This window comes from Triturus cristatus, chromosome 6, assembly GCF_964204655.1.
Source record: "Triturus cristatus chromosome 6, aTriCri1.1, whole genome shotgun sequence".
Lineage (NCBI taxonomy): Eukaryota > Metazoa > Chordata > Amphibia > Caudata > Salamandridae > Triturus > Triturus cristatus.
Genome location: NC_140589.1, coordinates 419,416,900 through 419,488,988, shown reverse-complemented (window position 1 = coordinate 419,488,988; position 72,089 = coordinate 419,416,900).

Below are 72,089 nucleotides of genomic sequence, written 5' to 3'. Positions count from 1 at the left end.
CAACATTTGCCACATCGATGACTTTGGAATCGTAACACTTGTTGCCTTAAGGTGTTTTCTTCTGTTCTTTTTGGTATAACACATGTAACATAATCTTGTACAAAAGGTAAAACAGTGTCATCCGAATCAGTTCCAAATTTGGGTGCATCATTGATCCATAACAGCATATGTATATGAGGAGCACCTCTAGCTTGATACTCCTTTCTCTAAAAGAAATCAATAACTTCTCCAAGAGGAGGATTCTTTGTATTGCAGATAAAAGACATCATAGCTTCAAACCTAGGGTTGAAATATCTGCATACATTTACAGGATCCAAAGAGCACAATTCTCCAGGTGTCTTGTATTCAATATTTTTAATATTTGAATTTGCTTCTCGAGGAAATTCAAGTAAATCATCCCAGGCGTATTCAGCACAGCTTAGGGTAACAAACCACGTAGGAGTTCCTAAGTTCCTTAGCATACATTTAAGTTCTCCATGACGACGATACCAATACTCATTAGTACCGCGCTAACATGCCATCAATGAATCAGTTGAGATTCTAAATGATCGTCTCTCTGATGTACTTTATCCATAAATTCCTTTGCAGAAACATTTTGAAGATGTAATCCTGTTTTTAATATGTGGTTGACTGCATATGAAAGTCCAGACAAGTCACTCTCAAACAAAAGATGAAATATAAAATCTTGGATCTTCTGCATACAATCTTGTTGTCCGATATTCTGTACTGATCATTCGTCATATCGTCCACCTTTTCCAGTGGGAAAGAGCTGTGGAAAACAACGAGCTTCCAAACTTTTTTCCCATACACTCATGGGAGTCCCCTTTGCTTTTTTCATTTGGAATAATTCAATAGTATTCCCCATCACTTCTTTTGAATGAAGTGGATGTACACTATAATGTTCATAAATTTCTTCACTTTTGCACGTGTCAACTTTTTCAAATTGACCACTTGACGTTTCACTATCATCTCCTAAAACTATTTCCTCTTCTTCTACATACACATTTTTCTAGCAATCATTGTTTTTTATAAGATGTAATGTTGCTTTTGCACTTTCCTAACATCAACTAATTCCTGCCAAATGTTCTTACTCTTAGTAGGAACACCATTAACTAGAATAACTAGTGGTTCACTTTCTACATTTTCTACACCAATAGTTTCAATATTTTTCTTTAAATCTAGAGGTAAATATACAACTCTTACTTTTAATCCTCGCTGTAAATCTGTAGGAGGCAATTTACCTATTTTATGCTCCATGCGAACAATAGCCTGAAATGGGTGCACACATTGAATCAGAATAGACTCATACATGGTTAAATCTACCAGTTCTGGAGGAATAGTTACTAACTCTAGATTATTATGGACAGCTCTAGCAGGCATTTTATTATCTTCTAATTTGTTATAACAATATTTACAAATATGCTGATCAGTTCCCAAATCAAAGCAATCCTCTACCAACAAATAGGTTGCAAATTCCTTCCATTTATCATTATTTTCTCTTTCATTTTTTAAATACCGGTCAACAGTACTAGTCTAATTTCTATAGTGAGTTTGTCGGCAATAAATACAAGTGTAATTTGGTCTTTCACACAAAATTACCTTAAACTTTGTAATTTCTTCTTCAAACTTCTCTGTACTACTATTGACCACATTTTCTTCAACACCTATTTCTATCAATGTCTCACTTTGCCCACTCTCTTTTTCAGGACCAAAGTAACAAAACTCTATTTCATCACAAACTTTTTTAACATCTGATACTGTTCCTTGCAAAAGAACACTGTTTTAGTCATTTAAAATTATTGCTGAACTTTTTGCATAATAACATTTTCTCACTAACTTCCGCATTTAAGTATGATGTACTGCTAACATTCTAAAATGATGAAAAACACTTGGACATACTTTTCTTGAAAGACAAGCCAGTGAATGACCTTGCAAACCAGTATTTTTTCTCACGCTGGAAGGATCTAGTCCTTGCAACATCTTAATCTTTTGTTTAACACTTTTTTTTACTATACTCTCTTAAGATATTGAGAAAAATATCAATAGATTCCTGTTGTATGCTACAAATACTACTACAATCCCGAGTATACACTGGGGCTTTATAATGTCTCCCTAGAACTTCATCAGCTATCAGTTCTTCTACATGTCTGGGAACCATATTTTCTTTCTCAATTGGACAACCATTTCTAACCTCAAAAGCTTGACCACTGGAATCAACTGCAAGCAGTAATGTATTGGTTTGAAAATAACTCTCTTTATTAAAAAAAGGCTCTGAGCTTGAACTGTGTTTTCATTCACCTAAATAAATATCAGAAAAGTTACTTCTGGTAATTAGTCTCTTCTTCTTACTTTTGGCCTTCATAAAATGTATTGGCTTATCAAGTGATCAAATTCTGTTTAAAACTAAAATAAATAATTTCCTTTTTAATAGAAAAGCCTTCTCAACAATAGTTTCAGTCTGTTTCTTCTTTTAATAAAATGCTGATCTTCTTTTATAATTCTTCACATATTTCAACAAATTAGAGACAACTCTATTGTTAAAACATTCTCTTTCTAATTTCTTCATACTGACTCTTCCTCCTTTTACCATACATTATTTCTTTAGAATGTAATTTCCCATTATTTTCACTATTTTTCTTCTTATTCTTATTTGTTGTTCAGGCATTCTTTGTACTTCCCACAATGTGTACACTGTTTCTAGGCTTTGAAAGTATTTAAATAAATTTGTTTGTTCTCTTACCACAAGATTTTCCTTTTTCCCCACATGTTGTTGTTCATTTAATTCTTGCTGTTGTCTTTTCTTCAAATAATACTCATTTTCTTGCTTTTCCCCTTTTCTGTTTTTTTAGCCATGATGAGTTTTATTTTATGATGATGACCAATATCTGTTTAGAAAAATATATATTTAATATTATTAAAATAATATTAAATATTAAAGCAGGAGTGAATCAGTAGTCTGCAGGGGGTTAGGGGCTTGCATAGATTGTGCACATTTGACTGTAGCACAGTGTCTCTTCATGCCTGAATCATTGTACAAGTGCATAGACAGTGACTGAGTAGGTAGAGTGCTGGTAGTTGAGAGCAGTGTGAGTTTATAAGTGCTAGTGTTTTGGCACAGAGATTAGATAAAGACATGGTTCTGTCAGGATGATTGCAAGAGTGGTGACAGAGTGACAGTGTGATTGGGGCACTGCATGGGTACTACTTAGATTATTGCAGGAGTGAATCAGTAGTCTGCAGGGGGTTAGGGGCTTGCATAGATTGTGCACATTTGACTGTAGAACAGTGTCTCTTCATGCATGAATCATCGTACAAGTGCATAGACAGTGACTGAGTAGGTAGAGTGCTGGTAGTTGACAGCAGGGTGAGTGTTTATAAGTGCTTGTGTTTCGGCACAGAGATTAGATAAGGACATAATTCTGTCAGGATGATTGCAAGGCTGGACAAAGTCTGATAGTGTGATTGGGGCATTGTATGAGTACTACCTAGATTATTGCAAGAGGGAATCAGTAGTTTACAGGGGGCTAGGGGCCTGCTTAGATTGTGCACTTTAGACTGTAGCACAGTGTCTCTTCATGCCTGAGTTATTGTACAAGTGCATAGACAGTGACTGAGTAGGTAGAGTGCTGGTAGTTGACAACAGGGTGAGTTTATAAGTGCTGTTATTTCGGCAAAGAGATTAGATAAGGACATGGTTCTGTCACGATAATTGCAAGAGTGGGCAGAGAGTGACAATGTGCGATTGGGACACTGCATAAGCATTATCTGGATTATTGCAGGAGTGAATCAGTAGTCTGCAGGGGGTTAGGGGCTTGCATAGATTGTGCACATTTGACTGTAGCACAGTGTCTCTTCATGCCTGAATCATTATACAAGTGCATAGACAGTGATTGAGTAGGTAGAGTGCTAGTAGTATACAGCAGGGTGAGTTTATAAGTCCTTGTGTTTCGGCACAGAGATTAGATAAGGACATGGTTCTGCTACGATAATTGAAAGAGTGGACAGAGAGTGACAGTGTGATTGGGACACTGCATAAGTATTATCTGAGTAGGTAGACTGCTGGCAGTTGAAAGCAGGGTGAGTGTATAAGTACTTGTGTTTCGGCACAGAGATTAGATAAGGACATGGTTCTGTCAGGATGATTGCAAGAGTGCTGAGAGAGTGACAGTGTGATTGGAGATCTGCATGACTTCTACTTAGATTATTGCAGGAGTGAATCAGTAGTCTGCAGGGGGTTAGGGGCCTGCATAGATTATGCTCATTTGACTATAGCACGGTATCTCTTCATGCCTGAGTCTTTGTACAAGTGCATAGACAGTGACTGAGTAGGTAGAGTGCTGGTAGTTGACAACAGGGTGAGTTTATAAGTGCTTGTGTTTCGGCACAGAGAGTAGATAAGGACATGGTTCTTCAGGATGATTGCAAGAGTGGAGAGAGAGTGACAGTGTGATTGGGGCACTACATGAGTACTACCTAGATTATTGCGTGAGTGAATCAGTAGTCTTCAGGGGGTTAGGGGCCTGAATAGATTGTGCACTTTTGACTGTAGCATAGTGTCTCTTCATGCCTGGGTCATTGTACAATTGCATAGACAGTGACTGAGTAGGTAGACTGCTGGTAGTTGACAGCAGGGTTAGTTTATGTGTTTTTGTTTCGGCACAGAGATTAGATAAGGACATAGTTCTGACAGGATGTTTGCAAGACAGGGCAAACACTGATAGTTTGATTGGGCACAGCAGGAGTCCTACTTAGATTATCGCAAGAGTGAATCAGTAGTCTACAGGGGGTTAGGGGCCTGCATAGATTGTGCACATTTGATTGTAGCACAGTGCCTCTTCATGCCTGAGTCATTGTACAAGTGCATAGACAGTGACTGAGTAGGTAGAGTGCTGGTAGTTGACAACAGGGTGAGTTTATAAGTGCTTGTATTTCGGCAAAGAGATTAGATAAGGACATGGTTCTGTCACGATAATTGCAAGAGTGGGCAGAGAGTGACAGTGTGCGATTGGGACACTGCATAAGCATTATCTGGATTATTGCAGGAGTGAATTAGTAGTCTGCAGGGGGTTAGGGGCTTGCATAGATTGTGCACATTTGACTGTAGCACAGTGTCTCTTCATGCCTGAATCATTGTACAAGTGCATAGACAGTGATTGAGTAGGTAGAGTGCTAGTAGTATACAGCAGGGTGAGTTTATAAGTCCTTGTGTTTCGGCACAGAGATTAGATAAGGACATGGTTCTGTCATGATAATTGCAAGAGTGGACAGCGCTTGACAGTGGGATTGGGACACTGCATAAGTATTATCTGGATTATTGCAGGAGTGAATAAGTGGTCTGCAGGGGGTAAGGGGCTTGCATAGATTGTGCATATTTGACTGTAGCACAGTGTTTCTTCATGCCTGAATCATTGTACAATTGCATAGACAATGACTGAGTAGGTAGACTTATGGTAGTTGACAGCAGGGTGAGTTTATAAGTGCTTGATTCTTGGCACAGAGATTAGATAAGGACATGGTTCTGTCGGGATGATTGCAAGAGTGGTGAGAGAGTGACAGTGTGATTGGGCACTGCATGTGTACTACTTAGATTATTGCAGGAGTGAATCAGTAATCTGCAGGGGGTTAGGGGCCTGCATAGATTGTACACATATGACTGTAGCACAGTGTCTCTTCATGCCTGAGTCATTGTACAAGTGCATAGACAGTGACTGAGTAGGTAGAGTGCTGGTAGTTGAGAACAGGTTGAGTTTATAAGTGCTTGTGCTTCGGCACAGAGATTAGATAAGGACATGGTTCTGTCAGGATGACTGCAAGAGTGTAGAGAGAGTGACAGTGTGATTGGGGCACTGCATGAGTACTACTTAGATCAGCGTTTCCCAAACTGTTGTCCGCGGACCCTCAGGGGTCCATGATACATTCCCAGGGGGTCCGCAGAACTTGACTGCCTACCGTCGTTGTAAAAAACGAAACGCCCATGCGCCCTCACAGCACATAAGAGGTGATAATGTTGTTGGCGCCAGGGGGCAAGATTACAATACAATCTGGCCAATCACCATTCAGCTTTATGTGCAAGCTGAAGGGTGATTGGCCTTATTTTATTATTCGCTTCTGCCGGTCACCTGACGTTGCGCTCGCACGGCAGTGCGTGCGCTTCCTCTTCTGTTTGTGGACAGGCCCAGGGCATTTTGCTACCATATGCCCCATTTACCCTGAAACATGGTACAGCTGTGCCTCGTGTGTCGAGATTGAAGAGCATTGGAGCACCTCGAACAGGCAGGAGGGCTCTTCTCCGTCTGGAACTGCATGTGAGTGTTTAATTAGTGTGCCCATGCTTTAAAAATGTGTTTTCTTTCATGAGCGCCTCGTGTAACACAGCTGCCAAGGTTTTAGATTGCTGTGAGTGACATTTTCATAATTTAAAGTAATTATGTGTGACATTTCAACGATTATGGGTGATACTTTCTCCCGAGTAAAATAAAGCAATGGGAAACATAGAGACTGTATTAATTATTTCATAATGACTTTTGGCTCACACTGATAAAATTCTTTAATAGCTGAGCGGCCTACCGCCCAGGGTCCACAGTGCTGCCCGCTACTTGAAAGTTCAGTGGCCCACATCATAATGCACAAAAAAAGACTGCACAGTTCTCAGTGACACGGCCGCAGGCAGCACTGGATGACCGCTGTGCACCTTTAAAGGCATAACAAGTTAAGTACAACTAGGAGAATCAGGCATAGTACCGTACTTCTTAGAATGGAGAGCCAGTGCCGTGGCAAGAGCCCGGCCTGCAGTCATGGACTCTCACTCCCGTGGCAAGCACCGCCCGCCAGGCCTCAATTCTGGCAGGTACACACATTGGACTGGTGACAGTGCTCTGGGCTGAGGACAACCACTCCAGCTGCCGCCGCGGTCCGTGGTTCTCTCTCAGCCTGGCCGCCGGGTCAATCCGGTCACAGCGGGATCAATTTAATTATTAATTACCGCCGCTGTGCGAGCGGCTCTTCCAACATCTTGCCAGCAGGAGGTACTTTTACGAGTCTGCCGCTGGTAGTAAGATCGGGCCCAGTCACGGATCATAACTGCCCTGGTACCATGATTACTCCTCACTGCAGTGCAAATTTCATAACATGCCGCCCATTTGCGCAGCAGCAGATTTTGTTCTCAAAAACACAGTGCCTGGGAATGGAAGTAGCCATGGGGCAGCCCCGGCACTGACTCTTTACGCCAGTCAGTGAATGTAATGAGCCACGGGCCATACCTTCTGAAGTGCACACACTCAAGTGGACTCTGCTGGTGAGAGCTCAAATGCCTTCTGAGAACATCAGGCAGCAAGCTGGTCGTGTGGAAGGGGTGCTGAAGTGTGTCAATGCATTTTAGTGTGGTGATTACTGTTTTAATTTTTGGAAATTAAAATTGTACAAATTGCTTGGGGGTCCCCGGCTTCCAGTAGTGATTCAGTGGGGGGCCTCAGGAGTCAAAAGTTCGGGAACCACTGACCTAGATTATTGCAAGAACAAATCAGTAGTTTACAGGGGGTTAGTGGCCTGCACAGATTGTGCACATTTGACTGTAGCACAGTATCTCTTCATGCCTGAGTCATTGTACAAGTGCATAGACAGTGATTGAGTAGGTAGAGTGCTAGTAGTATACAGCAGGGTGAGTTTATAAGTGCTTGTGTTTCGACACAGAGATTAGATAAGGACATGGTTCTATCACAATAATTGCAAGAGTGGACAGAGAGTGACAGTGTGATTGGGACACTGCATAAGTATTATCTGGATTATTGCAGGAGTGAATCAGTAGTCTGAAGGTGGTTAGGGGCTTGCATAGATTCTGCACATTTGACTGTAGCACAGTGTCTCTTCATGCCTGAATCATTGTACAAGTATATAGATAGAGAGTAGGTAGACATCTGGTAGTTGACAGCAGGGTGAGTTCATAAGTGCTTGTGTTTCGGCACAGAGATTAAATAAGGACATGGTTATGTCAGGATGAGTGCAAGAATGGTGAGAGAGTGACAATGTGATTGGGGCACTGCATGAGTACTACTTAGATTATTGCAGGAGTGAATCCGTAGTCTGCAGGGGGTTAGGGGCCTACATAGATTGTGCTCATGTGACTGTAGTACCAAGTCTCTTCATGCCTGAATCATTGTACAAGTGCATAGACAGTGACTGAGTAGGTAGTGTGCTGGTAGTTGACAACAGGGTGAGTTTATAACTGCTTGTGTTTCGGCACAGAGATAAGATGAGGACATAGTTCTGTCAGGATGATTGCAAGACTGGACAAAGACTGATTGTGTGATTGGGGCACTGCATGTGTACTGCCTAGATTATTTCAAGAGTGAATTAGTAGCCTACAGGGGGTTAGGGGCTTGCATAGATTGTGCACATTTGACTGTCGCTCAGTGTCTCTTCATGCCTGAGTCATTGTACAAGTGCATAGATATTAACTGAGTAGGTAGACTGCTGGTAGTTCACAGCAGGGTGAGTTTATATGTGCTTGTGTTTCGGCACAGAGATAAGATAAGGACATGGCTCTGTCACGATAATTGCAAGAGTGTACAGAGAGTGACAGTGTGTTTGGGACACTGCATAAGTACTATCTGGTTTATTGCATGAGTGAATCAGTAGTCTGCAGGGGGTTAGGGGCCTGCATAGATTGTGCACATTTGACTGTAGCGCAGTGACTCTTCATGCCTGAATCATTGTACAAGTGCGTAAACAGTGACTGAGTAGGTAGAGTGCTGGTAGTTGACAGCAGGCTGAGTTTATAAGTGCTTGTTTTTTGGCAGAGTGATTAGATAAATACAAGCTTCTGACAGGCTGATTCCAGGAGTGGACAGAGAGTGACAGTGTGATTGGTGGACTGCATGGGTACTACCTGTGTTATTGCTGGAGTGAATCAGTAATCTGCAGGGGGTTAGCGGACTGGATAGATTATGCACATTTGATTGTAGCACTGCATGTGTTAATGCCTGAGTCATTGTACAAGTGCATGGACAGTGACTGGGTAGGTAGAGTGCTGGTAGTCGACAACAGGGTGAGTTTCTAAGTGCTTCTGTTTTGGCACAGAGATTACATAAGGATATGCGTCTGTCAGGATGATAGCAGGAGTGGGCAGAGACTGACACTGTGATTTCTGGACTGCATCGCTACTACTTGGATTTTTGCAGACGTGAATCAGTAGATGGCAGAGGGTTATGGGACCATATAGATTGTGCACATTTACCTACATACTAACTACGAAATTAGACATTATAGAACCACAAAAACACTTCTCATGCACTTATAAAATCACATATTGACTACCTTGGCACTCCTGTAATCTATCAGGTACCTCTCATTAATTCAGTAGATATATATAAATACAATCTAAACAAATACATGACTCATGACATACTATCTACTTAAGGAGACAGCTACTACATACCAGAAAGAGTAAAATGTAGTGGTTTTCTTTTGAACTACATATTGCCAATTAAATCTAGAAATATGTAACATCATCAAACTGTACCTCTCAACAGACTTAATTACTTAATTAAGAAGAGTGATCAACAACACCTTTTTTATGAGGATTTCTAAAATCACACAAACTCTACAAACTATTAACAGAATTGTAATCATTAACACCTTATATGATCATCTTGCAAACAGCACAGTTGTACCTCATTTGACCAAACTATCTATAATAATGCCATTTTATTAAACTATACCTTTTTACTGAGAAGAAATATGCATGCCTAATAAATAACACCTTAAATAAACATTTTTGAAAATACAGCTTCTTCATGCATATTTAACCAATTAATAATAAATAAGACCCATCATTCAACTATACCTTTCAAGACACTTAATAATATATATATTAGTGCACATACTATTTTGCAAGTGATACTGCTACTCAGGAAAATGGGGCTCAAGTCTCCACGTCTCGTTCATTGTCCGACATTTTACTTGCTATGAAGGAAGAGTTTAAGAGCAGGTTTATGATCTCAGAGACTAACCAGGCTGAGATGGCGAGCAGGTTCTCTGTTTCAGAAGCGAATCAGGCAGCTATTCAATCATCCTGTGAGGTCTTAGCCCAGAAGTTGGAGGAGGTTACCACGAGGACCGACGCAATAGAGTCAGAGATTCTGAGACTTAAGGAGGGTATGCACACAACCTCAGAGGACGTGGCAAAACTAGCAGCCCAAAATAAAGAGCTTAAATATGATCTTGAACGGCCGGATAATCATTCCAGGAAAAACAACTTGAGGCTCCTGAATATTCTCGAAGCCCTTGAGGGGTCGGACATTAAGGGTTTTGTTATATCTTTGCTAAAGGGAACCAATTAAAAAAATTCACCCTGTATAGATCTGGTACATGAGATCCAAAGGGTGCATCGTGATCCCTTTAGGAGGAATCCTGGCAGACAAAGACCAAGGAAGATTTTGATTAATTTCCTTTCATACTCTGTTAAGGTGCTAATTTTATCTTCGGCCCTCAAGGAAGGTACTATAACATTTTCACCTTAAGGCCAAGCCCCATTTCCCTCCTCGATAAGATCTGATGTTTCACACATCACCGCAACAAGACAGTGGGAGCTGGGAAAGAGATTGGAGGCCCTAAAGAGTTTGGGGGCAAAGGCCCAACTGAAATTTCCAGCCCAATTAATGTGGGACAATCAGATGCACCAGTTTTGTTCAACAGAGGAGGTGGATGCCTTCATAGTAAAAATTAAAACTGAGTCTGAGGTTAGAAGAGGAGGGCGATAATGGCATAAGGGGCTCCCTGGCATCAGATTCCCAGACCTAACCAATAGCACTTAAGTACATGATTATAGCCCGAGGGAGCATCAGCCGAATAGGCTTCGCCTATTGGAAGGGAGGTTTCCTCATGGGAGTAAGGGGTCACAGGGGTGGGGGGAGGAAGGGGGAACACTGGGTGGGAGCAATGGAAAAAAAAAATATATTCCTCATCTCACCTGAATTTTATGAAACATTGGTCAATTAGCCAACACCAAGGGTTTGTAAGCTGATGGCAGGTGATTTCATAAAAAATAGTAAGATATGTTTTATCTCTTAGAATGTAAACGGGCTGAGATGTCCACGAAGGCAAAGGTTGATACTGAAATATTTTGAGCTCTCTGCAGCTCAGGTCTGTTTTTGACAAGAAACACACCTGAGTTTGGTGGAATCTCGTACAATATTTTCCAGAATCCCTTGGATAAAAGGCTATGGTTCCTCTGAACAAACGATTAATAGGGGAGTCGCAATCCTGATTAAGCAGGGAGTCACTTGATCCATTAAATCGGTACAGACAGATTAGACGTGGAGGTGGATAGTGGCACAAATGGATTTTGGAGGAACAGAATTAACTTGTGCCTCTTTTTATGGACCAAACACTGATGATCCATCTTATATTTGTGAATGGCAGTTTAAATTAACTCTGGCTACCTCCCCCCTGATTATTGGGGGAGATTTTAATATTCTTCTCGACCCCTTAAAGGATATGTCAAATCAGACTGACTATATAGGGGCCCCCCGTATTCGTCGAGCCATTAAGAATCTGATGCATGACTTGGAATTGGTAGATGTTTGGAAGGCAAAGAAGGGAGACCTTCAGGGGTACACGTTTTATAGTAAAAAGTATCATCATTCATCTAGGATTGACTATATTTTAACTAATAGGTATCTCCTGGACAGCTTCCTGGGGGTCTCAATTTTACCAAGTCATCTCTCAGATCATGCCCCAATATCATTTTCATATTAAAAAAAGACTAATATGTTACAAACCAGATGGACGCTTAATAGAGCAAAACTATCGGACCCTGAAATTATCCAGGCTACTAAGCTATTTTCTTTAGAATTTTTTGCTTTAAACATTGGCTCAACGTCTATAGACATCGTTTGGGATGCCTTTAAGGCTAATCTGAGGGGAAAGCTATATGGCCTCATTTGCTCTAAAAATCGGGCTGAAGGCCAGGAGCTATATACAATCGAGGAAAGAATCCGGCAGTTCGAAGCCGAGAGGGTCCGACTAAGCGAGGAGTGTCCAGAAAAGTTGGCTAAAGTTCAGGACGACCTAGATGGAGCTAGGCAGGAGTACAGGGGGAAACTAGACCAGAAGTGTAAGGCACAATGGCTTACCGAGAATATGCAAAATTAAGAATATGGGGAGAAAGTAGCTGGTCTTTTAGCTTGGAAGGCTAGAGCTGATCACTCAAAAAATAATATCAGTGAGCTCATAATAAACAATAATGGGGAAAAATCTAGCAGCAAAGAAGATATGCAGACCTGCCTCCTCTCACTCTTTGCAGATCTCTATAAAGACAATTTAGCTCCCTCTAAAGATCAAATACAAACTTGGTTGAGGAGTAAATCCCTCCCAATGTTACCTGAAGCTTGCCGTGACCTCCTGGATGCTCCTATTACATTAGAAGAGATAAAAGCCCAAATAAAGATATCTAAGAACAATAAAGCTTCCGGAATTGATGCACTGCCAAATGAAGTTTATAAACACATGTCAGACGAAGTGACCCCGGCATTGGGTTCCCTGTTTAAATCAGCATATAGTCTAATGAGCCAGGTTCCAAGCTCCTGGAAGGAAGCAACCATTGTATTGGTATTAAAACCCGGTAAGGACTCACTCAAAGCAGACTCATACCGCCCGTTCTCCCTGCTGAATGCCGATTACAAGATCTTTATGGGTATTCTGGCAGGGAGACTGGCCAAGCTGGTTCCTGATCTGGTTAACATTGATCAGAAGGGCTTCATAACCAGGAGATATATTCAAGAGCAGACACAATTGCTGATAGGCAATATTGACTTGGCCATAGTAAGATCAGATCCTTTGGCAGTAGTTGCCTTGGACGCAGCCAAGGCTTTTGATAGGGTCTGCTGGGTGTATCTCTGGGAGGTATTAGGAGCAATGGGCTTCGGCCCTATATTCATTCAAACACTGAGGAACTGCTACCAGGGAGCTTCAGCAAAGATTCTGTTAAATGGTATGCTTACTTCCAGTTTTAATATCCAGAGGGGAAGAAGACAGGGCTGCCCCATTTCACCTCTGTTATTCAATATCTACATAGAACCACTGGCACAAGCTATTAGATTGGATGATTTAATTTACCCCTTTAAATCTCAGCACTATCAATGTAAACTAGCTCTATATGCTGACGATATAATACTATAGACTAGCAATCCAGAGGCGACTATTATGCGGGTTGAAACCCTTTTGGAGGAATTTGGCTCTATTTCCAGCTATTTAGCCAACTCCTTCAAAACAGAGGTGATGTGTGAACATCGATCAGTGGGAGGGATCTATCAGTAGCGAGTTGAAATACCTGGGCATTTATATTGTTAAAGAACTCGATAAAATCCCCCTGATCAACCTGAACAAAACTATCAAGGAAATGGATCGCCTATTCGCAAGGTGGAGGAATCTTCCCTTGACAATCTATGGGAGGGTCAACCTAGGGAAGATGGTTATTCTTCAAAAGTTGACTTATATGTTCAACGCAGTCCCTTTGATTTTCCCCAAAGAGTGTATTTGTAAGATCCAAAGCAAGATTGGGAGTTTCATTTGGGGTGATAAAGGAGTAAGGTTATCATGGATGAAACTGAGGTGCAGACTCACTAAAGGTGGGTTAGCCCTCCCAGACATCAGCTGTTATTTAGTCAAATTCCAATTTAAAGCTACACGGATGCTACTTTCTAAACCAGCAGAAACCTCATGGGGAAGATTGCTGGGCGAGATGGCAACGAATGAGGGTGGAGGTGGTGCAGAAGGGTTTCTATAAAAGTTTGAGGCCCCAAAGTTCTTTAAACGAGTGCGCCTGAAAGTTCTTAAGGCTGCACTATTAACCTGGTATAAAGTGAGATCGAGATGGGAAATTGGCTATTATTCAGACTTTGCCCCTATATGGGACTCCCCTGGGACACCACCCTGTCTTCAAGATTGTTTGGCTGGACCCATTAAGAAAGCAGGCATATCTATCTGGTCTGACTTGGGGAACGCAAATGAAATCCATCCGTGGGAGCTGTTAAGAGCCAAGATAGGTTCTGGTTTTTCTAAGTTTAAGTATCTACAACTTAAATCCTGGTTTGTTGCTGAAACAGGGGGTATAAGAGGAGACTGGGATATAGAGATTATTTTCCAATCAGTCCAGCCAATGAAGAAAGAAATCTGCATTTGGTATAAGAAGTTCCTAGACGTAGAAGACATAGAAATTCCATCACAATCATCGATCTGGAACCAGTCCCCCTTTGAATCCATCATAGCTGATCTCTTAGAACCATCTCTAAAACTACTTTATAAATTTATCAAACCAGCCAGCCTAAAGAAAAAACCCTTTTTTGTAACTTACCGCCTTTACTATATGCCTGCCAGAATTGCTAAGTTCACCCCATTGCCCACTCCAAAATGCCCTAGATGTATGGTACCTAACGCCAATGATATCCACATCTTCTATGAGTGTCCTGAATTAGGAACGTTCTGGAAGGGAGTGGGAGACTCTCTGTGTGGCATATTCAGAGTAAATATCGAGGTCAATATATCATTAGTGTTCTTTGGCAACGACGGACTATCTATCTATCGCAGATACAAAGAAGGTTGTTGCTATACTTGGTGCTGCTTGCCCGGACAGAAATATGTATAACGTGGAAAGACTCCCATCCCCCAAAAACAGAAGAATGGCTAAAATCCTCACTTGCTATGGCCCGCCTAGACCATGATGGGTCCAGAGATAGACCTATAAATATCTGGCAGCCCCTCAAGAGCTGTGGCTGAGAACTGAGACTAATATAACATCTGTTGATCTAACTTTTTGGTCCTATGATTACACCAAGCCCCCATAAAAAGGGGCTGGTCCGGTCGACCTAAGCAAGTGCAGGAAGCTAAAGGGCGCCCAGTTAGAAAATTACGTCTTTTTAAGATCTGCTGTAGCTTATTTTTGAGATGAGGACAAAAAAAAAAACTCCACAAACTAATAACAGAATTGTAATCATTAACACCTTATATGATCATCTTGCAAACAGCACAGTTGTACCTCATTTGACCAAAGTATCTATAATAATGCCTAATAAACTGCACCTTAAATAAACATTTTTGAAAATACACATTCTTCATGCATATTCAACCAATTAATAATAAATAAGAAGCATCATTCAACCATATCCTTTCAAGACACTTAATAATATATATATTAGTGCACATACTATTTTTTAAACAAAGTTCAAATACAATAGAAATTATCCCTATATATATCTGTACATTTAATAAATTAATTTAACCAGCAGAGTTTCATAAAAATGTCAAATCTATATTACATAAATCTCTTAAAAATATAACTCACCATTTAAATCAATCTGTTGAATGAAAAATCTCACACACTCAGTCAGGATTTTCTTTTTCACACAGAGAATGTAGATGAGCACACTCTCCAATGTAAAACCAGTAATCTCAAACTTTCCCTCTAATTGTTCATACACATACACATAACCCACAAATTACATTGCTTCCCAGTGTTTTTCAAATTGAAAAATGAATTTCCATTGGTCATAGAGAATAATACTTTTCAACTGACATCTTCACCCCTTGTCCTTAATATCAGTTTCCATAGCAACTGGTCATGCAACATTCATCTTAGCTGCCAGGTCACAAGTTCACCACAAAATGTTGCTAATGACAACAGCAGGTGTGGTTGGCTGTGCAAAGCATGTCCTTATCCTTTCTGCTGTAACTTTCAAACTTTTCTTATTAACCAATAAGAAACATGCTTTCTAAACAAAGTAAAATGCACCCTGTATTTGGAAGTAGAGTGTTCTTAAACAGCCAATCAAATCTCTACTTTCTTAAATACAGTGTGTTGGCCACCATTTTAGATAGATTTCATTCTACCACCTGCCTACCTCAGCTACAGACATCTTCTGATTACCTACAGAGATCCCTTCAAGATGCTTTCAGTGTGGATTGTTGGGCACAGCTATGTTTTCTGGTGCAAAAGGTATGCTGAAAGCAGAGGTATTGACAAAGACCTAGCTTTGCAAAATGTAGATATTAAATTAATTGGACAGAGAGGATTGAAGTGGCTCCAATTGATGCCATTGGTTAAAACCTTTATGCACCTCCAACCTCCTGGCCTCATGATTGTGCACTGTGGTGGCAATGACCTAGGCACATTGACTGGGGTAGGTCTGGAAATACTAATGAAGGACACCTTTGCAAAATTGATGTTGCTTTTTCGCCAAATTGCCTTTGTCTACTCTAGAGCTAGAAAAAATGTAAATAAAGCTGTTTCTGCTTATCTCAGAGACCCTAATATGGGGTCCATATACAACAACAATCTGTATCTCTCAACAACTTCAGACTCTGCATCGGCACTTACATATAGCTACCATCATCTCACAATAAACAAAAGGGCTCTTTTAAGAGCCACCCAAGATCCAAACATACAACCTAGATTTCTCATAAAAAAATCGTAATTTTTTTTCCTGGGAGTCGCGCACCCAGCGCGGCCAGGATTCGCGCACCCCTCGAGTTCACACCAGGGGGCCACGCAGGGAGTCGCGCACCCCTCGCGTTCACACCAGGAGGCCACGCTGGGAGTCGCACAACTCTCGCGTTCACACCAGGGGGCCGCACTGGGAGTCACGCACCCCTCGTGTTCACACCAGGGGGCCGCGCTGAGCGCTGCACTGGGGACACAACTCCAATTAAAAAAATATATATATATCCGGCTCCTACCACTAATTTTTATTCACGTCATGCGAGAGCCAGCATTGCTTTTCCACATGGGGAGCTACTGACATGCAGCTCCCCATGTGAAAAAAATATTCTGCTTTGGATTTTGGAAGAGAGAGGAGGTTTCCCTGCTCTCTCTTCCAAAATCCAAACCAGAGTTTGCTATGATAGCTAACAGCAGTGTCCCGGGGGTGGGCACCCTGGGACACTGCAGGAGCCCGCCCTGGGGGTGGTGGTCCCCAGGGCCATCAAAGGCTCCAGGAGGGGTCCCACGGCCCCCCTCCCATCTTTTGCAAAGCCCCGGGGAGGTGGTGGTCCCCAGGGCTCGGGATTCCAAAATGGACCCCCACATTTTAACAGTTAGTGCCCCGGGGAGGTGGTGGCCCCGGGGCATGTGGGGGGGCTGGTGCCTCTGCGGGCCCCCACTTTATATTATACAAATCCCCCGGGACCTGGCCCACCCGGGGGGTTAAAAATAACGAAGCAAGAAAACACTTGCTTTGTCTTTTTTTTTTTCCACTGGGGTCCGCACACCCAGTGCGCATTCCGCTGTTGCTTTAAAAAAAAAAATGCTTTTTTTGGCCCTGGAGGTCCTTGTGGGACCTCCTGAGCATGCCTAGGGGGTCAGGGTGTTTCTACCCTGCCCCCTTTTCTTCTTTGACACCTTTGTTTCCCTGTTTACTTCTCACTCGGTTATACCGAGTCACAAAATGGCTGCCAACACTTCCTGCTTTGGAGTGTTGACAGCCAATTAGAATAAAGCCTGTGGTTGGGAGGGTCCGCGGATCCACAGCGGCCATAGATATCAAAACTTTTATTTTTTGATTTTCTCAGCAACTACTGAATGGATTTACACCATTTAAAAGAAGGGTGCTTTCTGAACCAAGCACTACCTTTTTGCCAAATTTGGTGTAATTCCTTTCAGCAGTTTTGGCTGTAACCGTGTCTAAAGTTTCCTATGGGAAATAGATTTTTTTACCTCTGTTTTTTGATTTTCTCCACAACTACTGAACGGATTTACACCATTAAAAAAAAGGGTGCTTTCTGAACGAAGCACTACCTTTTTGCCAAATTTGGTGTAATTCCATTCAGCAGTTCGGGCTGCAGCCGTGTCTAAAGTTTCCCATGGAAAATAACATGGAGAAAACACGTTTTGGGACCCCCCTTTTTTCTTGGCCCCCGCTTGCCAAATCACCCCGAAACTTTAAAGATAGGAGCAGACCGGAGCACACACTAGTATTGGAAATTTCACAAAAATTCGTCAACCGGCACCAAAGTTATTGGGAAAAGAAAAAATGCTTTTTGAATCGAAACAAGGTCCTAACTATAACTACCTACTGACGAACGCCAGTAGGTAATATATATATATATACATCCAGCAGTTGTGGGGTGTTGCCATGGGGTCATGCTTCTCTCCAAGCTATGCATGCTTGCCTATCGGCTGGGGGGAGGAGCATGTCCTCAGGGGACAGCACGCCCAGGAATGGTCTGAACACATAGTCAAATGGTGGCGTTACATCAATTATAGGGGAACCAAAGATTAGGCCCAGAAATGTGTTGATGTTATCAATATAAATACCATAAATCTGCATTTTACTGGCCATATAGATGAAACATACGCCAATTTCCTAGATGTTACAGTTCAAGTTAAACATGGCAAGGTGGAAACATGCTTATATAGAAAGCCCACATCTGGGAACTCAGTGTTACACGCAGGGAATTTCCAGCCGCAACACACAATTGCCAGTATCCCCTATGGGGAGTTTTTGCGGATCCACAGAGCTTGTAGTATGGTTGAAGGTCGTGATTTTCATCAGGAACAAACCAAAATAAGGCTTGAGGCAAGGAGAAAAGCTAACATGAAAGATCGGACTGCACTGTTAAATCCTGACAGAAATGCCATTAGTGAAGATATAGATACAGACATCCAAGAGCGCAGTGAAGGTGACGAATTACAGTTAGTGACCACATACAGCAAACAGGCCCAAGCTATTAAGGCTGTTATTAAAAAACAATGGCCAATAGTTATGACTGATATAACACTCAAGACGGTCCTTCCTCAAAGTCCTAGAGTAACATTTCACAAGGCTTATACTATGCGGAATGACTTAGTCAAGAGTAGCCCCGAAACTATTAAACCTGCAAATTGGTTATCACCTAGTAAGGGGTTTGTCAGATGTAGCTCGTGTAGAGCCTGTAAATTCGGTATTAATACCTCTACTTACAAGACACCCTTTTTGGACAGAGAATATACATTAAGAGAACACTACACATGCAGGACTGATCATGCAGTATATGTGCTCATATGTAGTTGCAATATGTTGGTAGCACGAAACTGCAGGTACATGTTTGCATCCTGCAGCACCTTCATGCAATTGTGAATTTAGACCCAGCTTACCCGGTCGCAAGACATTTTAAAGCTACACATGACAATAATCTAAAATGTCTGCAATATTTTGTCATTGACGCAGTAGCCCTCAATAAAAAGGTGGGAACCAGGAGAAACTGTTATGCCAGTTGGAATCTAAATACATCATTGAACTAGATACTAAGTTTCCGTCTGGGCTGAACACAGGAGAAGATTTACATAATTTCTTATGAATTAGGGGGTGCTGTGATTCTCTCTACTTTCTATTGATGGATTTTTTAATTGCAATTATTTAATTGCAATTCTTTAATTGCGATTTTTTGATTGCAGTTTTATTTGGATGTAATTACTCCATTTCCATATCTCAGATTTTTGCCAACTGTGTGATTCTATTAGTTACTTTATGGGTTTAAACGGATATAAGTCGCACTGTTATAGGAATGTATTAACGTTGCAATATGGTATTTGTACTGACATATTTGGTTCTATATTACTCACAGTAGATTCTAGTGAATCACTACTGCCGCCGTAAGATACCCTTTTTTGCTATGGTTTTAATATTTACAGCACTTTTGCACTTTTATCACTCAATTTGCACCATTTTTCACTTTAGCACTTTCGATATTCCTGTAGGCATTGCTACTCCTTACATGGCCTGGTATCTTTAATATTGCATAATTGCACATTGAACATCGGATATATGAGAATATGTATACATATGGTTTGTTTATAAAGGTGACGACATATTGCTGCTAATTTCTACATGATTTAAGAAATGTGTATATATATGAATTCATATGTGTTTTATCAATTCAGGTATTTTGGAATTTTAGTATTTTCAAACAAGTTCCTGTTTTAGTTTACATATGCATAGCTGCACACAGTATATAAGCTATATCGCCTCAGCATATATGTTATAAGAGTCTAGTTCTCCTTGCATTGGTGCACGTTATTGTAATATAAATATCTATTAATCAGGTTTTATGTGTGCCTGTAAACATCATACAATTAACTATTAATATTGTTTGGCAATATCTATGATTTTAGAGCGTTCTTCGTGTATACAACACCACATTTGAAGTATTTTGTCAGTGTTTACAATCATGCCGATCACGTTACCGGATGTGCAATGTTTGTTTAAATTTCCCGCTTGGAGTATGTCGCTAAGTGATCAAGGACACAGCTTGTGTCCGAAACGCGTCTGAGGCTGCACATTTTCACTTTGGAATATAGCACGATTATTGGCAAAAGCTATACCCTGAGTCCGTGGCCCTGTTTGTGCGCGCTTGCACGGGTATACTGCTAGTGGATACATATGTGTATATATATATATATACGGGATTGGCGGCTGCCAGTCCGTTTCGTCCTCCTTCAAGCTTCTATCCGGTTATGCCTAAAGACTCAGTAGATGTGTTCAGTGACATGGTAATTGATGATCTAAAAAAATTGAATCTGTCCACTTACTCTAAGTGTGGTCAAATAAATGCAAAATTGAGAAACTATTGGGCGTTAATCAAAAAAATCCGTGACAATGGTCAAATTGTGGTGATGGGTGCTGACAAGGGGGGCAATATAGTTCTCTGGCCCAAATGTGATTACCTTCTTGAGGCTCAACGCCATTTGTCTGACACAAATTGCTACGGCAAAGAAGGCCGAGACCATTTGATTCAAATCAAAAAATCTGTATTCTCCCACTTAGCACAATGGAAAAGATTGGGACTTTTGTCTAAGAATGAATATCTGTTTCTTAAAAATGATTTCCCAACAACAGCTACCTTGTACTTTATTCCTAAAGTCCACAAGGGTACTCACCCTATACCTGGCAGACCTATCATCTCTGCAAGGAATAATCTTCTGGAAGCTATGTCTAAGTATGTCGATTATTTTCTCCAACCGCACATGACCGCCCTGCCATCCCTTATTAAGGATACAGGTGATTTTTTAAATAAAATCCAGGCAATTGATTGAAAACCTACCTTCATACTAATTACACTTGACATAGCTTCCCTCTATACTAGTATTTTACATCCACAAGGGTTAACTGCTGTCAAACATTTTTTGGACTCTCGTTCCATCAATTTCAAAGACCACAATACCATGCTACTTCAAATGATTAGCCTTTGCCTTGACAACAATCTGTTTCTTTTCAATAAAGTTTTGTATAAACAGTTGAGGGGTGTGGCCATGGGGGCATGTTTCTCTCCAACCTATGCCTGCCTTTTGGTTGGTTGGTGGGAGGAACATGTCCTCAGGGTCGACCACAAGATGATGTGGGATGCACATATCCGCTATTACGGCAGATATATAGACGACATTTTTATCGTCTGGGAAGGATCCATAGAGGAGGCTTCTTTGTTTGTAGCATCCATTAATACCAACCTGATGAATTTACAATTTACGGCCACTATCAGTACTGAGAGGGTGCAATTTCTGGATGTGGAGGTCTTTATTTCAGACAACCACATTGAAACTAAACTACACAGAAAAATCACTGCTGGCAATTCTATCTTACATGCCAGCAGTGCCCATCCACCCCATCTCATACATAGTATACCCTACGGGGAATTCCTCCGCCTACGGAGGATTTGTAGCCGTCCATCTGACTTAGAACAGTGTCAACAAGAAGCTACCAATCGGTTCCTTGCCCGTGGTTATAAAGAACATAACCTTAAAAAAGCCCTTGACAAAGCAAATCTTTGTTCTCGGGAATTCTGCCTTTCCACCAAGCAACCTCAGACCACAGATAACAGTTGTGAGGCAAGTAATGAAACCATGCAACCAATCAGACTCATTACCACATTCTGCAAACAACACAAGGCCTTGCGAAACATAATCTACAAACATTGGCCAATTGTTCAGACAGATATGACTCTCAAGTTTCTGCTACCCAATTTACCTAACATCACATTCAGGAGAGCGCCCTCAATGAGGGATGCTTTGGTTAAATCTAATCCTGAATCTACAGAAAGGACCACTTGGTTGTCACGATCTGGCTTTTTTAAATGTGCATCATGCCGTGCGTGCAAATTCAGAATTAATGTTTCCGAATATCACACAGCATTCAGCAACATTCCGGTACAAATCAAACATCACTTCACATGCCGTACTGATTTTGCGGTTTATGTGCTCGAATGTACGTGTCACCTAAAATATGTGGGTAGTACCAAGTTACCGGTTTTTAATCGCATCTTGCAACACCTGCGTGCGATTGTTAACTCGGATCCCACATATCCTGTACTCGACATTTTAAAGCCATTCATGCAAATAAAATCTGTGACTTAAAATATTATGTCATTGGGGCAGTACCCCCCTCAATCCGTGGGGGCAATAGAGAGAAACAACTTTGTCAGCTAGAATCCTCCTTCATTCTATTACTTGACACCAAAATGCCTAATGGGTTGAACACAAGTGAGGATCTGCATAATTTCTTGTAATTTCTTGTGATTTTTGTTTCAAATTGACTTGATTTACCTTATATGACTTTGCAGTTTATTGTTCAGTCACTGTACCACCTACTTATGTTCTTTCCTCGTCACTGGCAGTCACAACTTCACTTTGCATATTCATTTCTACTTCTTCTGCTCAGTTTCTTCTCTATCTTCCCTTCTTTTCATGTTTCTTCATTCTTTTCATGCTCTTTATTAATTTTTACTTTTTTTCTTTCTTTTTCCCCTTCCCCCCCCTTTTTTCTTTCCCCCCCCCTTTTCCCGCCTTTTTCTTCTCTTTGTCTTGGACTTTACCAAATTGCTATATTTCTTTTGAACATGAGTGTGCATCTTCCATTACATCGTACTAATGAATTATGTATTTATTCAGCACATTCACTACTGGCTTCAACCAATTTTTAGCATTATAGAATCAAGGGGCACTTGCCAGATATTTTGTTTGCTATAATATGCTTATCCTTTATTAATTATATCGATACTGATACTTCAGCCTGGTATTTATTAATGCTGTTACTAGTTCATAACGTTTTAGGACGACACACTCGAACTCATGAGCATTTTGTTTATGTCCATTACTAATGAGCAATGTGATTGGATGAAGTTGATTTTAAATGGAAGGTCCGGCATCAGCGCGTCAGGTGATCAAGATCGCGGAGGTGATCAAGATCGCGGAGGCGATCGAAACGTGTCTGAGGCGGACACTTGTCTGGCAGAAATGAAAATAAAACGTCAGATTTGAATTTGTGAAGCCGCCTGGTGTATTTACTTGGACGACAGCATTGTGCATGGATTAGAGGTCCGTACCTGTATTCAACCCCCCGCGTTGCATTTGGGAGGTCAGGACTTTGTTTATATATATATATATATATATATATATATATATATATATACATATATATATATATATATATATATATATATATATATATATATTCACTGAAAAAACCATAGGTTTCAGGGGCGTTATAGTTAGCTGGACTTTTCACTCGTACAAAACCATTGATATCTCCCCGTTATAGTTAGTTCAGCTAACTATAACTCGCGCGCCCGCAATGCACTGCTGATGACGTCACATATTACATCACTCATGACATGGTCAGTGACATCTCTCATGACATCACTGATGACATGTCAAATGACATCACTGTTGACATCACTGATGACATCATCCAGTGAATGTGTGTTTTTCTGAAAATTACATATGTTTTATATATGTATATCTCAAGGTCGATGGAAGAATAAATGGGCATATAAGTGTCTAACTGGATGATTTGTTTTTGAAAAATTGATTGTATAACTGACTGATTAAGTGTATCTTAGTGAATACATGGCTTAGTGAGTAATGTTTAAATATGTAAATATCTGTATCAGTCTCTCACTTTGTGTATAAGTGGCTGCATGGGTTGGTGAGTAGCTACGAGTGTCTATATAGTTTATTAGTTGGTTTTTTGAGTATCAGTATGAGTGTCTGAGTGTCTGTATGGTTCGATGGGGGTATTACGTAGTGCATAGGTGCATGAATGAGTGACTCACTGTTTGTATGTGTTGAAGACAGCATGTGAGCAAGACTGTATGGGTGGATGAGTGTGTGCATGGGTGTGTTAGTGAGTGAATGACTGTCTTAATAGTGTCTTTATGAGTAACTACATATGTTTTAAACTAGTATATGTGACTATTGGTGTATATAAGTGAGTATATGTGAGAGTGAGAGATTGGAAGAGTTCCTGTATGAATAAGTATGTGTTTCTATAAGTGATTGTTTAAAAGAATAAGTATGTGTAAGTGTCTGTAAAAGTAAGTGTGGTGGTGTGTGTATAACTGTATATGCAAGTAAATGGATGTTTGATTCTTTATTAGCATGAGTGACTATGTGTGTGAGCAACTCTATGGATGAGTGGTGTTGTGTAACAAGATGTATAGGTGTATGAGTACATATGATGAGTGAGTACATGTATGAGTGACTGTATAGGACTGTTGGTGAATGAGTGGATGTGTATGTGGATCTTAGAATTACTGAATAGGTCGTTGTAACTGGTATTGGTATGTCCATTGTTTTGAAAATTGTAGTTTCTATTTTTGAATGTGTGTATCAAAGGTTATATTAGGGGGAGAGGAGGTCTGCCACTGTATCACAAGGATGATGTCATCAGTGATGTCATCAGTGACGTCATTTGAGATGTCATCAGTGATGTCATGAGTGATGTAATATGTGACGTCATCAGCAGTGCATTGCGGGAGCGCGAGTTATAGTTAGCTGAACTAACTATAACGGGGGAATATCAATGGTTTTGTACGAGTGAAAAGTCCAGCTAACAATAACGCCCCTGAAACCTATGTTTTTTTCAGTGAATTTCTAAGGTTTTTTAAATGCTGATTCCTAACTATAACGTGCCTGAAACCTATGTTTTTTTCAGTGAATTTCAAAGGTTTTTTAAATGCTAATTTCTAACTATGCCTACAGAGATAGGACATGTGAAAAAAGAAGAAAAAACGCACAGAAAGAAAAAAAAGAAATGCAGAAAGACGCAACAGAAGTCCTCAAATACGAAGAAAAGTGCAGGAAGAAGGATAACGTGCAGAAAGAACAAACAGAAGAGCAGAAAGAAGCCTTGTTGCAAAATCATCCTGTACCCTCAACTTTTTCAGACGGATACTGGTGGTAACTGAGTCTGACTAACCAGTCCTAGAGTCAGTGCTAAGTTAAAAGACACTCAGAATACAGTGAAAATACCTACATACACTAGGGAACACTATGCGTTGGGGTCCCCCTGTGATTAGCATGACCTCCTTTGTAAGCCCCTAGTATATAAGAGGCCAGGGGATTAAAACTACCTCTTAAAACGCGCCACAGGGCGTATTTGCACACGTCACCTCAGGCCCCGTCCCCTCCCTTCCCCACTGTGTAAACACACCCTATGGCTGTTTTAAGTTGGGAGATTAAGTCCCCATGAATCCTGAGGGTCCCTAGGGTCCAACTAGACCACTAGGTACCTCAGGTAAGCGCCACAGGGCTGTGTTGCAGAGTGATGTAAAAAGTGGCACGGCCTAGACCACCTCTCTGCAACGCAGCGCAGTGGCACTTACTGGAAGCACCTGGTGGGCTAGTTGGCCCCCATGGTCCCTCAGGTTTGAAGGGGAATTATTTCCCGAACTTAAAACGCGCCACAGGGCGTGTTTGCACACGTTAACTCAGGCCCCGTCCACTCCCTTCACCACTGTGTAAACACGCCCTGTGGCCGTTTTTAGTTGGGAGATTAAGTCCCCTTGAATCCTAAGGGTCCCTAGGGTCAAACTAGCCCACTAGGTACCTCCAGTAAGCGCCACAGAGCTGCGTTGCATAGAGGTGTAAAAAGGGGCGTGGCCTCAGAACACCTGTCTGCAACGCAGCTCCCTGGCGCATACTGGAGATACCTGTTGGGCTAGTTGGCCCTCAGTGACCCTCAGTATTGAAGGGGAATTAATTCCCCAACTTACAACTGGCCAGGGGGCGCATTTGCAGAGTGCTGCAAGGAGGGGGTGTGGCCTCCGGCGCGATGCCGGTCTTTTATTTATTTTATTTTTTTAAGAAGGAGGGCTGTGTGGCTCCCCTTCTTTTTCTAATTTATTGGCCCTGGGGACCCCATCCCCCAGGGCCTGCACCCTCATTTTTTTGGTTGAAAAAAATTAATTTGGAAGGGGGCAGCGTGGCCTCCTCCCAAGGCCTTAATCGGCCCTGGGGACCCCAACCCCCGGGTCATGGCCTTTTTTTTAAAAAAAAATCTTTAGGGCCACTTATGGCCCCGGGGACTCTATCCCCCGGGGCCGGCCTTTGTTTTTTTATAATTTTAAAAAATATATATTTATAGAAACACCTAGGACATGCTGGACAAACCGTATGTACCTATCACCATGACGATTTGCGTGATATTCATTAAAAGGCGACTATGCATACAATGAATCCACGTGGAATGTATTTACACCGCTAGCGAAGCTCTGACGTGTCTGACGCCCTACCGTGCCTAATCCCGGTGCCACCGCCGGTGGGTACTCTCCAAGTAGACACCCTTGTCGTTTATTTATACAAACATGGGTAGCTATTGACGGGCACATTTAATACAAATGCACACCAAGCCATTCAAAGGGGATTCGACAAAAATTCGACCAAACTATGCAAGAAACCCCCCTCACGGTTAATAAAAGACACATCCACCGCCGGAAGTGTAATACTTTTTATTTTACTCTCTGGAAAGGAGACGAACCTCACTTGAGAGTCACAGCGTGCTCCTGGCTGAGCCCAATGCTGTGTTACACCCACCAGTGCCCGCCGAGTGCCACACACCTCTGTGTTGTATTCCACCAGCTAGTGCGTATGCCATGACACTCTCTAGCCCATGTGCACTGTAACACCACCCCGTGAATATGTCATGCCACACTTGCCTTCGCACGGGTTATATTGCCCCATCTAACGTGCCTTCCTCGATACCTATGTTATAAAGCACAGCGCTATGCCATACATATTACAATCTGGGATCCATATCTTTGTCACAGTGCATATGCAACGTTACACTAGTTAGGTTACACAACACTGCCCTGTGCATATTACACTCCAAGGCGCATATCACATAGCACGCGCTAGTGCCTGTGCTATCTTGCGCTCTCCAATCAATCTGTCATTGCGCACAAAGAATCTTGGTGTTTGCGTTCGCAAAACTGACTTCACCTATGTTGGAGAGGTGTCCGCAGCAAAAAGTAGCGAATCGCTAATTTAGCGATTAGCAATTTAGCGTAAAGCTGATTTTGCGAATAATTTAGCATAATCGCAGTCTGCGTCGCAGTATTTGTGGAAATCGCAATTACCGACATCGCAAATTGCGAAATCGCTAAATCAGATTTTCAAAAAATTCGCAAATAGCGATTCCTCAATATTCGCAGTTTAGCACTTCTCAATTACCACCAACTCTGAGCAGGTGGTAACCAAGTGCAACCTATTTAAACAGGCCCACAATGCCACAGGGACTTCCCACCATGGCTGGGCTGTACGTGATAGCCAGGAGGCTGCGAATCAGGGATGCCATGCAGAGAAGGAGACACCAAGAAAGGATTTACAGAGCACGCCTCACCCTCTTCCAACTGACCGATGAGGAGATCCATGTGAACTACAGGCTGCACCCACACAGCATCCTGGATTTAATAGAGGAGCTGACACCCATACTTCAACACCCCACACGCAGGGCACACTCCATTCCCACCCATGTGCAGGTGCTGTGCTCACTGCACCTCCTGGCATCAGGGAGTTTTCAGGGGGTCATTTCCACAGCAGGTGGTGTCTCGCAAAGTGCACTGTCGTGCTTCCTCCATGCTTTCTTGGATGCAATGGTACAGAGGCTGCATCACCACATACAATTTCCTAGCACACCACAGGCACTAGATCAGACCAAGCAGGATTTCTACCAAATTGCCCAATTCCCCCATGTCATTGGCTGCGTAGATGGGACCCATGTCGCAATCTCTCCCCATCACATAACGAGTATATATTTCGCAACAGAAAGTCATATCATTCCCTGAACCTCCAGGTAGTGTGCAATGCCCAACATATAATCACTGATATTGTGGCCAAATACCCTGGAAGCACACACGACTAATTTATGTTTCGCCACTGTGCATTACATCGAAGACTCACAAATGGTGATTTTGGAGAGGGCTACCTGCTAGGTAAATGCATGCCAAACACACACAGAGGCAGTAGAGTGATGCTGTGGCAGGACACTATTGACCCTGAATCTGCTTATGCCCCACAGGTGACAGTGCGTATGCTGTACAAGACTACATCCTCACACCGTACCTGAATCCAGCTACTGCAGGTGAGAGGAGGTACAACAGCGCACTCAGAGCCACACGCTGTGCCATTGAGAGGACCTTTGGAATCCTTTTTTTAAGTTTAAAGAGGATTTTAATGAAGACCAAAAAAGTTCCAGTACAATAGTAATATACATTTTGTAGGAGAGAATAAATTGCAAGACATTTCAGAAAAAATAAAAAGGAGTAGAGAGAAAGAGAGAGAAGAAAAGAAGAAAAGAAAAAGGGGTATCATCAGAAACATATTACAACAATATATAATAAATAATTGGCAGAATAAAGAAAAAATACAACTTCATTATGCAGGAATTAATAATTCAACAAGAGATAGAAACAAAGCTAGCAATCTTCATACATTAATAATATCAGAATCATTAATAATGACAAGAAAATCAAGGAGGTTTAGATACTTCCTCCCTGCAAGGGTTATGTAAAGGAAGGGGTTGGGCAGAGAAGTTCAGAAAGGAGGTAATGGGTAACCATAATAAGTCCCTTTTAATCGCAAGGGAAATAGGGTGAACATAAGCCCTATCTAGTCTATGATTATAGCAAACCCCATACCACCAGGCTTGATATGAAATAAGGGAGGTATCCTTCCAAGCTTTCGTGATCTGTTGAAATGCTACAGCAAGAAGGAGATCAACAATGGAGGTATTAGCACTGGAGGAGGACCATATTTGTGAAAGACTACCAAGAAAAATATGAGAAAGAGAGAAGGGGAAATTGGTGGAGAAAATGGAATTAATTTGATGCCATACTTTGCACCAGAAAAGGTGAACAGCAGGACAAGTAAACAACATATGTTTAAGATCAGCCACCAAAGCCGAACAGGACCAACAGATAGACGGGATAGAAGAGTCAATGTGATGTAGTTTGCATGGGGTAAATAAAAGTCTATTGTATATAAAAAAAAGAGTTTGGGTTGTATTTGCCGCTCTAGATGATTTCCTGATTTTAATCCAAATGTTATCCCAGGCAGAGAGAGGAAAACAATCATCTAAATCTGATTCCCAGGCACACTCCACAGCAGACTTCACTCGATGAGCAGACGAATCTCGCAATTTTTTGTAAATTTGAGAAGCAGATGGGGAAGAGTGTAAAAATGGTAAGGAAATGAGAGAAGAATTATATTGAATGGACGTACCTGTAAGAGCATCATAAGCAGCTTGAACCGCCGTTCTTAATAGAGTATATTTGGGATAAGAAGTGAGAGGGAGAGAGAAACGATCTTGAAGAACAGAAAAGGGGATAAAAGAACCATCGTGAAAAAGCTGATAAGTCCATTTAATACCAAGAGATAACCAGTCACTCCAAAAAATAGATCTATTTTTAATTTTGATAAGAGAATTATACCAAATAGGAGATTGTAAAAAACAAGCACGGTCATCTAAGTTATGCAAAATGATAGGTTGAAAGGTCTTGCGAACATGTTGAAGGATGGGAAGAGAACATTTCTTTGGAGCTTGTGACAATGAAACAAATTCTTCAAACGTAAAGGGATGAAAAAAGGAGGATTCAACTTCTACCCACAAAGGGCGGGAAGAGGGATCAGGAAGATGATCAGAAAGGAAAGAGGTAGAGTGAGTGAGAAAAAAGGAAGTATCATATGAGGAAAAGTCAGGAAAATTAACACCACCTAAATGTTTAGGAGATTTAAGTTTAGAAAAAGACATTCTGGCAGTTTTGTTTTGCCATAAAAATTTAGATAATATGGAGTATATGCTTTTGTAATAAGATTTGGGGATGTTAACCGGAAGATTCGACAAGAGAAATAAGACTACCGGAACCAACATCATTTTGATAGAATCTGATCTACCCCACCAAGATAAGAACAAGGGATGCCATTGTTTCGTAGAGGCAGTAAGGGCTGATATAAAATTTTTAAGGTTCAAAGCCACAGTATCCTTAATAGAAGGTGTAAACCAAAGACCAAGATATTTAATTTTATTTGGACTCCAATGGAAGGAGGAAGCTAAGAAGTCAGCACGAAAACAGAATTTATTAAGAGGAAGGATTTCGCATTTGTCTACATTAAGCTTATAGCCAGACACTGATGCATAGTTCGAAACCTCTAATAAAAATGATGGGAGAGACGTATGAGGGTTCGAGATAAATAAAAGAATATCATCTGCGTATGCAGAGATCTTTAATTGTGTAGCACCATAATGGAAACCAGAAATTTCATCGTTCATACGAATCTTAGTTAAGAAAGGTTCTAATGCTAAAAAAAATAGAAGTGGAGAAAGCGGACAACCCTGCCGGACACCACGAAGAAGAGGAAAGGAGGAAGAGACGAGGCCATTGGCCAAAATAAAGGACCGAGGAGAAGAGTAGAGCATTGAGACATATGAAAGGAACTTAGGGCCAAAACCGAACCAAGAAAGGGAAGAAAAAATAAATTGCCAATTGACTCTGTCAAAAGCTTTCTCAGCGTCCAATGCAACAGCTGCCAATGAAGTCTTATGCGAATGAGATTTACTTAGGACATTAAAGAAGAGACGGGTATTATCAGATAGATGACGTCCTTTGATAAAACCACATTGTTCTTTAGCGATTAATTGTGGAAGAACTTTTTCTAAACGAAGTGCAAGAATCTTGGCAAAAATGTTATAATCTAGATTAATTAAGGAAATGGGCCTATAATTCTTACAAAAAGTGTGATCTTTACCATCTTTAGGGAGAAGACAAATAAGGGCTTCCTGAAAGGTGCCCTCAGATTGCTGAGATGCAATAAAGGATGAAAATAGTTGATGAATTCTTGGAAGAAGTAGGGAGGAAAAATGGGAATAAAATTCTATAGTAAACCCATCGGGGCCAGAGGCCTTACCCCTCTTTAGAACTTGAATAGCCTCCAGAATATCTTTATGCGTGATATCAGCAACCTCTGAAGAGGAAGGTGGATAAATGGAGGATAAATATCGAGTAATTTCAGACAAGACAGGAGAGGACTCAGGAGTATATAAACGTTGATAAAAATCCGTGAATTCAGTTAAAATATCCTCGTCTTTATGAACCACAACATTAGAGGAAGTAACAATGGATTCAATTTTAGTACGCTCCTTCTTAACTTTGAGGTATCTAGCTAAAAGATTACCGGCCTTATTTTGTGCGGTGTAGTATTTAGCACTAGACTTCAGTAAAAACAAATTGGCAGAGTCAGTAGAAATTTTATTAAAGGAAAGTTTAGCCTTAATAAGATCATCCAGGTCAGATTGTTTCTTAGAGAGGTAAAAAGCGGCTCCGTCATGAGCACAGACCCGCCGCGCTGCCCCCCTGCCCCCCCCAGCGCTGCAGCGGAATGTCCGCAGCAGCGAAGGGGTTAATAGTCCCTGCATGCACATGTTTGTGTCACAGTGCACTAACTACCATCAGCCATTGAGTCATTATGGACTGTATTGCGTCACACATGGCCATTAGTCCCTTGTGGCCCTTCACCTCCTCCGTGCACGGCCTGTTGAGCCTCGCTGTGCCTGCGCAGTGCCCTCCCTGGAGTCATCATCCACTCTGCCCTGGCGTGCACTCCGGCGTTTGTCCTGTGGAATTGGGGGAGTGATGCTGCTCCTGCTTGATTGTTCATCAGTGTCCATGGCACCAAGTGTGACTATGCCACCTGTGGCAGTTGCGCGCATCTTGTCCAACGCATGTGTAACTTGCACCAGGACACTGCCAACGTCCTGGCAGCAGTGGGCCATCTCGCGCTGCATGCTGACACATCTTCTGGCCAGCAGCAATGTGGCGGTTGACTGGTGGTTCACTGCCCTGGTGTATAGGTCCAGCCGTGTGTGTAGGCTTTCGTCTCTCCCGGCGCCGGGCTGCCCTGTCCCTCGCGATCTCCCTGCACAGGCCCTCCAATGCACCAGTCATGGCCATTACACCTGCACACAACTCGGTCATGTTGTGGTTATGTGCAGCCATTTGCCGTTGGATTGACCGTATCCCCTTTACTTGCAGGCGCAGTTGCTTGAGCATGCTGCCCTCAAGGCCCGAGAACACCGTGTCCTCTTCCCCAGGAGCAGTGCTGGTGGACGGGCGTGCCATGCGTCTCATCCCTCTCCCTACTCTGGAGTGTTCAGGGGACTGTGGTTGGTGCTGTTCTGCACGCTGCCTGTGCACTGGCTGTTGCTCCTCTGCTGTGTCTGGTGCCTGTGCCTCCAACAGTGGTAGTGGTGGTACAACATTGCGGCGCCTGCATGGTGCTGTGCCTGCAGTTCTGGCTTCGCCCTGCTCCTCCTGGCCTGCCTCGTCTTCCATCTCAGCTGTTGCCTCGCATTCAGCCTCACTATCCTGTGTTGGTGGTGGTGCTGTGGATTGAATGGCACACATTAGTTCTGTGTCCTGTGTGGCATTTGTAATGCATTAGTTTTACACAATAAATTCACATGGGTACTATCTGTCTTTGTCACTATCTGCATGATGGAGTCCTCCCTATTCCACCTGGCTGTGTCTCACTGGCACAGTTATCAGTGCATGTGACTACGTCTCCCATAATGCATTTCTGGGTGTGCTGTGTGACATGTACTGGAGTTGCAGTCAGGTTGCCTTTTGGGGGTTGGGGGTGGGTTGGGGGTGTATCAGGGTGTTTTGGCATGCATCTTACCTTGTCTGGTGTTTGCGTGTTCTGAGCTGTCCAGGTCAGCCACTCCACTCACACTCTCAGGCTGCAGTGTGCCCTCCACCAGCTCCTCCAAGGGCGTTGGTTCTGTTGCAGTGGAAGGCCCCCCACCAGTTTTTTTGGCCTCTGCAAGTCTTGTGGCCACCCTCTCCTTTGACCTCTGCCGCATGTCATACCACCTTTTTCGTAGGTTCTCGAGTCGACACTGCGGTGTGTGACACCAATGGCATTGACTTTCTCTTGGATGTAACTCCATATCTTGCGCTTTCTGGCCTCTGGAACTCGTAGGGAACATTTCCCAAAAAGGAGATCATGGCTGGTGACAACCTCCTGTGTGAGGACCTCCAGCTCCCTGTCACTGAATTTATGTTTCCTCTTCATTGCTGGTTCATCATGCTGCTTCTCAGGCCCCTGGGACTCCATTTGGCTTGTTTCCAAAAGCTGTGCAAAACTGTTCTCCTCTCCACACAGGCTCTGACACAGCTACTGGCTCAATCACAGCTGCAGGCAATCAGGTGCAGCATGGGCAGTCACACTTCCTGGGTGTGATGTCATCATTCTGCACCTGAATAGCAGATTCCCATTTTTGCGATTCCTTATTTGCGATTTCGCAGTTAAGGAATCGCTATTTGGGTAATCGCAATAATATTCTGCGATTTTTTGGGAATCACTAAATAATAGCGAAATTATACCTACATCGGAATTTGTGATTCCAAAATTGCGATTCGCTAAAAAACGCAATTTGAGAATCGCAAATTCGGTTCTACCTACATATGGCCCCATGTTCTTTATAACGCTGCGTCCACCTACCCTTTTCACGGACATTACATTTTGCGATGGGGGGTGGAGGGTCAGGGGGTGTTTCTGCCAAGTGAGCCCGGAGTCACAGTCACAAACATCCTCTTCTTCCTGAATGAAAGTGAGATTATGCTGCATACTTGTTCATATTTTAAGTAGTTCGCACAGACACAGATTTTAAAAACATTAAAGTTCCTAATACCCACTTTCTCTGAACAGTTAGCTTGCTGCCCCATCCACCTCCTCCCTATCCTCTGTTGTCTGAATCCATGGACTAGCCTCCTCCCTCCTGCCATGCATGGTCTGATGTGCTGCCACTGCCCTCCATTTAGCATGATGTACCAGTCCACCTTTCCTGCCCACCATTGCCCAATTCTATGGCCCATCATTGACCTCCTGCTTAGCCTCTGTGCTTAGCTTGCTGCCCCTATTCTCCTTCCCCCTGCCCTCCAATGTCTTTGTGCATGCCCCTGCTCCATCCTTTTTGCCCACCATGTTCCATGGACCTGCCACACCTATCTACTCTGAGTGTTCTGTTGAGCTGCCACTCCCCTCCCACCTGCCTAGCATTGTCAGATGACTGTAACCTGTCCCTGCCACCTCCACCCTGCCTGTCCACATGCCATGCCCCTATCCCCTTCCTTCTGTCCTCCATGGTTCATTTTACTGCCACACCCTTCTGCCCTCCCTGGTCTGTTGTGCTGCAACTGCTCCTCCTGCCTGCCCCACGCAGTCTGTTTTGAGGCCCTTCCCCTGAACTCTCTTGCCTGTGCCCAGGTCCTGACCCTCCCTTCTATCCTCCATGGTCCTTTGTGCATTCCCCTGCACCCTCCTTCTTGCCCATCATAGCCATTGTGCTGCCACTAACCCTCCCGCTTGCCATGCATGGTCTTCTGTGCTGCCATGGTCCCTCCCACCTTCCCTGTGTGGTCAGCTAGCTGCCCCTGACCCCCTCCCACATTCCCTCCATGGTCTGTGTATATGCCATCATAGTCTCGCTGTTGCTCTCCATGGTGTGTCTTGTTTCTAGTGCCCATCCTGCCTGACCGCCATGGTCATCTTGCTGCTCTTGCCCTGCCCCCTTGTCCCCAGCCCTCTGTTTCCATGTGCAGATCCCTATTCCCTCCCTCCTGGCTTGTCTGTTCCATTGTAATGCCCTTGATCAATCCCTCCTGCCCTTTATGGTCTGTTATGCTGCAGCTTTCTCTCCTGTCTGGCCATTATGGTCAGCTAGCTACCATTGCCTCTTTCCCCTCTGTTCTCTGTTGTCCATGGGCATGGTCCTGTCCCCTCCCTATTGCTTTCTATGGATTGTTGTGCTGCACTCCCGTCCCGCATGCCCTGTGTGGTGTATTGTGCTGCTGCAAACCCTGATTCCTGCCCTGTAGGGTCAGTTTGGTGCACCTCTCCATGTCCCTCCTGTCCTCTGTTATCCGAGTCTATGTACCTACCCCAATTCCTCCTGCCTACCATGATCCAATGTACCATACTTGCGAACATTTTGAACTTGGTAAGAGGGAGATTTTGAAAAAAAACTGGGGTATTGATTTTCCCCTTTGAGTTACATTGAAAAAGAGGAGATTGTAGACAGGAGACAGATCAAATAAAGCCCATTTGAGCTTAAAAACATTGGACGTTTCCTGGCTGAAACGGGTCTGTTGGCATGGATGGTTGTACTACCACTGCCTCTTCCTTCTGCCCACAATGGTCTATTATATTGCCACAGCCTCTCTTGCCAGTCCTGTATTGTTGGTTTGTTGCCCCTGCCCCCCTTTCCACTGCCCTCCATAGTCTGTTGTGCTGCCACTGCCCTTCCTGCCTGCCCAGTGTGGTCAAATTGTTGCCTCGGCACTCTCCTACCTGCCTTCAATTTTCAGAGTCCGCGCCCCTGGCCTAACATTCTATATTTATTACAAAAGTGTGGAACGCCTGACGTCATCTTAATGTAATCGAAACTGTAATACCTAGAGCATTTCCTTTAGAAATTACATATATGAGAGGGTCTTATTTGCATCGAAATTATGGTTAGTGCTCTAAAAAACTAAAATTAGGACATATTTTCTGAGTTTGCAAATAGCGACAAAGAACTTTTAAATGATTTGTAATCTTTATGTTTTTTTATCCAGTTGACCACTTGATTAAATGTTGCACTTAGGGGAGAGGATGTGGTGTTACTTCCAGAGCTGCAGACTTTGCAACTGGGAAACCAGGTTGGAGTTTCTGCTTCAGCTCAACATTCTGTGATTCTGGTCAAATCACTTAATCTCCCCATGTCTACAACCAAAACGAATTTGATCTTGTGTGATGTAACCAATGCTCATGTAAAGCACTCCAAAACCTGACAAGTCTGCACTATATAAAACTGCAAATACACCAAAAATATGTGTTTTGCACACTTCTGTCACTGTCATTGGGCTACATGTGGACTACATCTGGGTGATATTTGTGCTACATTTGGGCTCTTTTGCCTCTGGTGGGCATCTTGGGAGATTTATTTGTTATGAAGTTTCCAAATTTCCTCATTTACTGCAGTCTCCTCAGTAGGAAATACTTCCAGTTTTTTACTTTGGTTCCATCAAGAAGGCATTCAGATGTGTCACACATTTGCCATAAATTCTGAATGTTAGCACTCTAGTTGCTCATTAGATCACTGTAGTAAAGCTACTGCTCACCGGGGAAGTCTGCTGCTGGTATTCAAAGTGCATGTTTCAGTCTGCATGTCAGAATTGTTTTATGAAATAGAAGAGGATTTGAGAAGTCAAAATGTGCCCTAATTTTTCTTTCTGCAGCACTAATCATAATTTCTACGGCAAAATGAACCCCCTCATTCTGTTCCTTTGTAAATTAAATGTTTTAAGTGTTACCACTTTATTCCAATCAAGATGGCTTCAGGTTGCCATACTTTTGTCATAAGTAAGACTGTTAGCGCTCTAGTTGTTCGTTAGAACACTCTGGGACATTCTGTCATTGGGCTATACTTGGGCTACATCTGGGTGATATTTGGGCTACATTTGAAAGTGCATGTTTGAGTCTGCATGTCAGAATTTTTTAATGAAATAGAAGAGGATTTGAGAAGCCACTCAAAATGTGCCCTAATTTTTCTTTCTGCAGCACTAACCATACTTTCTATGGCAAAATGAACCCCCTCATTTTGTTCCTTTTTAAATTAAATGTTTTAAGAGTTACCAATTTATTCCAATCAAGATGGCTTCAGGTGTGCCATATGTTTGTCATAAGTAGGACTGTTAGAACTCTAGTTGTTCTTTGGAACACTCTGGGAAGCTGCAGTAGAACACAAAGGAATCAACTGACAGTCTCTGCCCTTGTTGGATGTACATGTTTTACTGAGAATGTCAGACTTCATTCTCACATGACTGAGAAAGATAATGTGAATTTACAGAAAATATACTCTCAGTTTAGCTTATAGATCACCTTCCAAACCTCTGTGGGAAAAGCATGAGAAAATAGTTTTCTCTCAAACATGATTCATGATATCACAGCAGGAGGCTTTTTCACATGTTAAAATCACCTTAGAACACACCACAATTCCCAAAATGAGTATGGTACCATCAACAAATGATTTATAACGTAACTAAAGTCTTAAAACCTTCTATTACCTGCAAGGCTTTTTAATGAGGTGCTATCATGTATATTGGTCCCAAGATGGCTGCCAACACTTCTTGGATGAAGTACTGACAGCCAATCAGATCTCACGATGAGATGTGTGGTTAGGCTCCGCCCAGATATATATGTGATTTTGATTTTGATGTTATCAGGAACTACTGAATGGATTTACACCATTTAAGCAAAAGGCACGAGTCTGAACTGCGGACTACCTCTTTGCCAAATTTGGTGTAATTCCGTTCAGCAGTTCGGGCTGTAGCTGCGTCAACAGGTCCTATGGGAAAATGCACAGGGAAAATGCGTTTTGGGACCCCACTTTTTTCTCGGCCCCCGCTTGACGAATCACCGTGAAATTTTCAGGATAGGAGCAGACCGGAGCTGGCCAAAAGTTTGGAAAATTTTGCGAAGATTCATCAATCGGCGCCAACGTTATTCCAAATAGAATGTTGCGGATTTCCTATGGAAAATAGGTCCTAACTATAACTACCTACTGGCGACTGCCAGTAGGTAATATATATTCAATGAAAAAAACATAGGTTTCAGGCACGTTATAGTTAGAAATTAGCATTTAAAAAACCTTAGAAATTCACTGAAAAAAACATAGGTTTTAGGGAAATTTATAGTTAGTTGGACATTTCACTCATACAAAACCAGAGAAATTCCCCTGTTATAGTTAGTTCATCTAACTATAACTTGCGCCCCCACAATGCATTGCTGATGACGTCACATATTACATCACTCACGACATGGTCAGTGACATCACTGATAACATCACTGATGACATCTCAAATGACATTGTGGAAATATGGATTTTTCTGGTCAGTTATGTCCCCTATCTTGGACCCCAACGGTTCTATGTACATGTCACATGTACATGTATGTTCCCTCCAGTTCCAGTTATAAAGACGCAAACACATGTGCGTCCACCGTCAACATGTCCTCTGTCAGATCCGCCATGAATAGGCCGGATATTCCATTCCTAAGTATGAAAAGCCACCGGCTCTATATGGTTCACTTATGCCATTTTACAGTCCAGGCAAGTAGGCCCTGATTCTGTCATCAAACTCTTCTTGCCTTCTGCCTCTGAAAGCTCCAGTCTGAGCCTGCATCTGTGACCATGAACTTTGTCTCATTCTCTGCGCGGCTCACGAAGCCTGACATCAGCCTATTCTCTGCCAAAAACTGTATTTCACCTTCGAATTATCTGCTTCCCCCTCAGCCGATGCATTCCTGCCTAGTAGTTTAAGTAAACATTCTTCCAGTTACCAAGCAAAAGGCCGGCTTCTCTGTCCTCATGCAAGTAATTCATAGCCTTGTTACCATGGAATATTCCTACCCCCTCGCATTTAGTGTAGACACTTAGACGCTTGTACATGCACGCACAGTCAGTATAGAATAGATTCTGTCCGAGAGGCCTTCTTTTATGGATAACATAGTTCTTTAAACATAGGATGTTAGATATGATTTGGGATTAGGTTGACTTGACCCCCCAGACTTCTTGTCTCCACACGTAGAGCTAAATGTCAAGTCCCCTTCACCCCCTAGTTACACGTCAATTACACGTCAGACTGCTGCACGCGCATCCATGCCAAGTATTATCTTATAGATCCACCTATACATGACATCACAACCAATTATGTTCCTTTTTTCGCCTTATTACACCCATTTCTGGTTACGCAGAACAACTCGTCATTTTCCTTATCAATTGTTACGCCTACTGCATTTACTTCATTGTCATGTATGTACTATAAAAGTCATTTCTTGTCAATAAAGTGTGTGCTTCACTTCCTGAACCTTCGTGGTGACGGAACATTGGGAGCAACCGATTATAATCGAATTAATGGAATAAAGCCCATTCCGAACCTCTAATACCACGGATTCTGCCTCTCATTTTATTGAGCTATTTTACTATGTTCCTGTATCAAATTCAGTCCCGGTAAAGGAGAAAATATTTACCACATGATGGCGCCCGAACAGGGACACTTTCTCATCTCACGCGCCGGCGGTGCGTTGCAGGCCCGGTCTCCTGCCACAGCTGGACGGACAATAACGCGTACCAGCAGGATTTCCTGTATCTCCCTCCGGTCAAGCGGGGGCGACTGAGACTGCGATCAACACCCAGACGAGGCGGTGAGAAGTGCGAAGTATCCCGACCAGAGCCTAGCTGAGAGAGCAAGATCCGAGGTATACAGAGACCCACCAGTCCGAAGTCAAGCCCAGTGTCCGACGAGTCGAGTCGAGTCGAGTCCAGTCCGGTTCAAGTTCAAGTTACTGAGGCCTTCCGTTTCCGAAGCTACCCGGTGAGTACCATTGCTGGGGAGGCATTTCTGACGTGCACATAGGTTGTGCCGGTCAAGACGGGTTTGGGTACACAAATCCGGTCTGCACTGTTTTAGCAGTGTATCTGTACTGTTTAGCAGTATATCAAGTATTCCGAAGTATTCCGAAGTGTCTAGTTATTGTCTAGTTATTGTCGAGAATTAAGCTTGGTGATCAGTTATGCAGACGATCATCATTGTTGTTTCAGTTAAAGGTTTAATGTTTAATGTTTAAAGTGTTTAAGTATGTTCTGTATATCGTGGTATGAATGACTGTTCATTATCGTGTTTATTGTATTAAGTCTGTTCAAATTCAAGTATCAGGTCAAAATCAAGTATAAGGTCAGTTCTCAATATGCCGCTCTTTTCGAAATTAAGACAGATCACTACAAGAAAAGGGGTTCTCGAAGAAGCCGTCCCTATTCCTCCTAGGGACACTCCAGGGCACTTTATGTATCACAAACATGGCTTAGACGCTATATTATTTCTTGATTTATGGGTAGACTATACCAAGGGATTACCAGAAAGTCAGAGGTGGCCCACAGCGGGGACCTGGGATGCAGAGTGCATCATGAAAGTCGAGGAAGAGTTATGGAAAAGGAAAGTCAGACAGTCACAGAAAGACGCCGTTGAATTATGGCGTAAAGAATCACATAGACGAACAGAAAAAGCACGTAGACAGGAAGAGAAGAGTAAAGAGAATTCCAATAAAGTTCGAGAGAATCTATTAATTGAGGAAGGTATCCGAGTGAAATCAGAACAAGTAGACAGACAAAGAAATGCCCTTATGAATGGTATGTATCCCCTTCTGGCCGAAGGATTACCTAAGGCTACTCCAGAAACACCAAAAGACTTGCCAACCCCATTGTTCCCAATAAAGGTACATCCTAAGGGGCATCCTAGAACCGCAGAAGATGTTTTTCTTTCCTCATATTTAGATGACGCAGCTCCCGAGTATGCTAATTCCGCCCCACATAGACCGCATACCAGGGAGGTTCAACGCCAAGATCCAGTGCCCGTATCCCTACAGCAACAAATCGAGTCACAAGTTCCGGCAAGCACATCTGTTTCTGTATCCGCTCCTACAGCTACTTCTATGGCTGTGTCCACACCTGTAGTTGCTGTGTCACGTTCGACGAATCCTTTTACACCCGACGCCCCAGATGGGGCCGCGGGAGGAGCTACCAATATCTTTTCTACGTCACCCAGAATAAATAAACTTACTTTTCAAGAGTCAGCGCATTCACGTACACCCAAACTCCTTAGTGCCCGTGCGCTTAAGGAACTTCTTATAGATTGTAGATATGACCCGGTGCCTGGAAAGGAGGACGAAATGACCCTAGCATCATTGCGTATCAGACGAGCCGCAGTGTATTTAGCGAAGTTACCAGGAATGACTGCGCATCTAGATAATATATATCATTTTGTCCAAACAGGGCGAGATCCAGAATGTATTTACAGAGCTATGGAATACCAGAAAGTAGAGATACAGGGGGAACTGTTACGTTTCCTCATAAACTGTGTGATCAGAAATCAAGACCGACCGGGGGTAGACCCGGAAGTAATGAAAATTCTTACAAGATGGAGCCAGAATATATCAGAAGGGAGACATGATAAACAAAATTGTATAATAGCCATGTGCCGAAAGATCCGTAAAGAAATAGAACGCCTACACGAAGAGCGATTAGAGGTAGACGAGTTCGAACAAAACGAGGAAGAAGGGTCAGGACTGCCCACAGGACAGTCGGACACCATAGCCTATGTAGGTAGAGGAAGATCTTGTAATAGGAATCAGACTAGATATCATACTGACTCAATACATCCGATATGTCCAGATAATAACAGGAATTTTCAAATACCTATAATTAATATAAGGTCTAACGAGCATTCGTTCCAAACCGCCGACAAACTACTCCGAGAACGAAGGGGTTATCATTTCCTCGATTCTATGGATGAACAAGATTTAGCCAGGGCAGCTGTCCATTGGGTGGACAGTCCCGGAAAATATAGTGATGATACAGTAGTACGCACATTTTTGAATCTTACCCCAGATGAACAAAGGTTAGCTGGGATTTACATGATTCAACAACTCATTATACTATATCGGAGTCAGCATTCGGACCCTGGTCCCTTGCCTGACATACTGACTGAATTACTTATGAATAAATGGAGAGGTCCAGGTACTGAATTAATTAAAGAAATTCTAGAATCAAGAAAGCAGTATATTCTTTTTGTATGTTCAGAACATGTTCCATTGTCCGTCAAGGAAAGAACTACGTATCACATAGATAGACAGAATCCCTTACGAGAAGTGCACCCAATAAAGGGTGAGGACAATCAGTTTAAACGCGTATTTGTATATACGCCCATATCGAAAATAGAATTGTTACAAATGAAGAAAGTGGTACCCAGTCATGACAAAGACCCAGCGGGTTTTCACCGAGAAATTAAAGACATGTTACTCATGGGAGAGTATACCTACCCCGACATTATGACAATATTAAAGGTATTGATGCCTGCTGGCATTTATGAAAAACTCAAGGAAAAAGAGTGGGAGGTAGGAGACCAAAAGATAGAATGGTCAGTGTTAGAAGCTGAAGAAAGGGCCCGAACTGCAGGAGCAGGGCTTGGGGACAAAACTAAGGCATTACCAGGATTACTAGTACAGGTACTGCCGCGTTTATTAACTACGAAAAAGGAAGATTGGGGTACAATTTCAGCCTGTAAGCAGAAGCAAGATGAAGACACTAGTGATTACTATGCCCGATTTGAAAAATGTTTTGGTATAAATAGTGGCATAAAAGCAAGTAGCGAATCATACCCACATCTGTTTGTAACAAAATTAGTAGAAAATGCTCTGCCCCCAGTAAAGAATAGAGTATTAAAATTCGAGAGTACCTGGCAAGGTAACACTCCATCACAAATGTTACAAATGTTACAGTACCATCACAATAGAATTAGAGAGGAACAAGAACACGAACACAGACGCATGAAAGACACGAAAATGAAAATGTTAGTTTCCCAGACAGTTCCAGCTGAAGGGCATAAAAGGGGTATGACACATTCCGATTCAGCAGGACCTGTAAAAGGGACATGCAATTATTGTAAAAAGCCAGGCCATTACGTACACGATTGTCCAGTTTTAAAACATAATATCGCCATAGGTAAAACACAAGAAAGAGGTAAAACACAAGAAAGATCACGGCCACTCAGACAAGATCAGAATGAACAAGGAGCTATGCAGCATGCCCAGGCCATGCCAGCCGCACAACAGCCAATACAGTTTGTGCCAGCTGCACCCCCATTGCCTGTTGCTGCCACACAAACAACAACACGACAAATGTATCAGACCGCACAGTATGAATATCCCGAGTATCAGCGTTACGCATGAACAAGCCTAGAGAGGGAAGTTGACTTACCCCTTATTGAAATCCCAGTAGACCAAGAAGGACCTTATGTACATAGTGTATTATTAGGCCAAGATAGAAAATTTCTACTCGATACAGGGGCAAGTCGAACGACCATAAAACGTAGTGAAGTTCCAGGGGCACCCCTCTCAGGCTCACAGAATATTTCCCTTGGTTTTTCAGGGAAACCTATTGTTAATGAAGTGTCACAACCTCTGCCACTTACGATAGGACCTTTGACCCGAACTACAGATTTATTGCTAACTAAATCATGTCCAGAAAATCTATTAGGAATAAAAACGTTAAAAGCTCTAGGAGCTATAATATGTTGTTCTCCGGAAGGAGTAAGATTGTTTTTACGTGATTTTAAAGGTCACTATGTATCTAGAGACATGGATCCCCGACTGCAGACTTTACCTACACGTCTATGGGCACAAGGCCCTACTGATGTTGGATGCATGAATATTACACCATATCGAGTCACATTAAAGGCAGGAGTGGTGCTACCACGAATGCGACAATACAAGTTACCACCAGATGCTGTAGTGGCTTTACTACAAATCATTGACGAGCTCATTGCCCAAGGAGTAGTTGTGGAAACAGACTCCAATATATGTAATTCACCGATAATACCGATTCTTAAACGAACAGATCCGAAGGCCCCGCCAGTATATCGATTGGTTGTTGATCTGCGCTAGTTAAACAAATGCATTGTGCCACAATTCCCTGTGGTCCCAGATATCTCGTCATTACTGACAGCTATTGATTCCGAAGCGACATTCTTCACTGTAATCGATCTCAAGAATGCCTTTTTCAGCGTCCCAATAGATCCAGAAAGCCAATATTTGTTCGGATTTAGTTTAAATGGACGTAGCTTTAAATTCTCACGCGCACCTCAAGGATTTACAGAAAGCCCCAGCATCTATAGCCAAGCACTGAAACGAGAACTTGACAGTATCCACATGCCAGTTAACACTGCTCTGCTTCAATACGTCGATGATCTGCTGATCACCGCCCGAAGCGAACCTGAATGTGAAAAAGCATCACTGACAGTTTTACAATTTCTAGCCGAAAAAGGACACAAGGTGTCCCCTTCTAAGCTGCAATTCTGTGTCCAGCGAGTTATTTATCTTGGACACTCGCTGTCCAAGGAGGGAAGGCAGCTTACACCAGACCGCATTCAGTTAATAGCTAACATGCCAATACCCAAGACACAAAAGGAGGTGCGGGCTTTCATAGGCCTCACTTCATACTGTAGACAGTGGATCCCGCAATATGCATTTCTAGCAAAACCACTCATTCAGTTGACAACCCAGGAGGCAGCCACATCGACTGTTCTCCCTTGGACTCAAGAACATACACAAGCTTTTGAAAGCCTAAAGAAAACTTTATGTCAAGCACCTGTTTTAGCAACACCATGTTACAGAAAACAGTTTACACTCTTTGTTACAGAACGCGAAGGTACTGCTTTGTCAGTACTCACACAGGATCAAGCAGGAGCACACAAACCATGTGCTTATTTTTCTAGTACATTAGATCCCGTAGCTCAGGCTTTGCCTGCATGTCTGAAATCAGTGGCAGCGGCAGCTTTAGCAATCATACAAAGCGATGCCATAGTGTTAGGACATCCATTGACAGTTCAAGTACCACACGCAGTAGAGGTTCTTATAAATAGAACACAAACACAACACTTGACCATAGCACGACTTACAGGGTATGAACTTACATTGTTTCAGCCACATATAGAAATAAGACGCTGTAACACATTGAATCCTGCCACACTTTTGCCAGTAACCGGAACAGACCCACTAGCCCATGACTGTATTGAAGTTATTACTGTAACGACAAAACCCAGACAAGACTTGACCGATGTTCCATTGTCAGATCCAGACTTGACATTTTATGTCGATGGTTCATGTATGAGAACAAGTACAGGAGAATTAGTGGCCGCTTATGCAGTCACAACAGATACTGAAGTCATTGAAACTAATCGTATAAATGCTTTGTCAGCTCAAGCCGCAGAGCTCATCGCTCTGACACAAGCCTGTATTCAAGCCACGAATAAAAAAGTCAACATATACACTGATTCACGTTATGCATTCGGAGTTGTACATGACTTCGGCGTGCTGTGGCGAGAGAGAGGTTATTTAACTTCCCACGGTGCCCACATTCAGCACGGACCCCTCATTCATGCCTTATTAGATGCAATACATCTACCTACTGCAATATCAATTATGAAATGTAAAGCTCATACGAAAGTTACTGATATCATTTCCCAAGGCAATGATCTAGCCGACAGAACGGCTAAACAGACTGCTCAAACTCAAACTCCCGACATGACAAAGACAATAGTCCCGATGCCGACACATTGTATGACAGTTAAAGATCCTACTCTTGACGTAATTGACATACAGACACATGCTACACCAGACGAAATAAAGAAATGGACTGAATTAGGAGGGATCCAAACGGACCAAGGATGGATGATGAAGGAAAAGTCTGTATGGTTCCTTCCTGATTCAATGGTCCAAGTTATAATTAACACTATACATAGTCCGGCACATCTAGGAGAAAAAGCTATGCTAGACAGCATTCAACACATTTGGTTTAATAAACATTTACGAGCAGCAGCCAAACAAAAGGTCCGTACCTGTATGATCTGTTGCCAGTTCAACCCAGGAAAAAGTGTTCCCGTAGAACAGGGTGGATTTCATCCTCCTGATCACCCTTTTGAAGTCCTACAGATGGATTATATCCAGATGGAACGATGTCGAGGATTCAAATATGTTCTCGTAGTTGTCTGCGCTCTGTCCCGTTGGACAGAGGCGTACCCGGTTTCAGATTACACTGCCCCGACTACTGCCAAACAGTTGGTTCGAGAATTCTTCCCACGATACGGTTTACCACGTGTTGTCTACTCAGATAACGGCCAGCCGTTCTCATCCGAATTAATGAAACATGTTTCACTTCTGCTAGGATATCAGTGGAAATTCCACTGTGTTCGACACCCCGAGGCAGCAGGTCTCGTGGAAAGACATAATCAGATACTGAAAATCAGACTGTCCAAAATATGCAGAGAGAAAGGGGTCGACTGGATAGTAGCATTACCAGTTGCACTCTTTTACATGAGAATGGTAGCACACTCTAGAACAGGGCTATCCCCGTATGAGGTGATCTTCGGTAGACCACCAAATATGTGGGGGACGCCTGTACCACGCAAAATAACTGATATTGACTGTAATATGCTGACAGATTACTTGGCTTCCTTGATGTCTGCACTACAATCTTGTCGTTCACAGGTTGCTGCAGCATTTCCCGACAACACTGAGGTGAAACCCCATGACGTAGTTCCGGGGGATTTTGTGTTTGTGAAAAATTTCGACCGAAAGACTCAGCTGGAGCCCAGGTGGAAGACACCCAAGTTGGTTCTGCTGACCACAAGAACAGCCGTGAAGATCGAGGGCCGCAAGGGTTGGATTCATTCAAGTCATATAAAGAAATATCATGGACAATACTCGGATATAGACATTGTGCCCTGCACTGCCTCACAGACTGATTCAAAACTTCCTTTGGTGGAAAAAACTGAAAGCGAACTTTACAAAGTTAAGTTACGGCCTAGGACGTCAGACGGTTTGATTGTTTAAGTCCTCTCCTAGGTGAAGCGGTTGAATCTGTCTCTGACATGTATCCTCTAGACCTGAATCATGAACAGTCGCGAAAAATGATGAAACGACAGGCGTATTGTAAATCACTGCGTAGCCATTGTATAGGGACATTATTAATTTTGTTTTCCTTAAGTCTTTTAATAATTATTACCAGTATGTTGTTGCACATATATTACCCTATTGCCAGAAATGTTCACAATGTTACTGCAGAACATTCTTTTAGTGACTTACCCCCGCATGAATTGTCCTATAGACTTGCGCTGCGCAATAACACTTTCATTAGTATGTTACATCATTCCCATCAGACTAGTAATGCTACTAATTGTTGGGTGTGTGGCCGACTCCCTCCCTATCAGAATTATGAAGGAGTCCTGCCATTCTTTCCACACCCATTTACACACAATGGCTCCTGTGGAGCATGGTTCAGTTTAATCAATTCCATAGACTCAGACACAGCAGTTTACCAAGATCATTGGATATGGGGAAACCTGAACCTAGTTTTACTCAAAGTCTGCTACCCTGACAAGGAGGGTCGCCCCAAAAGAACAGGAACTGATCTAGAAAATGAAGTGTATGGATTAGGTAATTTTACACCTAATCTCATGATTCTAAATGTCGTATCCGAAGTTGAGCTAGTCTTACCCACCATGTCAGTATTCCCAGCAAAAGGTGAATTGTGTGTAAGAAAGGTTGGTTCCATACATATGGGCCATAGTCAATGCACTACTACAGTAGAATTCAGTGATCAAGGCAAATCTTCATTCAGAGCTTCTCGCCACTCCTACTTTATATGTGGTCAGACTGCATATATGCGTCTACCTCTAGATTGGGATGGTACCTGCTACATAGCATTCCTTTTGCCACCTGTTTTCCTAGCTCCTCCTGATTATTATAGAAATATTCATTTAGTACACAATAGAGAGCGGAGAGATCTCCCAATTGTCGATTATACTGAGACGGCATGGGACAAGTATGTAGATTTCAATAAAGGCATCTTTCCCTATATAGGTACAGTTACCAATAGTAAGCTGATACGTAGATTAACTAGAACCCTTGAAGCAGTAGTGAATGAAACTATTTCCGCCTTAGGCAATTTAACAGAAGAGCAGTCTGCTATGCGGATTGTTGTGCTTCAAAATCGTCTTGTCCTTGACGTCATCCTGGCTGATAGAGGCGGAGCTTGTAGGGTCATCGGATCAAGCTGCTGCGTATTCATACCAGAAAATTCGCCATCTGTATATAAAGCTATAACTCGCCTTCACAAGATTGTAAGCCAGATGCACCAGAACCCAGGCACTTGGACTTGGTCCAGTTGGTTTTGGAATGTGATATCAGCCTGGGGATGGAGAGTTCTATCCTTCCTAGGTATTGGCCTTCTCCTACTATTCAGTTGCTGTCTATGTCTACAATGTGGACCAGCGATTTGTGGTCTGTGTGCCACATCGTGCATTCCACATCAAGATTTTCATTCAAGATCCCGGAAGAAGAAAGAAGAACAAATGATGCTATATGAACAGATCAATGGATTAATGAAGATTGATATCTCTTAACGGGCAAGTAGGGGACAAGGAGGGAATGTGGAAATATGGATTTTTCTGGTCAGTTATGTCCCCTATCTTGGACCCCAACGGTTCTATGTACATGTCACATGTACATGTATGTTCCCTCCAGTTCCAGTTATAAAGACGCAAACACATGTGCGTCCACCGTCAACATGTCCTCTGTCAGATCCGCCATGAATAGGCCGGATATTCCATTCCTAAGTATGAAAAGCCACCGGCTTTATATGGTTCACTTATGCCATTTTACAGTCCAGGCAAGTAGGCCCTGATTCTTTCATCAAACTCTTCTTGCCTTCTGCCTCTGAAAGCTCCAGTCTGAGCCTGCATCTGTGACCATGAACTTTGTCTCATTCTCTGCGCGGCTCACGAAGCCTGACATCAGCCTATTCTCTGCCAAAAACTGTATTTCACCTTCGAATTATCTGCTTCCCCCTCAGCCGATGCATTCCTGCCTAGTAGTTTAAGTAAACATTCTTCCAGTTACCAAGCAAAAGGCCGGCTTCTCTGTCCTCATGCAAGTAATTCATAGCCTTGTTACCATGGAATATTCCTACCCCCTCGCATTTAGTGTAGACACTTAGACGCTTGTACATGCACGCACAGTCAGTATAGAATAGATTCTGTCCGAGAGTCCTTCTTTTATGGATAACATAGTTCTTTAAACATAGGATGTTAGATATGATTTGGGATTAGGTTGACTTGACCCCCCAGACTTCTTGTCTCCACACGTAGAGCTAAATGTCAAGTCCCCTTCACCCCCTAGTTACACGTCAATTACACGTCAGACTGCTGCGCGCGCATCCATGCCAAGTATTATCTTATAGATCCACCTATACATGACATCACAACCAATTATGTTCCTTTTTTCGCCTTATTACACCCATTTCTGGTTACGCAGAACAACTCGTCATTTTCCTTATCAATTGTTACGCCTACTGCATTTACTTCATTGTCATGTATGTACTATAAAAGTCATTTCTTGTCAATAAAGTGTGTGCTTCACTTCCTGAACCTTCGTGGTGACGGAACATTGGGAGCAACCGATTATAATCGAATTAATGGAATAAAGCCCATTCCGAACCTCTAATACCACGGATTCTGCCTCTCATTTTATTGAGCTATTTTACTATGTTCCTGTATCAAATTCAGTCCCGGTAAAGGAGAAAATATTTACCACATGATGGCGCCCGAACAGGGACACTTTCTCATCTCACGCGCCGGCGATGCGTTGCAGGCCCGGTCTCCTGCCACAGCTGGACGGACAATAACGCGTACCAGCAGGATTTCCTGTATCTCCCTCCGGTCAAGCGGGGGCGACTGAGACTGCGATCAACACCCAGACGAGGCGGTGAGAAGTGCGAAGTATCCCGACCAGAGCCTAGCTGAGAGAGCAAGATCCGAGGTATACAGAGACCCACCAGTCCGAAGTCAAGCCCAGTGTCCGACGAGTCGAGTCGAGTCGAGTCCAGTCCGGTTCAAGTTCAAGTTACTGAGGCCTTCCGTTTCCGAAGCTACCCGGTGAGTACCATTGCTGGGGAGGCATTTCTGACGTGCACATAGGTTGTGCCGGTCAAGACGGGTTTGGGTACACAAATCCGGTCTGCACTGTTTTAGCAGTGTATCTGTACTGTTTAGCAGTATATCAAGTATTCCGAAGTATTCCGAAGTGTCTAGTTATTGTCTAGTTATTGTCGAGAATTAAGCTTGGTGATCAGTTATGCAGACGATCATCATTGTTGTTTCAGTTAAAGGTTTAATGTTTAATGTTTAAAGTGTTTAAGTATGTTCTGTATATCGTGGTATGAATGACTGTTCATTATCGTGTTTATTGTATTAAGTCTGTTCAAATTCAAGTATCAGGTCAAAATCAAGTATAAGGTCAGTTCTCAATATGCCGCTCTTTTCGAAATTAAGACAGATCACTACAAGAAAAGGGGTTCTCGAAGAAGCCGTCCCTATTCCTCCTAGGGACACTCCAGGGCACTTTATGTATCACAAACATGGCTTAGACGCTATATTATTTCTTGATTTATGGGTAGACTATACCAAGGGATTACCAGAAAGTCAGAGGTGGCCCACAGCGGGGACCTGGGATGCAGAGTGCATCATGAAAGTCGAGGAAGAGTTATGGAAAAGGAAAGTCAGACAGTCACAGAAAGACGCCGTTGAATTATGGCGTAAAGAATCACATAGACGAACAGAAAAAGCACGTAGACAGGAAGAGAAGAGTAAAGAGAATTCCAATAAAGTTCGAGAGAATCTATTAATTGAGGAAGGTATCCGAGTGAAATCAGAACAAGTAGACAGACAAAGAAATGCCCTTATGAATGGTATGTATCCCCTTCTGGCCGAAGGATTACCTAAGGCTACTCCAGAAACACCAAAAGACTTGCCAACCCCATTGTTCCCAATAAAGGTACATCCTAAGGGGCATCCTAGAACCGCAGAAGATGTTTTTCTTTCCTCATATTTAGATGACGCAGCTCCCGAGTATGCTAATTCCGCCCCACATAGACCGCATACCAGGGAGGTTCAACGCCAAGATCCAGTGCCCGTATCCCTACAGCAACAAATCGAGTCACAAGTTCCGGCAAGCACATCTGTTTCTGTATCCGCTCCTACAGCTACTTCTATGGCTGTGTCCACACCTGTAGTTGCTGTGTCACGTTCGACGAATCCTTTTACACCCGACGCCCCAGATGGGGCCGCGGGAGGAGCTACCAATATCTTTTCTACGCCACCCAGAATAAATAAACTTACTTTTCAAGAGTCAGCGCATTCACGTACACCCAAACTCCTTAGTGCCCGTGCGCTTAAGGAACTTCTTATAGATTGTAGATATGACCCGGTGCCTGGAAAGGAGGACGAAATGACCCTAGCATCATTGCGTATCAGACGAGCCGCAGTGTATTTAGCGAAGTTACCAGGAATGACTGCGCATCTAGATAATATATATCATTTTGTCCAAACAGGGCGAGATCCAGAATGTATTTACAGAGCTATGGAATACCAGAAAGTAGAGATACAGGGGGAACTGTTACGTTTCCTCATAAACTGTGTGATCAGAAATCAAGACCGACCGGGGGTAGACCCGGAAGTAATGAAAATTCTTACAAGATGGAGCCAGAATATATCAGAAGGGAGACATGATAAACAAAATTGTATAATAGCCATGTGCCGAAAGATCCGTAAAGAAATAGAACGCCTACACGAAGAGCGATTAGAGGTAGACGAGTTCGAACAAAACGAGGAAGAAGGGTCAGGACTGCCCACAGGACAGTCGGACACCATAGCCTATGTAGGTAGAGGAAGATCTTGTAATAGGAATCAGACTAGATATCATACTGACTCAATACATCCGATATGTCCAGATAATAACAGGAATTTTCAAATACCTATAATTAATATAAGGTCTAACGAGCATTCGTTCCAAACCGCCGACAAACTACTCCGAGAACGAAGGGGTTATCCTTTCCTCGATTCTATGGATGAACAAGATTTAGCCAGGGCAGCTGTCCATTGGGTGGACAGTCCCGGAAAATATAGTGATGATACAGTAGTACGCACATTTTTGAATCTTACCCCAGATGAACAAAGGTTAGCTGGGATTTACATGATTCAACAACTCATTATACTATATCGGAGTCAGCATTCGGACCCTGGTCCCTTGCCTGACATACTGACTGAATTACTTATGAATAAATGGAGAGGTCCAGGTACTGAATTAATTAAAGAAATTCTAGAATCAAGAAAGCAGTATATTCTTTTTGTATGTTCAGAACATGTTCCATTGTCCGTCAAGGAAAGAACTACGTATCACATAGATAGACAGAATCCCTTACGAGAAGTGCACCCAATAAAGGGTGAGGACAATCAGTTTAAACGCGTATTTGTATATACGCCCATATCGAAAATAGAATTGTTACAAATGAAGAAAGTGGTACCCAGTCATGACAAAGACCCAGCGGGTTTTCACCGAGAAATTAAAGACATGTTACTCATGGGAGAGTATACCTACCCCGACATTATGACAATATTAAAGGTATTGATGCCTGCTGGCATTTATGAAAAACTCAAGGAAAAAGAGTGGGAGGTAGGAGACCAAAAGATAGAATGGTCAGTGTTAGAAGCTGAAGAAAGGGCCCGAACTGCAGGAGCAGGGCTTGGGGACAAAACTAAGGCATTACCAGGATTACTAGTACAGGTACTGCCGCGTTTATTAACTACGAAAAAGGAAGATTGGGGTACAATTTCAGCCTGTAAGCAGAAGCAAGATGAAGACACTAGTGATTACTATGCCCGATTTGAAAAATGTTTTGGTATAAATAGTGGCATAAAAGCAAGTAGCGAATCATACCCACATCTGTTTGTAACAAAATTAGTAGAAAATGCTCTGCCCCCAGTAAAGAATAGAGTATTAAAATTCGAGAGTACCTGGCAAGGTAACACTCCATCACAAATGTTACAAATGTTACAGTACCATCACAATAGAATTAGAGAGGAACAAGAACATGAACACAGACGCATGAAAGACACGAAAATGAAAATGTTAGTTTCCCAGACAGTTCCAGCTGAAGGGCATAAAAGGGGTATGACACATTCCGATTCAGCAGGACCTGTAAAAGGGACATGCAATTATTGTAAAAAGCCAGGCCATTACGTACACGATTGTCCAGTTTTAAAACATAATATCGCCATAGGTAAAACACAAGAAAGAGGTAAAACACAAGAAAGATCACGGCCACTCAGACAAGATCAGAATGAACAAGGAGCTATGCAGCATGCCCAGGCCATGCCAGCCGCACAACAGCCAATACAGTTTGTGCCAGCTGCACCCCCATTGCCTGTTGCTGCCACACAAACAACAACACGACAAATGTATCAGACCGCACAGTATGAATATCCCGAGTATCAGCGTTACGCATGAACAAGCCTAGAGAGGGAAGTTGACTTACCCCTTATTGAAATCCCAGTAGACCAAGAAGGACCTTATGTACATAGTGTATTATTAGGCCAAGATAGAAAATTTCTACTCGATACAGGGGCAAGTCGAACGACCATAAAACGTAGTGAAGTTCCAGGGGCACCCCTCTCAGGCTCACAGAATATTTCCCTTGGTTTTTCAGGGAAACCTATTGTTAATGAAGTGTCACAACCTCTGCCACTTACGATAGGACCTTTGACCCGAACTACAGATTTATTGCTAACTAAATCATGTCCAGAAAATCTATTAGGAATAAAAACGTTAAAAGCTCTAGGAGCTATAATATGTTGTTCTCCGGAAGGAGTAAGATTGTTTTTACGTGATTTTAAAGGTCACTATGTATCTAGAGACATGGATCCCCGACTGCAGACTTTACCTACACGTCTATGGGCACAAGGCCCTACTGATGTTGGATGCATGAATATTACACCATATCGAGTCACATTAAAGGCAGGAGTGGTGCTACCACGAATGCGACAATACAAGTTACCACCAGATACTGTAGTGGCTTTACTACAAATCATTGACGAGCTCATTGCCCAAGGAGTAGTTGTGGAAACAGACTCCAATATATGTAATTCACCGATAATACCGATTCTTAAACGAACAGATCCGAAGGCCCCGCCAGTATATCGATTGGTTATTGATCTGCGCGAGTTAAACAAATGCATTGTGCCACAATTCCCTGTGGTCCCAGATATCTCGTCATTACTGACAGCTATTGATTCCGAAGCAACATTCTTCACTGTAATCGATCTCAAGAATGCCTTTTTCAGCGTCCCAATAGATCCGGAAAGCCAATATTTGTTCGGATTTAGTTTAAATGGACGTAGCTTTAAATTCTCACGCGCACCTCAAGGATTTACAGAAAGCCCCAGCATCTATAGCCAAGCACTGAAACGAGAACTTGACAGTATCCACATGCCAGTTAACACTGCTCTGCTTCAATACGTCGATGATCTGCTGATCACCGCCCGAAGCGAACCTGAATGTGAAAAAGCATCACTGACAGTTTTACAATTTCTAGCCGAAAAAGGACACAAGGTGTCCCCTTCTAAGCTGCAATTCTGTGTCCAGCGAGTTATTTATCTTGGACACTCGCTGTCCAAGGAGGGAAGGCAGCTTACACCAGACCGCATTCAGTTAATAGCTAACATGCCAATACCCAAGACACAAAAGGAGGTGCGGGCTTTCATAGGCCTCACTTCATACTGTAGACAGTGGATCCCGCAATATGCATTTCTAGCAAAACCACTCATTCAGTTGACAACCCAGGAGGCAGCCACATCGACTGTTCTCCCTTGGACTCAAGAACATACACAAGCTTTTGAAAGCCTAAAGAAAACTTTATGTCAAGCACCTGTTTTAGCAACACCATGTTACAGAAAACAGTTTACACTCTTTGTTACAGAACGCGAAGGTACTGCTTTGTCAGTACTCACACAGGATCAAGCAGGAGCACACAAACCATGTGCTTATTTTTCTAGTACATTAGATCCCGTAGCTCAGGCTTTGCCTGCATGTCTGAAATCAGTGGCAGCGACAGCTTTAGCAATCAGACAAAGCGATGCCATAGTGTTAGGACATCCATTGACAGTTCAAGTACCACACGCAGTAGAGGTTCTTATAAATAGAACACAAACACAACACTTGACCATAGCACGACTTACAGGGTATGAACTTACATTGTTTCAGCCACATATAGAAATAAGACGCTGTAACACATTGAATCCTGCCACACTTTTGCCAGTAACCGGAACAGACCCACTAGCCCATGACTGTATTGAAGTTATTACTGTAACGACAAAACCCAGACAAGACTTGACCGATGTTCCATTGTCAGATCCAGACTTGACATTTTATGTCGATGGTTCATGTATGAGAACAAGTACAGGAGAATTAGTGGCCGCTTATGCAGTCACAACAGATACTGAAGTCATTGAAACTAATCGTATAGATGCTTTGTCAGCTCAAGCCGCAGAGCTCATCGCTCTGACACAAGCCTGTATTCAAGCCACGAATAAAAAAGTCAACATATACACTGATTCACGTTATGCATTCGGAGTTGTACATGACTTCGGCGTGCTGTGGCGAGAGAGAGGTTATTTAACTTCCCACGGTGCCCACATTCAGCACGGACCCCTCATTCATGCCTTATTAGATGCAATACATCTACCTACTGCAATATCAATTATGAAATGTAAAGCTCATACGAAAGTTACTGATATCATTTCCCAAGGCAATGATCTAGCCGACAGAACGGCTAAACAGACTGCTCAAACTCAAACTCCCGACATGACAAAGACAATAGTCCCGATGCCGACACATTGTATGACAGTTAAAGATCCTACTCTTGACGTAATTGACATACAGACACATGCTACACCAGACGAAATAAAGAAATGGACTGAATTAGGAGGGATCCAAACGGACCAAGGATGGATGATGAAGGAAAAGTCTGTATGGTTCCTTCCTGATTCAATGGTCCAAGTTATAATTAACACTATACATAGTCCGGCACATCTAGGAGAAAAAGCTATGCTAGACAGCATTCAACACATTTGGTTTAATAAACATTTACGAGCAGCAGCCAAACAAAAGGTCCGTACCTGTATGATCTGTTGCCAGTTCAACCCAGGAAAAAGTGTTCCCGTAGAACAGGGTGGATTTCATCCTCCTGATCACCCTTTTGAAGTCCTACAGATGGATTATATCCAGATGGAACGATGTCGAGGATTCAAATATGTTCTCGTAGTTGTCTGCGCTCTGTCCCGTTGGACAGAGGCGTACCCGGTTTCAGATTACACTGCCCCGACTACTGCCAAACAGTTGGTTCGAGAATTCTTCCCACGATACGGTTTACCACGTGTTGTCTACTCAGATAACGGCCAGCCGTTCTCATCCGAATTAATGAAACATGTTTCACTTCTGCTAGGATATCAGTGGAAATTCCACTGTGTTCGACACCCCGAGGCAGCAGGTCTCGTGGAAAGACATAATCAGATACTGAAAATCAGACTGTCCAAAATATGCAGAGAGAAAGGGGTCGACTGGATAGTAGCATTACCAGTTGCACTCTTTTACATGAGAATGGTAGCACACTCTAGAACAGGGCTATCCCCGTATGAGGTGATCTTCGGTAGACCACCAAATATGTGGGGGACGCCTGTACCACGCAAAATAACTGATATTGACTGTAATATGCTGACAGATTACTTGGCTTCCTTGATGTCTGCACTACAATCTTGTCGTTCACAGGTTGCTGCAGCATTTCCCGACAACACTGAGGTGAAACCCCATGACGTAGTTCCGGGGGATTTTGTGTTTGTGAAAAATTTCGACCGAAAGACTCAGCTGGAGCCCAGGTGGAAGACACCCAAGTTGGTTCTGCTGACCACAAGAACAGCCGTGAAGATCGAGGGCCGCAAGGGTTGGATTCATTCAAGTCATATAAAGAAATATCATGGACAATACTCGGATATAGACATTGTGCCCTGCACTCCCTCACAGACTGATTCAAAACTTCCTTTGGTGGAAAAAACTGAAAGCGAACTTTACAAAGTTAAGTTACGGCCTAGGACGTCAGACGGTTTGATTGTTTAAGTCCTCTCCTAGGTGAAGCGGTTGAATCTGTCTCTGACATGTATCCTCTAGACCTGAATCATGAACAGTCGCGAAAAATGATGAAACGACAGGCGTATTGTAAATCACTGCGTAGCCATTGTATAGGGACATTATTAATTTTGTTTTCCTTAAGTCTTTTAATAATTATTACCAGTATGTTGTTGCACATATATTACCCTATTGCCAGAAATGTTCACAATGTTACTGCAGAACATTCTTTTAGTGACTTACCCCCGCATGAATTGTCCTATAGACTTGCGCTGCGCAATAACACTTTCATTAGTATGTTACATCATTCCCATCAGACTAGTAATGCTACTAATTGTTGGGTGTGTGGCCAACTCCCTCCCTATCAGAATTATGAAGGAGTCCTGCCATTCTTTCCACACCCATTTACACACAATGGCTCCTGTGGAGCATGGTTCAGTTTAATCAATTCCATAGACTCAGACACAGCAGTTTACCAAGATCATTGGATATGGGGAAACCTGAACCTAGTTTTACTCAAAGTCTGCTACCCTGACAAGGAGGGTCGCCCCAAAAGAACAGGAACTGATCTAGAAAATGAAGTGTATGGATTAGGTAATTTTACACCTAATCTCATGATTCTAAATGTCGTATCCGAAGTTGAGCTAGTCTTACCCACCATGTCAGTATTCCCAGCAAAAGGTGAATTGTGTGTAAGAAAGGTTGGTTCCATACATATGGGCCATAGTCAATGCACTACTACAGTAGAATTCAGTGATCAAGGCAAATCTTCATTCAGAGCTTCTCGCCACTCCTACTTTATATGTGGTCAGACTGCATATATGCGTCTACCTCTAGATTGGGATGGTACCTGCTACATAGCATTCCTTTTGCCACCTGTTTTCCTAGCTCCTCCTGATTATTATAGAAATATTCATTTAGTACACAATAGAGAGCGGAGAGATCTCCCAATTGTCGATTATACTGAGACGGCATGGGACAAGTATGTAGATTTCAATAAAGGCATCTTTCCCTATATAGGTACAGTTACCAATAGTAAGCTGATACGTAGATTAACTAGAACCCTTGAAGCAGTAGTGAATGAAACTATTTCCGCCTTAGGCAATTTAACAGAAGAGCAGTCTGCTATGCGGATTGTTGTGCTTCAAAATCGTCTTGTCCTTGACGTCATCCTGGCTGATAGAGGCGGAGCTTGTAGGGTCATCGGATCAAGCTGCTGCGTATTCATACCAGAAAATTCGCCATCTGTATATAAAGCTATAACTCGCCTCACAAGATTGTAAGCCAGATGCACCAGAACCCAGGCACTTGGACTTGGTCCAGTTGGTTTTGGAATGTGATATCAGCCTGGGGATGGAGAGTTCTATCCTTCCTAGGTATTGGCCTTCTCCTACTATTCAGTTGCTGTCTATGTCTACAATGTGGACCAGCGATTTGTGGTCTGTGTGCCACATCGTGCATTCCACATCAAGATTTTCATTCAAGATCCCGGAAGAAGAAAGAAGAACAAATGATGCTATATGAACAGATCAATGGATTAATGAAGATTGATATCTCTTAACGGGCAAGTAGGGGACAAGGAGGGAATGTGGAAATATGGATTTTTCTGGTCAGTTATGTCCCCTATCTTGGACCCCAACGGTTCTATGTACATGTCACATGTACATGTATGTTCCCTCCAGTTCCAGTTATAAAGACGCAAACACATGTGCGTCCACCGTCAACATGTCCTCTGTCAGATCCGCCATGAATAGGCCGGATATTCCATTCCTAAGTATGAAAAGCCACCGGCTTTATATGGTTCACTTATGCCATTTTACAGTCCAGGCAAGTAGGCCCTGATTCTGTCATCAAACTCTTCTTGCCTTCTGCCTCTGAAAGCTCCAGTCTGAGCCTGCATCTGTGACCATGAACTTTGTCTCATTCTCTGCGCGGCTCACGAAGCCTGACATCAGCCTATTCTCTGCCAAAAACTGTATTTCACCTTCGAATTATCTGCTTCCCCCTCAGCCGATGCATTCCTGCCTAGTAGTTTAAGTAAACATTCTTCCAGTTACCAAGCAAAAGGCCGGCTTCTCTGTCCTCATGCAAGTAATTCATAGCCTTGTTACCATGGAATATTCCTACCCCCTCGCATTTAGTGTAGACACTTAGACGCTTGTACATGCACGCACAGTCAGTATAGAATAGATTCTGTCCGAGAGTCCTTCTTTTATGGATAACATAGTTCTTTAAACATAGGATGTTAGATATGATTTGGGATTAGGTTGACTTGACCCCCCAGACTTCTTGTCTCCACACGTAGAGCTAAATGTCAAGTCCCCTTCACCCCCTAGTTACACGTCAATTACACGTCAGACTGCTGCGCGCGCATCCATGCCAAGTATTATCTTATAGATCCACCTATACATGACATCACAACCAATTATGTTCCTTTTTTCGCCTTATTACACCCATTTCTGGTTACGCAGAACAACTCGTCATTTTCCTTATCAATTGTTACGCCTACTGCATTTACTTCATTGTCATGTATGTACTATAAAAGTCATTTCTTGTCAATAAAGTGTGTGCTTCACTTCCTGAACCTTCGTGGTGACGGAACATTGGGAGCAACCGATTATAATCGAATTAATGGAATAAAGCCCATTCCGAACCTCTAATACCACGGATTCTGCCTCTCATTTTATTGAGCTATTTTACTATGTTCCTGTATCAAATTCAGTCCCGGTAAAGGAGAAAATATTTACCACAACATCACTGATCATACATATCATGTGATCAAGGCCTCTGCGAGGCTGAAACGCATAATCGGCGGTGGTGCAGGGCATCTGTCAATAAAATCTTAATGCATCGATACCTGGCTCTGCTTTCATACTTTCAGAAAATTGTGGCGGCGAAGTATTGTGGAGATATATATATATATATATATATATATATTACCTACTGGCGGTCGCCAGTAGGTAGTTATAGTTAGGACCACGTTTCCATAGGAAAACCTCAACATTCTATTTTGAATAACTTTGGCGCCGGTCGACGAATCCTCGCGAATTTCTCAAAATAGGTGGGGCGCTACGCTCCGCTCCTACCCTGAAAGTCTCGGGGGGATCCGTCAAGCGGGGGCTGAGATAAAAGGGGGGTCCCAAAACGCGTTTTTCCCATGCATTTTTCCATAGGACCTTTAGAACGAGCTACAGCCCGAACGGCTGAACAGAATTACTCAAAATTTGGCAGAGAGGTAGTCCCTAGGTCAAGGAAGTGCCTTTTGTAGGTTTGGTGTAAATCTGTTCAGTAGATTCTGAGAAAATAGCCTTTAAATCAATATATATATCTGAGCCCGCTTACGGTACGCTTACCGTACGCTTACGGTAAGCTTACGGTACGCGTACGGTGGCGTGCGCGAGCGCGATTCTGATTGGCTCTTAGATCTTAGTAAACATTCGAATCGGCCGAAACCAGGAAGCGGCGGCCGCCATTTTCTGTGTTTCACTCTGAAAAAAAAAGAGTGAAAACAAGAAAAGGGGGCAATGAGGAGAGTTACAGACCCCCTTACATTTGTGAGGGGGTCAAAGAAGGACTGTAAAGTACAAAACAAACATTTATTGATTTTTAAAAAAAATCACGGGGTACGCGTACGGTAAGCTTACGGTAAGCGTACGGAAGAAACATGGCGTGCGCGAAGGAGATTCTGATTGGCCCATAGATCTTAGTAAACATTCGAATCGGCCGAAACCAGGAAGCGGCGGCCGCCATTTTGTGTGTTTCACTCAGAAAAAAAACAGAGAAAACAAGGAAAGGGGGCAATGAGGAGAGTTACAGACCCCCTAACATTTGTAAGGGGGTCAAAGAAGGACAGAAAAGTACAAAAAAAACATTTATTGATTTTAAAAAAAATCACGGGGTACGCGTACCGTAAGCTTACGGTAAGCGTACGGTAAAAAAAATAAAAATAAATAAATGAAAAGCAGATTTAAGAGTTTAGAAATTAGGGAGCTCTAAAAAGAGCTGTTGTGTTTATGAAGTCATTTTTTTAGTGGTACCTACAAGTAAGTACCGATGCAGAGTCTAAGGTTCAAGAGGAAGACTCTGTTCCCTTCATCATTGAAGTGCACACCATCTCCTCTATAAATGTCTTGCATGTCATAACGCAAGTTGTTGTGGTAAATGGCACCCATACCATAGTCACGGAGGAAAGCAGAAACAGATTTGTTGACGTGCTTTCTTGCTTTGTCAATCTGCGGACAGAAATGATTGGACCAGTTCCATTTTTGCCTTTGGCATATGTTGGAAAACACAAAGGCAGTTTTAGGGAAAAGTGTAAACAGTTGTGCAAAGGTGTCCTTCATAAGCATTTCCAGACCTACCCCAGTCAAAGTGCCTAGGTCATTGCCACCACAGTGCACTATTATGAGGTCAGGGTGTTGGATTTGAATGAAGGATTTCACCAATGGCATCAATTGGTGCCACTTTAACCCTCTCTGACCAATCCATTTAATGTCTACATTTGGCAAAGCAAGGTCTCTCACCATACCTGTTTTCTCTGCAAACTTTTCACTCCAGAAGACATAGCTGTGCCCTACAATCCACACTGTGAACATCTTCAAAGGAGAACTGGATGCACTCAGGAGGTGTCTTTCAGTAGAATGGCAATATGAAAAGAAAGACAGTTTGGAAATGGAGGCATACATATTTTTTTCAAAACAAAAAGAACTGATTGGCTGTTTCATACCATTCTAGAATAAAAACTAGGCTGTATGTGTAAATTAATAGAAGCATGTTTTGTATTGGTACAAAAAAATGTGTAACCAAAGAACAGTACTATGGATTTGCTGTAAGGTTTGAAAAGTCAAGCACTCTTGCTCTGTGGAATTGAAACATTGTGTGTCGAACTTCTGACCTAACTCTACACAGCAGTGTTCCATGAGCTGTTGCTATGGTAGCAGGCAGAAGTCAAGTTGGGGGAAGGGTACTAGGCAGAAGTCAAGTTGGGGGAAGGGTACTTTTGGAAAAGGGTTGGTTTTCAACCAATAGAAATGTGTGATTACATTTGAAAAAAAGGGGGAAGCACTGAGATTTGAAACTTACATGTATATGTGTGGAAAAATAGAGGGAAAGTTTGCCATTATCTGGTTCTGCTGAGAGGAGAGAGGTGAACACAACAGAGATCCTGGCTCTGATAATCTGCTGTTTGAGTGTCACATTTCTTTCACAACTAACTAATTTTAAAGGTGAGTTTACAGTTTGAGAGGGGATGTATGTGGTAACTTAAGAAATGAATAATAGAAATGGGAATTGTTTTTGTTGTAGTTACACATGGTGGTTTCATAATGTGTCAGTCTGTAAAAGTGATTTACACTTGCCCCGAAAAAAAAGAGCAGTAAGTGTGCTTTCAAATTGGCAAAGAAATTTCGTTTTGGGACTAATGTGAAAACATGACTCTGTGTGCATAGAAGAATTATAGGCAGAGATTTATTGCGTCTTGCTCTGGTGATTTCATAGTTGCATTAGATGGAAAGGGGGAGCGAATTTTTGGGGGAAGAAGCAGAGTCTTAGCACACACCCATGTGCTTGCCATGTATAGTCATGCACAGTATTTAGAAGAGAGTGGGGTTTTCAGGTTTAAGTCTGTAATGCAAATACATTCAGCATCACTAAGGCTGGTTGCCCTTGCTGGAGTGTAGGCAGTCACAGAGAATACACATGGTGGTGGTCTGAAAAAACAGCTTGGACATGTGCATTTAAATAAATCAAAAAAAGTGGTTTTATAATGTGTCAGTCTGTAAAAGTGATTTCCAATTGTAAAAAGTGATTTTCACTTGGCCCGAAAAAAAAAGAGCAGTAAGTGTGCTTTCAAAATGGCAAAGAAATTTCGTTTTGGGACTAATGTGAAAAAATGACTCTGTGTGCATAGAGGAATTATAGGCAGAGATTTATTTCGTCTTGCTCTGGTGATTTCACAGTTGCATTAGATGGAAAGGGGGAGCGAATTTTTGGGGGAAGAAGCAGAGTCTTAGCACACACCCATGTGCTTGCCATGTATAGTCATGCACAGTATTTAGAAGCGAGTGGGGTTTTCAGGTTTAAGTCTGTAATGCAAATACATTCAGCATCACTAAGGCTGGTTGCCCTTGCTGGAGTGTAGGCAGTCACCGCGAATACACATGGTGGTGGTCTGAAAAAAACAGCTTGGACAAGTGCAATTAAATAAATTAAAAAAAAAGGTTTCATAATGTGTCAGTCTGTAAAAGTGATTTTCACTTGCCCCGAAAAAAAAAGAGCAGTAAGTGTGCTTTAAAAATGGCAAAGAAATTTCGTTTTGGGACTAATGTGAAAACATGACTCTGTGTGCATAGAGGAATTATAGGCAGAGATTTATTGCGTCTTGCTCTGGTGATTTCACAGTTGCATTAGATGGAAAGGGGGAGCGAATTTTTGGGGGAAGAAGCAGAGTCTTAGCACACACTCATGTGCTTGCCATGTATAGTCATGCACAGTATTTAGAAGCGAGTGGGGTTTTCAGGTTTAAGTCTGTAATGCAAATACATTCAGCATCACTAAGGCTGGTTGCCCTTGCTGGAGTGTAGGCAGTCACAGAGAATACACATGGTGGTGGTCTGAAAAAACAGCTTGGACATGTGCATTTAAATAAATCAAAAAAAGTGGTTTCCTAATGTGTCAGTCTGTAAAAGTGATTTCCAATTGTAAAAAGTGATTTTCACTTGCCCCGAAAAAAAAAAGAGCAGTAAGTGTGCTTTAAAAATGGCAAAGAAATTTCGTTTTGGGACTAATGTGAAAACATGACTCTGTGTGCATAGAGGAATTATAGGCAGAGATTTATTGCGTCTTGCTCTGGTGATTTCACAGTTGCATTAGATGGAAAGGGGGAGCGAATTTTTGGGGGAAGAAGCAGAGTCTTAGCACACACCCATGTGCTTGCCATGTATAGTCATGCACAGTATTTAGAAGCGAGTGGGGTTTTCAGGTTTTAGTCTGTAATGCAAATACATTCAGCATCACTAAGGCTGGTTGCCCTTGCTGGAGTGTAGGCAGTCACAGAGAATACACATGGTGGTGGTCTGAAAAAACAGCTTGGACATGTGCATTTAAATAAATCAAAAAAAGTGGTTTCATAATGTGTCAGTCTGTAAAAGTGATTTCCAATTGTAAAAAGTGATTTTCACTTGGCCCGAAAAAAAAAGAGCAGTAAGTGTGCTTTAAAAATGGCAAAGAAATTTCGTTTTGGGACTAATGTGAAAACATGACTCTGTGTGCATAGAGGAATTATAGGCAGAGATTTATTGCGTCTTGCTCTGGTGATTTCACAGTTGCATTAGATGGAAAGGGGGAGCGAATTTTTGGGGGAAGAAGCAGAGTCTTAGCACACACCCATGTGCTTGCCATGTATAGTCATGCACAGTATTTAGAAGCGAGTGGGGTTTTCAGGTTTAAGTCTGTAATGCAAATACATTCAGCATCACTAAGGCTGGTTGCCCTTGCTGGAGTGTAGGCAGTCACAGAGAATACACATGGTGGTGGTCTGAAAAAACAGCTTGGACATGTGCATTTAAATAAATCAAAAAAAGTGGTTTTATAATGTGTCAGTCTGTAAAAGTGATTTCCAATTGTAAAAAGTGATTTTCACTTGGCCCGAAAAAAAAAGAGCAGTAAGTGTGCTTTCAAAATGGCAAAGAAATTTCGTTTTGGGACTAATGTGAAAACATGACTCTGTGTGCATAGAGGAATTATAGGCAGAGATTTATTGCGTCTTGCTCTGGTGATTTCACAGTTGCATTAGATGGAAAGGGGGAGCGAATTTTTGGGGGAAGAAGCAGAGTCTTAGCACACACCCATGTGCTTGCCATGTATAGTCATGCACAGTATTTACAAGCGAGTGGGGTTTTCAGGTTTAAGTCTGTAATGCAAATACATTCAGCATCACTAAGGCTGGTTGCCCTTGCTGGAGTGTAGGCAGTCACCGCGAATACACATGGTGGTGGTCTGAAAAAAACAGCTTGGACAAGTGAAATTAAATAAATTAAAAAAAAAGGTTTCATAATGTGTCAGTCTGTAAAAGTGATTTTCACTTGCCCCGAAAAAAAAAAGAGCAGTAAGTGTGCTTTAAAAATGGCAAAGAAATTTCGTTTTGGGACTAATGTGAAAACATGACTCTGTGTGCATAGAGGAATTATAGGCAGAGATTTATTGCGTCTTGCTCTGGTGATTTCACAGTTGCATTAGATGGAAAGGGGGAGTGAATTTTTGGGGGAAGAAGCAGAGTCTTAGCACACACCCATGTGCTTGCCGTGTATAGTCATGCACAGTATTTAGAAGCGAGTGGGGTTTTCAGGTTTCAGTCTGTAATGCAAATACATTGAGCTTCACTAAGGCTGGTTGCCCTTGCTGGAGTGTAGCACTCTGGACATGGGCTTTTTAAAAAATCTGAAAAGTGGTTTCATAATGTGACAGTTTGTAAAAGAGATTTTCACTTGCCCAAAAAAAAGAGCAGTTTGTGTGCATTCAAATTGGCAAAGAAATTTTGTTTTGTGACTATTGTGAAAAGAAATGTAGTAATATATTTAAATACAATAAAGGATTTTTTTTTAGTTTTTTTCAGGTATTGCTGAAGAACAGTGAACAAAATTTAAGATGCCTACAAAATCTCGAGTTCAAAAAACGCTAAAAAAAAAACTATATTTGAAGACAACTGGAGGACCAAAGTTAGTAGAAGATGCTCATGTTGGGAAAAAGAAAAAATCTTCTGGTAAGCAGAAAAAACAATTTCTTAAAAAAATATTCAAAACAAAGAAAAATGTACAAAATGTCTGTCCTGGGAAGAATGTAACAAAACGAAGAGAACAGCAAAAAATTGAGAATTTAGTTAATGCAAATATACCTTCTGCAACTGAAAAGTTTTACATAAACAGAAAAACAGCGTTTAAAGAGATACGTAGAAAAATGTTTCAGAGAAGAGTTATGTCCAATTTGATAAAGGATGTGAAGAAATATAAGCAAAAGGCAAAATATTACAAGAGAAAAAAAGAAATTGAAGCCATTGCAGCAAAAGCATTAGAATTAAAAAGGAAACTATTCATATTAATTTTGAATAGGATGCGTACATTAGATAAAATGGTTAATGTACTGAAATCACAAAGCAAAAGCAAAAGAGTAGTGAACAGAACAAACTTTTGTAAAGTGTTTTTAGGAAAGTGGATGCATAGTTCAAGTAGTGAACCTTTTTTTAATGAAGAGAGCTATTTTCAAAGTAATAGTTTGCTGCATGCAGTTGACACCAGAGGTCGTTCATACGAAGTAAAAAATGGTTGCATAATGGAGAAGGAGATAATGGTTCCAAGAGATGAGGTACAAGTGATGGCAGATGAGGCAATGGGGAGACGTCCTAAAGCCCCAGTGTACACTTGGAATTGTAGTAGTATTTGCACTGTGCGTCAGGAATCTATTGACAGATTTCGAGAGTTTCTAAGAGAATATAGTAAAAAAAGTGTAAAACAGAAGATTAAGGTGCTTCAAAGTCTGGATCCATGCAGAGTGAGAGAGAATACTGGTTTGCAGGGTCATTCTCTGGCTTGTCTATCTAGAAAAGTGTGCAATAGTGTTTTCCATCATTTTAGGATGCTGGCTGTTCATCATACTGAAATGAGAAAGTTTGTGAGACGGTTGTATTTTGTCAAAAGTCCAGCAATAAAGTTAAATGAATTGAATAGGGCTCTGTTCCGAGGAACGGTATCAGATGTAGAGAAGGTTGTTGATGAAATTCAGTTTTGTTACTTTGGTCCTGAACAAAACAGTGCAGAGAAGGACACAGTAAATGAGGAAGAAGTGGAAGAGAATGTAGAACCTTCTGTAAGTAAGACATTTAATGATCACATAACAAAATTTGCAATAGTCTCTAATGAAAGACCAAATGTTACTTGTATTTGTTGCCGCAGAACTCATTATAGAAAACAAACTAGGAATGTTGATCTCTACAGAAAGAGTGAAAATGAAGATAATTATAAGTGGATGGATTTTGCCACATATATATTTCTTGAAAATTGTTTTGAATTGGGTGAAGATCAGCGTATTTGTAAATACTGTTACAACAAGTTAGAGGAAAATAGAATGCCGACCAGAGCTGTACATAATAATTTAGAATTGGATGCTATTCCTGCTGAACTTTCTGAATTAAATACATATGAGTCTATACTCATTCAATGTGTTCATCCGTTCCAGACCATAGTACGTATGGAGCCCAAAACTGGTAAATTACCTCCTTCAGATTTACTGAGAGGTTTAAAAGGTAGAGTGGTGTATTTGCCCTTGGATTTGAAAAAAAATATGGAAACTATTGATGCGGATACTTTGGAAACTGAACCATTAATTATTCTGGTTAATGGTGTACCTACAAAGAATAAGAAGATTTGGCAGGAGCTGGTAGATGTGCGGAAAGTACAAAGAGCAAATTTGTATTTGAAAAAAAATAACAAATGGTATGAATCAATTTATATAGAAGAAGAAGAAGAAGACGAAGATTTTCAAGAAGACACAGAAACACCAACTGGACAAAATGAAAAAGTGGACAAGACAAAGGAAGAAGAAATTTATGAACATTTTAGCATACATCCTCTTCATTCGAAAGAAGTTATGGGAGACAATATTGATCTCTTTCAGATGAAGAAAGCAAAAGGAACTCCCGTGAGTGTATGGGAGGAGAGCTTGGAAGCTCGATATTTTCCCCAGCTGTTTCCTACAGGAAAAGGAGGACGATACGATGAACGTCCAGAACAGATTCCAGCTTCAGAGTATCGGACTACAAGACTATATGCTGAAGATCCCAGATTTCGACAAAGTATTCCTTATTTGTTCCATCTTTTATTTGAAAGCGACTTGTCTGCACTGTCTTATGCAGTAAATCACATTTTAAAAAGTGGAGTACATTTACAAAATGTGTCTGCTAAGGATTTTATGGAGAAAGTGCAGCACCGAGATGATCATTTGGAAACACAACTGATCAATCTGATGGCTTGTCAGCGTGGGACAAATGAATATTGGTACCGACGCCATGGTGAACTAAAATGCATGATACGCAATTTAGGAACACCAACATGGTTCCTTACCCTAAGCTGTGCCGAGTACGCTTGGGATGATTTACTGGATTTTCTACGAGAGGCCAATTCAAACATTAAAAACATCGAATACAAGACAGCAGGAGAACTGTGCTCATTGGATCCGGTTAATGTTTGCAGATATTTCAATCATAGATTTGAGGCTATGATGTCCTTCATCTGCAATAAAAAAAATCCACCCCTTGGAGAAGTAGTGGATTTCTTTTGGAGAAAAGAGTACCAGGCAAGAGGTGCTCCTCATATTCATATGCTGTTGTGGATCAAGGATGCCCCAAAGTTTGGAACAGATACTGATGAAGCAGTGTTATCTTACATTGAAGAATATGCAACATGTGGTATACCAAAAAGCACAGAAGAGAACAAGTTAAAGGAGCAAGTTTTACGTTTCCAAAGTCATCGGTGTGGAAAATACTGTCGACGGAAATACAAGAGCAAAGAAAAATACTACACTAAATGTCGATTTGGATTTCCTAGACCTGTTCTTTCAAATGGAAGAGTAAACAGTTTTATGTCAGCTGTGAGACATACTATCACAAGAAAATCACCTAAGAATACCTACAACCTTAAAAGAAAAGAAGAATCAAAAAATATAAATGACTACAACCCAGTCATTTTATCCATGTGGAACGCTAACATGGATATACAGTATGTAGCTGACAATTCCATTGCTGTTGCACGATATGTAACGTCTTACATTACGAAATCAGAAAAAACAGAATTGAAGGAAATGTGGGAAGAGATTTCTCATGAGAAGACTGTTAGTAAGAAGCTGTACAGTTTCAGTTTGAAGATGTTATCGCATCGAGAAATTGGATCCTACGAATGTTCAGATAGGTTATCTTCTGCAAGTCTCTACTCAAAGTCAAGAAGAATAATTTGGGCAAGTTTAGGCCTTGCAGCAATGAGAAATCGGGTACTGAAATCTGTTGGAGAAATTGAATATTTGGCCGAGAATGACCCAGAAAGTACAGATATATTGAAAACAAACATGTTGGACACATATTATCCCAAGAGAAGTCATCATCTGGAGAACATGTGTCTCTATGAAGTGTTGCAGAACTACATTTATTCACGGAAAGCTGCAGAAGACATTAATAATGGAAAATATAAAGTTGTTGGTGAAGAAGGATGTTTGGTGAAGCAAACCAAAGGAAGTTTGATAAATCACCGGAAGCTGAGTTGCGACACTACCGACAAGAAAGAATTTTACTACTTGGCTCTTTTACAGTTGTTTAAACCATGGCGTACAGAGGATGAACTACTGGGAGAATTTCAAAGCTATGAGGATTCATTTAATGCTTGCAAAGACAGCATACAATGCAATACATTCACAACTTATCTGCAAATGTTAAATGAAGAAATTGAACAGGAAACTACAATTGCAGCAGAAATAGCTAGAGACAGTTCTCAGGACAGCCAAAGTTCAGGAACACACAGTCAAGATCCCCTAGGACAACCAATCGTTGAAAATGAAGCATCAATAGCCATGAATGAAGTGGAAACAGCTATGAATCAAGCTCAAGAAGAATTTATAGACTTAGAAAATTTGGAAAGACAACTGAATCAAGAGGAGCAACAAATTTATGAAGAGATCAAAAACAAAATTGATCACGGATTTCTACATGTAAAAAAAGAGTGCTCATGCACATCATTTCATCCAATCAGGATGTATGTAAGCGGACAAGCTGGCACTGGAAAAAGTTTCCTAATTAAAGTCATCAGAAGCTACCTAAAGCAAAAAACGGATTCTACGTTGTCTTGTGTGGTTACTGCTCCAACTGGGTTAGCAGCATATAACATAAAAGGAATCACCTTACATCGTTTGCTAATGTTACCAGTGGAGCATGAGAACAAAATACAATTCAACAAGCTAACTGGAGAAGCATCCTTGGAAGTTTCACGAGTATTGAAGAAGATGCAAGTTCTCATTATTGATGAGGTGAGCATGGTATCAAACTTAATGCTTGCCTTTGTGCATTTAAGAATGCAGCAAATTTTGAAGACAGACTATGACGTGTTATTTGGTGGAAAACACGTCATAGTTTTTGGAGATCTTTTGCAACTTACTCCAGTTAAAGGACAACCAGTGTTTAATACTGTGACACATGAAGACACGAAGAAGTCATTGGGAAGCATCGGTAATACAAATATTTGGTCCTTCTTTGAGTACAAGGAACTTACAACTAATATGAGGCAAGCAAACGATGAAGAATATGGAAGTATTCTGAAAGATATCAGGATTGGACTACTCACAGAAGCTGGCAAAAAAGCATTACAGACTCGGCTGCTACATAATTTATTTCCAAAGGAAGAAATAGTTGCAGAGAAGATATACAAGAACATTGCAGAAAACAAAAGTGTCATCTGCCTAATGCCTACTCTACGTGAATGCTCAATATTCAATGAGGAGCTTTTGAAATTGGAAAAGGAAGAGATCAGGAAATTGGAAGCAGTGGACAAAATTGAGGATGGAAGAATTACTGTCACAGTAACAGGCAAACTGAAAAATAAATTGGACTCACTAGAGAAGAACATCTCCAAAACAGCTGGATTAGAAAAAAATCTATATGTTTGCATGAACTGTAGAGTGTTTTTAAGGAGAAATTTGGATGTTGAGAAAGGTTTAGTTAATGGAGCGATGGGAAGAGTTGTGGGTTTTATTAATTATCAGAAAAAAGAAGGAATTGAATGTTTAAAAATAAAATTTGATCAGATAGATGAAGTTAAAGATATTTGTCGTTGTACAGTTCGTTTTATGCTTGTGAAAGACTTATATGTACGTAGGAAGCAGTTTCCGTTTTCTCTAGCATATGCTGTAACTATTCACAAGTCTCAAGGATTGACTGTAGATTGTGCATTTGTGAACATTGGTTCAACTGTGTTCAAAGAAGGTATGGCATATGTTGCTTTGTCACGAGTCAAAACATTATCAGGTTTATTCATGATAGACTTTGAAGAATCAAAAGTTAGTGCTGATACAAATTGTGTAAAGGAGTATAATAGATTAAGAAGAAGCTATGCTCCTCATTTAGGTCAGTATCCTGTGTTGGAGAAACGTGTAGTTTCTCGTAAAAGAAAAAATGAGAATATCTGTAGTGAAGATGTAGAGAAGAAGAAAAAAAAGAGGAGTGATGTAATTGCAAGCAAAAAGAAAAAGGAAAATGAAGAACAGGTTGTAGGATGTCATTTTGAAAATAGCTCTGGTGTCAACTGCTACGCAAATGTAGTGCTGAATGTTGCATTTTATCTGGAAAGTTTGCAAGAGCAGATAATAGTAAATCAGGGAAAAAGATTCTGTTCAGAGCTGAGTCTCCTTTTTCAAAAGTTGAGTAAAGATAAAACTCAAATAGAAAGTGCTACTGACATTAGAAAACTTTTAGATGTATGTTCAGGACGAACACAGTTTTCTCAAAATGAACAGCAAGATGCACATGAATTTTTGATGTATTTTCTTCAGGTAGTGGAAGAAGAAGGAGTTCCCATTGACATTTTTTTTGGTCTCTCTTATAAATGGGAACATAGTTGTGATAATTGTTATAATATATGTGGCTCTATTGTTGATAATGAAAGGTTTATTTATTTGACATTGCCAGAGAGTAAAACAGTCACTTTTGCAAAATTAGTTAAAGATGCTAATCATAGCATGAAATGTGGTGAGTGTAATTCTGACATGTTTTCAACATTAATTTTAAAGGAATACGGACAGTATGTAATTTTAATGATGCAACGATGTAGAGCTGATGGTTCAAAATTGGATACTTTAATAAAGAAGTTTACAGGACAGCAATTATCAATTTCAGGAAAAACTTTTGTAACTGTTGCAATAATTTTCCATGATGGACCTACTGTTACTTCTGGACATTACACAGTTTATCTAAAATGTGAAAAAGGCTGGACACTGTGTAATGATTCCCAATTGATTTTCAAACAACGTTTGCCTTTTGATTTAGCAAATTCCTATCTAATCTTCCTGAAACCTAAATATTAGAGAGACTTGGCAAGATCTGGACAAA